Source organism: Phyllostomus discolor, chromosome 5 (genome assembly GCF_004126475.2).
Source record: "Phyllostomus discolor isolate MPI-MPIP mPhyDis1 chromosome 5, mPhyDis1.pri.v3, whole genome shotgun sequence".
Classification (NCBI taxonomy): Eukaryota; Metazoa; Chordata; class Mammalia; order Chiroptera; family Phyllostomidae; genus Phyllostomus; species Phyllostomus discolor.
Genome location: NC_040907.2, coordinates 144177246 through 144248546, shown reverse-complemented (window position 1 = coordinate 144248546; position 71301 = coordinate 144177246). Strand labels below are relative to the sequence as shown.

The window sequence follows — 71301 nt, the reverse complement described above, 5'->3', positions numbered from 1 at the left end:
CTGCTGGGGACGAGCAGTCAAACCTGCGGTGATTAGTACAGCCTCTGGGAACAGAGTGTGTTGAGGCGGGCTTTAGTCCAGCGCTGTCCAGGATGCCTCTCTCAGGTTTCCTCACTCACTGGCTCTGGACACACCTAAGCACAGGTCACTGCAAAACTTCTTGTGCGGGCCTGCTACCAAGGCTCTGGGCAGAACCAGTTTTTCTGGTTAGCCTTACTCAGGCAGGCACAATTAACCAGAAGCTCATCATATAAAAAAAGGTAACCTGAGGCACTTGCCAGTGAACTACTCTTACACCAGCACCCCACCCCCTGCCGCCATCCCATCCGCTAATTTGAGCCTGCAGAGCATTTGGGAGCCCTTGGGTTTTCTTTTCCTCACTCCCTGAGTGGTCATTAGGACCCTTCCTCTCCATAGGTTGTTTGACGGGAAAGGCTTATTTTCTCTCAGTTCTGCGTCTCCTGAGGTTCTGTGTGCTGACAGAACTTCAGCGGGTCCATGTGCACTTTGGAAAATCAAGTGTACTAAAGTTACACTTCACATACAATAAAATACACCCATTTTAAGTGTACAGTTTGATGAATTTTGACAGATGTATATACTATGCACCCATGTAACTATCACCACTATCTCCTTAGAGACCATGTGTTTCGTCTTCAAAGTGTCCCCTGTGAGCCTTCACAGTCGGTGCGGGCGCCGGCGCCACCCACCACCACCCCCTGGCAACCGTTTCTCTGTCTCCCGTCACTAGAAACTAAATCCGTGTTAGAAAAGAGATTAGGTGATTATGTTCTGAAGAGAAATTATTTCCTGCTGCCCACCAGCTCTCATTGGAGCAATAAAAATCAACTATAAGCTTTCAGTTTGTTTTCATATAAGAAATGGGGGCAAAATGCCCATCTGTAAGAATTGTTTCTTCTACTTCCCACCATGAAGTGATCCAACTTTCAGAGCAAAATTCCTCTCACCATGAATCGGGTTTGGACTACCAATTCCATCTTTAATGTCTGCTGAAAGAAAAGCTTCCTTTTTAAAATGATAAGAAGAAAGCCTTTTAGTCCTTCAAAGAAAAACAACAAGACCCCATATAGAGTAGTTCCCTTAGTTCTAACACTGAACCAGCAAACTTAGTTCCAGAGTGCATCTAACCAGGCCTGCCAAGCCTTCCGCTCATCCCGGCTCCCGGCTCCCGGCTCCACCAGCTGTTCTAGAAATTCAGGGAGCTGAGTGCATAGACCAGAAAAATCCCCAGAAATAAAAAGTGCCAACACTGAAAAAGGCATGTTTGGTCCATAAATAACAGACAACTCAGGAATTTGTCTGAACCTGAGAAACTCAGTTGACAGTTTGCACTCACGATCAATAATGTTTATGCATTCTTATCTCACTCACTTCATGACTGAAATCTGCTCCTCCGCCCGTCTCAAAAGCCGAGGTCCAAGATGTTTTGCTCTTCAGAAATCTTCCTAGTCTGTGGGAAGTAATTGCTCAAGGAGCTATTTAAAGGGGAAGTGGGCACGGCAGGGAAGGCCTCAGAGAATGCATTCTCGTTTCTGGGTGATTATGAAACAGAAGAGGAATTGGAAAGTGAAACTGATCTTAAGTCAGGAGGAGGAAAATAATACTTAAGCTTGACCAGCTCTGCCTCAGCCAAGTACATTGTTTAAAAATGACTCTGAAACTATGTAACTGGAACACATATCTGGCTGTCTGCCACTAAAGCCAGTACTCCAGAGGCAGGTGCTGATGTAAATAAAAGTGGTTTATTTTCAGGTGCCTGGCCACCTGGAAGATGGGGGACTCACGTTTCAAAACCCATCTCCACATCTCAGTGGGGGCAGAGGTTTGTGTAAGGAAGAAGAGGGGAGCAGAACAAAGAGATTAAGGAAGGAGGTTGGAAAGTTCTCTACCTGCAGACTAGCACAGCCCATTCCGATAAGGCCAGTGTGCATCATCCTGGTGTAGTCATCCTGGTTCTTCGTCATCCTGACTTTATGTCCCTGGCTCCACGGTTGAAGGTCAGCAAGTCTCCTGGAACTGGGATGCCTGAAGGTTGGAGTCTATATTTTGAAGTTAATTCTTAGGATTCTTATACAAACATGCTGTTTACATACAAGTTATCTATCTGTCAGAGTCAGCACTTATAGAAACAATGTCAAAAGAATGGTGGGGTGAGTTACAATTTCCCATTGTTACAATTATAAGTCACTACTCCCTCTGTCCACAAAGTTAAGGTGGGTCACAGGAAACTAAATTTTTCATAAGTCTGTAGGAGATTCAGACATAGGGACTTCTGGGACCACATGATGTAGAAAATTGTTTCCAGAAATATTTTGTGAAAAGTATTCTTGTCCAGTAAGCCGATCTGTGGGAGACCAGTTTAATTCTGTGTGTTCAGTTGACTAGCTCTGGGACTACCATGAGACATCACTGAGCCTGAATTTTCTGTTTTGCCCTGTGGTAAATGCAGGAAGCCAAGCCTGGAGTGAATCGTGAGCAGTTTAAACTTTAAGTAACTTAAGGCAAACATTTAGTTTTCCCAGTTGTAAAATGGAAACTAGTAACATGTAATATTGTTTAATGGGTGGCTAGCTACCTTATAAGTTTACATACTTCTATTTATGCTGTGAGCTCTGAAGGAGTAACATTGCCCTAAGAGATTTTTTTTCATTTTTATAAAATTTCTCAAGGGGTTCAGAATGAACAGCCCCAAAATATGCCATTTGGCATGGGGACTATTTTAAGCTGAAGGCAGTCAAGACCCAGCAAATTCAAGAAAACTTTTGCCTCTCCCTTAACTGCCTAAAAGAATTTATATAGGCACGAAACAATGCAAACAAACTTAGAGGTTAAAACATAGAAGGTAATGATTTCCCTGGTGTGGCTCAGTGGATTGAGTGCTGGCCTGGGAACCAAAGGATCACCAGTTTAATTCCCAGTCAGAGAATCATGCTTGGGGTATGGTCCAGGTCCCCAGTAGGGGCCACATGAGAAGCAACCACACATTGATGTTTCTCTCCCCTTCTTTCCCTTCCCTTCTGTCTAAAAATAAATAAAATAAAAAAATAAGGTGATGAAAGAAAAGCTTGCTTTCTTTATATACATTTTTAATAGTAGTACTCATTCTTTTTTAAGTTATATTAAAATGTAATTCACATACCATACAATTCACTCATTTAAAGCATACAATTGTAGTTTAAGCATTTCACCAAGCTGTGTAACCATCATCACAATCAATTTTAGAATATTCTCACTAACCGCCCCCCAAAAACTTCACACCCCGTGTCATCACCTCCAATCTTATTATCCAAGCTCTAGGCAACTATTAATCTACTTTCTGGTTCTATATTTGCCTACTCTGGACATTTCATTTAAAAAGAAACATACTGGCCCTGGCCTGTGTGGCTCAGTTGGTTGGGTGTCCTCCCACAAAGTGGAAGGTCATAGGTTCAATTCCCAGTCAGGTCACGTGCCTGGGTTGCAGATTTGGTCCTGGTCAGGGTGTGTGCAAGAGGCAAGTAATTGATGTTTCTCTTTCACATCTATGTTTCTCTCCCTGTCTTTCTACCTCCCTTCCCCTCTGTCAAAGAATAAATAAACAAAATCTTTTTTAAAATTTTATTTTAATCATTGTTCAAGTACAGTTTTCTCCCTTTTACTCCCATTCCAGCCTACCCACGCAACCCTCCCCACTTCCCTCCCATTACCACCCTCCCCCTAGTTTTTGTCCATGTGTCCCTTAAATTTGTTCCTGTAAACCCTTCCCATTCTCCCCTGAAATTCTCTCTTCTCTCCCATCAAGAATAAATAAATAAAATCTTTTTTAAAAAGAATTATACAGTATGTGACCTCTTGTGACCGGCTTCTTTCACTTGGTATAATGTTTTCAAGGTTTATCTATGTCATAGAATGTATGAGTAAGTACTTTGTTTTTATTGCCAAATAGCATCCCACTGTATGAACATACTGTTTCTTTTTAAATATCTAGTTCATCAGTTTATGGATTCACTTTATGGCTATAATGAATAATGCTACTATGAACATTCATGTACAAGTTTATGTGAATATATGTTTTCATTTTTCTTGTGTATATACCTAGGGATGGAATTGCTGGGTTGTATGGTAATTCTTTGTTTAACAGTTTGAGGAACTGCCAAACTGTTTTCCAAATTTGCTGCACCATTTTACACTAAGGATTTTAATCGTTAAGTATTTCCCTCCTTGCAGTCTCCCAAGAAGGTGTAGATTACCAGCAATGAGACAGTTGCACTATAAATCGTATGGAAATGTTGGGGTCTGCCTTGCCTGGTCTCAGGAAGCTGTAACCCCATGGCTAAGGCTGAGAGAGAGACCTCTGGACCTGGAGACACTAAGGAGACAAAGGTTATCTCACTGGCAGGAGTGCTGCCTGCTCCTTGCCTGGCTCCCATTGCTTGGTCAGATAGTCAATGATGGGTAACAGTTCTCAAGAAAATGAATCTAAGATGAGCACGACCATGTGGGAAAAGCCACCAGGGAAGAGACTCAGGGGGCTGTGGAAATGAGGGGGTGATTGACATCGACCCCTGCCCCCTTGGCTTTGACAAAACTTGAGTCCTTATTCTGGCTGTGAGAAACCCAAGTCTCCCGGCTGCCTTTGTCTCCTCAGCCCGACTCAGGCCTGCAGAAATAGCAGGGGTGGTGCAGTCCAGACCAGTCGGCGGACCCCCGGGGAAATTAGACCTGGGGCATAGAATATGCAAGATCCTGTGAGACCTGCTTGTTGGAGGATGCTCTTGAATTAGAATATGAAGGCATGGGCAGGAAATGAAACTAGCTTTTAGGTCCTGTAGCTTTTTAAGTGATAAAACCCCAAACTCAGCGTGAGCCCTGTTAGCCCTTTGAAAGCTACCGACTTGTTCGATCTTCCCTGCCAGACTGTAATCAACAAACTGCATCTGTATTCTTAATAAAAGCCTGCTCAGGCTGGAAGGCATGGCACTCCCCCCTTGAGAGAGTGGCCGTTCTGTTCCTGTTCCTCCACAGGATTCGGTAGTCCATGTGTATGCTTTCTCATGTCTCAAGCATCTGCAGTGTTTGAGGTCACTGCAGGCCAGTGGCTGTCTCATGGAAAATTTCTAATTCATCAAACCAAATTACTTCCTTTTCCCCAAAATAAAGGGTGGGGAAATGGTGAAGGGAGGGCGGGAGGATACAGCAGCTTATGGTCTCCACTGGGAGCCCACATTTCCCAGGTTGAAATCCAAGGTTGATTGTGCACACAGTAGGGATGCAAACACATCTTGTTTGTATTTATCTTCAGGGTTCTAATGCTGTCACACTTCCAGCTGCACAGGCACAGATTGTGCAAGTCAGTTGACAGGAGACAGGAAGAAAGATGGCTCAGGTCTGCTGCCTCCAGGGGCTGTGCTTGAGCTCTAGAAGAAAAGTGGCGATAAGCAGAGGCTGATGAATCTTTCACTGAGGACTCTGAGGCTGAGAAGCAATTAGTATGTCTTGGAACCCAGACAAGAACATGAGAGGTTCCCCTCACTGCTTCATGGGTGTGGTTACACTGAAGAGCATCTTTGTCATGGATGTCAGTGCTGCCAAGGTGGCAATCAAATACAGAGAGTGGTGAGATGTAGTGAAGACCTTTCATGAGCAGGGGGCATTGATGGTTGTGAGGGCTGGAACCGTACAAACAGCTGAAATGATCAGATAAATCTGACAGACTAGCTCATCAATGCTTAGGAAGCACCTACTGAGGGCATGTTATGTTCCAGGGTGAGCATATGAGAGGAGTCATCTATCTTGCACTAGGAGATTCGGTTAAGAGCCAGGGAATTACAGGTCATTCTAGTTAATGTGGTTCCATTTGTTCCCTGGATGTTGACATTTCAGAAAACTTAGCTATATACCTCATTTTCTTTATTGTTTTCCAATCACCTCTATTAGCTTTAAGTCCTCAAATAAATATTAAGTATAATATGTTGTATGTCTCTTTCCTACTCTTGCTACCTTCCTCCTCTGAGGTTTCTGTTCCTGCTGGTACGACATGCAAGAGCAAGATTGCAGATACCTGGTGTACCTTCTTCAGCACATGACAGGGACCAGTGTGCTTCCTTCCACTCAGAACATGCCCAGCTTTCCTCCCCAGGCTCCAGATCCACTAAGTTACTCAGGCAAAGTGAGCTAAACCCTGCCCCTGAGATGTGCACTTGTCTAATTCAGTCCAATGGAACGAGTTTACCTTTGTAGCTGTCATGGATCATGTTTCCTACCAGAGGAATCTTGAAAAACAAGAGAGACTTAAAGGCTTCACGTCTCTCTCCATTCTTTACTTATCAGCAAAAACTGTTCTTTACATACGGTTTTGACTGACTCCAGGAGGGGGCTTAAAATAGAATCAGGGACACCTCCTCATTTCTCATAATGGAGGTCAGAAGAAAGGAGAGAATGTGGATGGAAGCAGATGTTGACAAGATTTAACAGAGAGGACAGCGGCACCCCCTCTGTCAGTGTGGGGGCAGGGTGTTTGTGAGCATGAGGGTACATGGTGGTGAGTGTCAGGGTGTAAGCTGAAGTCTGGACTCTTCAGAAAGCTGTAGGGAAAAAAATGTTTGTTCTATACTGTGGCTGTGATGTTAGACCAACCTGGGCTATTGGGACCATTTCATACCCATGCAACATTTTATTTATCTGTAGTGGAGGCTAGAAGAGTTGAGGTACATCAAAATTTCAGAAAAACCTGAACACCCCGTTATGATCCATCACATCCAAATTATTTGTTAATTAAAGCTGTGATTTTTTTTTTCAGGAATCCATACTATGCATTTTGATGGTTTCAGAGCACACACATTGTTTTTGATACAGAAAATAACACAAAAACCATTGTTACAGTAGTTGGAATATTTAATTTAAAAGCTTTGAATTTCATTTAATGTTTTAATTGCTTAATAAAAATGTTAGTATATACTTACATTTATCGAAACATATTGGACATATAACATCATCAATTTAAAGTATACGGCATGCTGATTTGATACATTTATATATTATAATATGAATGCCATTGTTTAACAATTATCACCTCTTTCATACCATATAATTATCATTGCTTTTTTTGTGGTGAATAATTAAGATTTAGTGCATATATTCACTGTCTGTGCATTAGGTCTCTAGCACTTCTGTATCTACTGGTTGCACATCTGTACCCTAAACATCTCTTCTGTTCCTCCCTCTCCCAGCCCCAGGTAACAAACATTTAAATTTAAACTAATTCCAACAGACAAACATTTCACAATCAGAAGGTAATTGATGGTTTTGTGCTGGGTCAGGTATGTTTTGAGTTACACCACCTTTGCATAGTTCCAGGCTATTCAGTATCTACCTAGAAAATCCCAATCACTCCAAACATAACATAAATTTGGGAGTTGTCATAAAAATTTTCAGAGTTCATAAAAGTTTTATATCACCAAATATACAATATTTCTAATTGTGGGAAAACCCTCCATTTTTTATGTCATTTTCCAAGGCTTTTCACTAGGTCTTCAGCCACCAAATGGTTCCCTGTTTTGTTGCTTTCCTATCACCTTGAACCTGGGCTCACCAAAACAGTTTCTTTTGACAAAACAAGCCTTCATCCTACAAAGAAATTTTTTTAATAGTGGCTAAGGAGATTAAAATTTCTCCATATGATTACAATCTACAATAACAACCAGCATTCCTCTCTCTCTCTTTTGCCTACCTGGTTTTTATCCCTACTGGTGAGACACTTATTTTTCCATACAAGCTTTAAAGAAATGTATTATTTTGTTTTCTAGCATATTATAGAGACCCTTTTTTTTTCTTCACCTGTTGTATGATTGAGTGCATAGTATAGCCAAAATCTCCCCACATGCCTCCTGAAACTCTGGTCTGTGATTGATTGACCTCATTGCTTCTCTGAGATATGTCCCTCCAGGATTTAACTTATTCTTTGTGCCTGGTTTTCAAACTATGTTCCCACTTCAGTAATAGGATGATTGAAACGCTGCTGTGTAGAGTAGTCTAGATTGAGGGTTGGCTGGGGCGGAGAAGAAGAGGCAGAAGTGAGAGAGAGAGGATGCCCCTAAGCTTTGGCCCCCCAGCCTTTGGATGGACACAGCACATTCCTACACAGAATCTCAGATAACTCCAGTGATGGAAAAGAATTGCAAAAATGGACCAGTGTTACAGATGTGAGGAATTTGGCTGCTTTACAGAAACAAACCCAATGCAAACCCCCTCAGAAGGTGACTAAAAGAATGTCACAGGGCACAAACTTCTCCCCAGAGTTAAATTGGGAAATAGTCTCTTTACCAAGCCACAGGCCCTCCTCACTCTCCCCCCATAAGACCCCTCCCCTGGTACTCCCTGAACAATTCAAGGGTTAACACTTGGCCCAACAGAGGTCCTCCATAACCCTAATCCAGTCCTGTGGCCAGGGTCTCAGTCCATGCCTATGCCCTACCAGTTGTTGATTCATATTTTGATACTAACTGGAAGGAAGGGCTTCAGCTCCCTTCCAGGAGTAGCCCTATGGGCACCACACACCAATTCCTCATTCCTCCACTAATGATGCTGAAGGACAAGGTGTCCAGAGTTCAAACCCCTCTCAGAGTTTTCATATGCTGGACACCTTTTCCCATTGAGCCCCTCAAGAAATTCCAAGATATGCAAAGCTTCAGGGTCTGATCTGTTTCTAGAAAGCCTGCTTTTGGCAATACTTTGCAGTTTGCATTTCATCTTTTCTGTTGCCTTTGGGTCCTGGTTGATTTTCACACCCTCCATGAAATGGTGGATGGTCTTTTTTTCACACTTTATTTGAAACCACTGAAAGTTGCCATATCGTAAATGGAGCACTTGCTTATCTGCAGATGTAAGCTCTTTGCTGAATTCTTTTTGGAAGTAATACTCTGCTTCTTCATACTGACCCGCCTGTGCATAGAGGCAGGCAAGAAAAGAGCAGACACTGTTGAGATTTCCATTGAGCTCATCAGCTCTCTTCAAATGATACACGGCATGCTCTATTAGTTCCTGCAACTCCTCTCTTTCCCCATGTATTACATTCTGGTCTTCATTGGGATACTCGTGGACTTTTGCCCTATAGCATACCCCAATATGGCAATGCAGGTAGGCATTGTTTGGTGAGCATTCTAGAGCCTTTTTAAGCAGTTTTATAGCTGTGTCTGGGTCATTTTTTTTTCGATACAGCATTGCTGCACCTCGAAGCACATCTGTTGCACGTGGGGCTTTCTCCACAGCTTCTTTGACTAACCTCTCTGCTTCAGCATCCTCCTTCATCTTTTGAAGTTTCAGAGCCAGGAGGACTTTCACATACTGGTTGTCAGGACTTAGATGAACGGCTTGCTTCAGCGCGTAAATGGAATTCTGAGGTGCTGGCCAGTTATCCAGACGGTAGCTCGAGATCGCCATTCCAGAGGTGAAATCTGGGTTCTCTGGGTCCTTTTCCAGACACCTTTCAAAACACACCTTTGCCCTTTGAGTGTGCTTTCCTCCACACTTTAGCCGTGACCATCCTTCCTCACTATCCATCTCAGGACTCTCCATTCTATAGGGGCTGGAATACTTCTCGCACACCTGTTTGACCTTGTCTAGATAAACCTGAGCTTCTGAGAGCCTGCCCATGTGGTAGTAGACCCAGGCGTAGTTTCCCCAGGTGACCAGACTTCGGATTTCTGCTTGGTCAGCGTGCTCTCGCTGGATCGACTCTTCGGCTTTCTGTAAGCATTCCAGCGCTGCCTCATTTTGACCTCTGTGGTGTTTTATGTAAGCCAACAAGTTGAACTGTGTTGCTTTAAACTCACTGTTCTGAAACTCAGTCTGGTAACACACTCTGTCTTCAAAATCATCCAAGGAATTTTCTCCCTCTAACAAGTTCCAGGTGAAATGGCATTTTAGTAGCCGTAGTTTGCTTTCCAAGGAGTTCTCAGTGGCCTCGCTGTAGAGAAAAGCAGAAAGATGGACATTTTGAGATGTAGCACACACTCCCCTGGCGAGATACAGGGACCACAGCAAATACAATTCTCCTTCTCTGAACTGGTGTGAATCCCAATCAAAATAACAGTGTTTCCTTTTTTATTTCTGTATTTTGGCGTATGTGCTAAAGCATGGGAAAGCAGGAATCAGGTGACTGGGCTGCAGAAGAATGAGGGGAGGGCAGTGGGCGGGTCTCCTTAAAGAAGGAGGTTCTTGTTAGGTCGCCCTGAGCTGTGCAGGGGTTGCCGAATCTGTGGACTGATTTTAGCGGAGACTATCTAATGGCTTTTTGTTTCTCTTCCTTCTCCTACCTACTTAGTGTTTCCTTTTAAATTCGGGAATTTTAGCTTCATAATTTTCTCTTGTAGTATTTTGCCATCCTGATTTTAATCTCTGTTATCCCTCTGATATTCAACGCCATTTTATCATCTAAATTTTTAATTCCTCAGTTCACCTTAATTTGTCTTTTTAAAAATCTCGATTAATTTCTATTTCCTGTCTAATTATGTCAGCTTTTCATACATCCTTAATTGATTTTCTTTGTTTAGCCAAACCTTTTTATCACATTGGCTTTGTCTTTTTATTATTTTGACATTGTAGTCTTATTTTTTAACTTTTTTACTTTAACCATTTAAATCTTAATTTCAACCAATTTAATTTCTACTCATTTTCCCCACATTTGAATTATCCTAACTTAACATTATACATGCTAGCAATGTCTAAAACTTTTATTTTAGAATAAATATAATCCCCCTAACTGACTGTTGATTTCTGTTAACATGTCTCATTGAGTTGATTTATTAATAATTTTGTATTTGTTGGTTAACATCTTTGTCCTGAAATTTATTTTTCTTCTCCTATGGTTTGCTGTCATGACTACGGGTTATAAGTGTGGCAGCAGGAGGAGGCTCACAAGACAGCTAACTTCGTATGAGAAATGCTCTTTTTCTCTAAGGGTGAACTCCCCTGGAAAGACTTCCTATTCCTTTTAGTGTTGGTCCTCAAAACAAGCAGACAAACAAACAAACAAAACCAACCAAACAGAAACAGCAAACAGACAAATAAAAAACTTGTTTGAATACCTTCAGAGATGGGTAGGTTAAAACTCATTAATAGCCCCAAATTCTTTTTTATATCGCCTGTGCATTGGAGTCCCTGAAATACTTTTTCTCACTTAAAAAATGTTTTTACGGTATATATTAATTGGCCCTTTTATCAGGAGCTGATATTCTAAATATTATGGATTCTGAAGTAGAGAACCAGTAGATAATCTGGGAAGTCATATAATGTGGCAGGGTCACTTTAGAAATATTTGTCAAGTGGAAGATGATATCCCCCCCATTTTCCTCTCGCCCTCATCTTTTGTGTTTTATTTCCCCCTCCACCCCACAGTCTGAGTGGGCCATGTCTGGCTACTCAGACACATGTGGAAGCTGGAGACGGATCTGAGAGGAAGCAAGGGAGCCAGGGGCAGTTTTCACACGTTAAGAAGAGTGCTGTGCATGCTGGGGGTCTGATGATGACCACATTCTGTACCATGTGCTGCAGAGAGTGACTTAGATGCACTTGGAGAAGTCAGTCTGGGTTTCCCATGCTTCCCAGTGTCCTGTTCTAGTCCTCCCAGGGTTGCTATAGTCCTGTGGGCGGGGGTGGGGGGGGGCGAGTCCTGTGAGCCATTCCACGAACTTTAAATCAGTGCCTGCTCCTGTTACTTAAAACAATGGAAACTTAACTACCCAAGGTAGAATAAACAAAAAAAATTGGAAGGGAAGTAGGTAGGAATTTCTACTGAGGGAGGGAAACTGTGTCCTTTGAAAGCCCCAGGCAGGTCTTAGTGAGCCAGGTTGTCCTGTCTCTTGTGTAATGTCTGGGGGTGGGGAGGGGCACTGCCCAGGAGACAGACTGGCTTGGTGTCTGCACTGTGCTAACAACAGCCTCACCCTGAAAAGTTGATGTTTAATCTCATCTACCTTCCTTCTCAGTGAGGTTACAGAAAGGCTTTTTTAAGTGCATGAGCTTTTTAGCTCCTTTCTTGTTTTATATAAGAAACAGAGAGAGGGGGAATACAGTTGAAATAATCTCATACAAAGCATATAGTCAATTGTGCATTTGCAAGAGAGACATTTAATATGTACACTTAAGTAAAATCCTTTTGAGCAGCGATTCAAAGGGCAACCAGTTTCACTGCATAATTACAGATTATTATTCCACTGGTAAATCAGAAGCTGTTCCCAGACAGACTTGTGACTTCTGTTCCTGATGCCTCTAGGAGTCCTGTTTACACAGCAGCATTTTTTTTTTTGCCTGGCTTCTAGTCTGGGTGAAAGCCACAGTGACTCTGCTCAGCTGGCTCAGAGCTGATGGCTGCCCCCATGGTGTCTGAGTGCGGTGCCAGCACCACTGAGGGGGGCCCTGTGGGAAAGGCAAACCCTTGGCACTCATCCCAAAGCTATCAAACCAGAATCTGGGGTGGCGAGAGGGGTGAGCTCAGGAACATGTCTTTAACAAGCTAAACTCTACAATGCCTGGTGACAGTGCCTGTAGCTAAACAATCAAAGAAAACTAGAAGAGAGACTGGTGGGTCTGTATTATCATGAGAAAGATTCTATGAGAAGACCATGCTGAAATTCTAAGGAGTAAGAACAACGTTTCTAAAGATTCTGAGTTACTATAGAAACAGACATCTGGACTTGTCTAATATCATTTACTTTTTCTATCAGGCACACATGGAGACTAGCAGAAAACAGTATTTTTCCAGAAGACAGACCAGGAAACTCAGAGGAGGACAACGTGTTCTCTAGGAAGGAAGTGCTGCGGCCGGTGTCCCCGGGTCCTGGAGCTCCAGGACTGAGGCTTAGGCATCCAGTCTAGTTACCCTGTCCTCAGACTGGAGTAAAAAGATAGCATCCTTCCTACCCAGTGGGCTAACCCTTCTACCCCTGAGCAAACATTTGTTTCTGGAGTGTAAGAGTATCATCCCCAATCCATACTTCAGATTGGAGGACTCTAGCCAATCAGTAGAATTCTGGAGTAAACTATATTTCTATTGAATGAGTGAATACATTTTTTCAGCCCTAATGCAAATTTAAGATGAATTATAAGCACATTAAAAGTAAATTCTACCTTCTAATGAAGTGGGTTACTGCTCTGAGTGCATTTTAAACACTGCTCAGATGCCCTAAACACTGCTAAATGCTGCTCTTAATTTGTTAAATAACTGTGGTCCATTTACACAATGGGATACTACATAGCAGAAAGAAAGAAGGAAAGAAGGAGCTCCTACCCTTTTTGACGGCATGGGTGGATCTGGAAAGCATTATGCTAAGCGAAACAGGACAGGTGGTGAAAGAGAAATACCATATTATCTCACATATAAATGGAACCTAATCAACAAAACAAGCAAGCAAAATATAACCAGAGACATTGAAATAACGAAAAATCTGACAGTAACCAGAGAGGAGAGGGGAGAGGGATAATAGGGGATTTTGGGGGGAGGCCATCAAAGAACACATATGAAGGACACGCGGACAAAGCCGAAGAGGGTGGGTTTAAGGGTGGGAGGTGTGGTGGGGTGAAAATAGAGACAACTATACTTGAACAACAGTAAAAATAAAAGAACCTTATGAAAGCCCCTCACTTAGTTCTTTCAAATAAGAAACAAAAAAGTCTCCAAAAGCAATTCCCCCAGACCCACCTTTAAATAAAGAATCTGCCTCATTAAATCTTCCTCTGTCCACTTCCTTTGTGCCTCACTCCTCTCTGAACTCAGCTCTCAGCTTCCCCACTGAGGGTCACCCTTGAAACACCTGATAGTATCAGGCAGAAAATGACTTAAGAGTAAACAACCAGCAAGCTATGAGATGGATAGATGCATGGTAAAGGTTAGAAACACACACTAAAGCGATTGGGAACTTTCCTTTTAGGAGCACGGCCTCTTGGGGCTTGCATTCCACACCACGGTAGATTAGCATTTTCAACGGGATCCGGGAAGCCTACCTCATGGTTGCTGTGCACTTTTCTTCCCGTCTGTAAGGCTGCAGTTTGGGCTACTCAGATGTTCTGCTCCTGAGATCTTCTGCCTCAGATAAATGCTGAAGAAACCTGTATATAAATGGAAGCAGCCCCTGGCTCCTTTGCTTTGTTGCGCAGGAACTGGTTTTAGGAAATGGAAATTGAAACCGAAAGTAAAATAGGCAGGGCTCTTAGGAGAAATGAATCTTGAAGAAGAACCAGCCCACAGATTCCCCTCCCCCCCTGCAGTGCATCAGAGGGAAGGTCAGCATTCCTTGCACATTTAACAAACATTTCTATAAAAAGAATAGAACTTGTAAATAGAATTAGAACTTGTAGCTCTTGAGTGAGCCCTAAAAGTAAGGATCCCAGCTGGGGTAGGCTTAGCTGTGTATGCTAATAAAAGGGTAGAGGATTGTGGAGAAGTATAGCTTTCTCCCTGCCCTGGGCAGGAAAACCCACAATGAACAACACTTTCTCTAAGACTGAATTCATATAGAACTTTGGTCGATAGTATCCCTTAGGAGAACATTTATTCAAAACTTTAATGCCCCCAAGGAATGCCTCAAATATTTGCCAATGTTACATCCTGAGAATAAAAGGAGTTTTAAGAGTAAATGATCATAGAGGCATTGGTAGGTAAAAGAGGGATGTACAAGGAAGCATAAAGGAACAGGGGTAGTGAGGCTAGTCAGCAAATGTGTAGATTAAGTGTTCTCTGCATGTATGTAAATTCCTGATTTTCTTTTTTTAAATTAGTGGTAGGAATATTTATTTCCTCATCCCTCATCAGCTGCCTCACCAAGGTCTCTGGAAGTAAAGCTTCTAGAATACTTTCCAGTTTCCAGCCAGACTCCTTTTGTGTACTTACTAAAGGGCTGCAGGCAGAGACCCCCAAACTTAGGCAAAGCCAAGCAACTAAGGCTAAAATTGCCCCTCAATGTCAGACAAGGTTAAGTATCACTATGAAATAAAACCTCTGGTCCCCACCTTTCTGAATTTCCAATCCGATTACAAGATTCAACTTCCACATATCTAAGGACAGAGGAAAGCCCTCCAAAACTAAAAAGCGTGGGGAATGGAGGAAGCCATTACTGGGAAATGGCACAACGGAAGGGTGTCTGTGTTGTCAACAGAAGCGCGATATTGCAGAGTGAGCTGTTAAAACACGTGTGCCTTTCACCTGGGTTATACTCCCATTTTTCACATTAATTAACACCTATTGGGAGCCCAAGAACAGTTTGTTGCATAACAAGTAAATTCCCTAACCGATGGAACAAACGGCAGGAGGTGGTAACATTTTAAAAATCAGTTTTGATGAATACAATTATGGATTGGTGACAAGAGTTAAGAGGCATTTTGTAAATGTTTGGGGGGATTGGGCAAGTGGGCAGTGGTAGAAGAGATGAGGCATGGGGAAAGACCCAGAAAGAGAGTCTAGTTGGTTAGGCACAGTTCCCTGCCCAGAGGCTACCCCAGGTGAACATCTCCTTTCCCAACTACTCTACACAGACTTGTGACAAGCGTTTACTTTTTTCTTTCTCCTTCCTCTTTCCTTCCTTCCTTTGAACAACATTAGCATGCTGTAAACACTCTTCTGCACTTTTATTTGTTATTTACTTTTAAAATTTTTATTCATTTTTAGAGGGAGGGAGAGGGAGAAAGAGAGAAACATCGATGTGAGAGAGAAATGTAAATCGATTGCCTCTTGTAAGCTTCCTGACTGGAGACTGAACCTGCAACCCAGGAATGTTCCCAGACCAGGAATTGAACCGTTGACCTCGCTTTGTGGGGATGATGCCCAGCCAACTGAGCCACACTGGTCAGGGCCTGCACTTTCATTTTTAAAATATTTCAGAGATAGTGTTTTATATTTTTATATTTAAAATAGCCTCTTTTTTTACATAGCTGCGTACTATTCCATATATGAAATATTAAAAATGAATTAATGAGTCCCTTAATGAGGGACACTGTTTCAGTCCTTTGTTATTATAAACAAAGATCATAAATACCCACATGTCTGCCCTTGCACACATATGGAAATACAGAATAAATTAATAAGAGTGCAATCTCTGAGGCAAAGATGGGTATGCACTCTTAGGAAAGGTGTTTTCTTTGTTCACCTGAGACCGTCTTCCTTTTGGTGTTGGTTTGCTTTATTTGCTCTTAACAGGAGCGACATTGACCATCATTTCATATGTTTAAATGAATCTTTACCAGTAATGTGTTGAAATTGTGTTTTTGAGTTTGTCATTTATTTTTGGACATTCTAAACGTATCTCTTCTATGCACTATATGTTTTAGTGTAGCTAAACTTATTAATGTCTCACACCTTTTGTGACTTCATATGTACAAATTCCAGATCCCATGACTAAAACAATTCTCTCAAGAACGTTGTATTAATTTTATGATGTCTATTGTTTAAACATGTAAAACTCTGGCTTACACGGAATGTATTTTGGAGTGTTAGGAGCGAGGAAAGAGGACCAGTGTCAGTGGCATTCTGGTCACTCGTTCACCCCACAGTGCTGAGTGTCTGTGGTGCGCCAGGCCACAGAGAGGCACTGCGGACCATGGATGGGAGTCTGGGTGATGCAAACTGAGAAACCAGAATTATGAAGTCCCAAAGTAAGTGCTTTCCCTGAAAGGAATTTTGTTAAAATATCTATATGACAGAGGAAAAGTAATTTCCAGATCTGGATGAGAAAAATATTGAAGCCTGGAAAAAAAAGATAGCAAAATGAAAAACCTAGCCATTTGGCCCCAGCTCTTTCAAGTTGGGGCTTCTCTGCCTCCCTGTTCCCCTCCCCTTGGTGACCACCAAACGAGGATTCCCCCACCCTGGCTTTCCTCTCGCTCCTCTCCCTCTCCTCTCTCTGAAACCCAGAGAGAGGCTGCAGATGCTTTCTAGGGCTTTCTGCTCTCCTGGGTGGTGGGCCCCAACTGCCCCACCATTTCCTTGCTGACCTTCCTTGACAGGGAGGCATAGGGGTCAAATCAGTCAGAAGCTGTGACTGGGCTGTCCAGCAGCATCCCAGACCTCTCAGAGCTATCAGCTGTAGGCTGCGCTTTTCTATTCTGCTCATGAATGAATCTAGGGGGTTGTCAACCCATGGCGTCTGAGGCATTTTCAGGTTGTCGTTTACTGCCGATTCTTCTTAGGTTAATGATCAGTGTTGTCTTCTCAGTCAAGGTCCTGTTGATGGTCAAGGCCGTCTGGTAGAGGCCGATGGCAGTGTCATCGCACAGCCTCTGGTAATGCTGAAAGTTGCCCTTCTGCAGATGGAGCGCGTGTTTCTCCCTGCAGGGAGATCCTTACTGAATTCATTCTGGAAGTCATGCTCCTCCTCATCATCCTGACCTGTCACGCCCTAGAAGCAGGCAAGGTCTGAGCAGGCATTGAAGTCATTGTAAACAAGACATGGCTCAGTTGTGAACAGCATTTATGTGGTTGCAATAACCTAATCACTGAATATTAATCTAATCACAGTGACTGCCATACGGGGATGGAAGGATGTGGCAGAGGAGTCGTGTATGTGTGTGTTGGGGGAGGCAGTTCTGTGTTGGATAATGCCTAAACAGTTTTTTTAAAATCAGGAATTTACAATATAAACATAATTTAGTACAGAATGAATAACATAAGAATCACTAAAAGAATTATGTATGGTTACCTCTGGGAGGTGGGAAATACAGTAGGGGACTGCTATTTCTCCTGCCTTGCAGACTATTTCAATAGTGTGAATGTGTACATTTGGTTAAACTATAAAAGAAGAAATAAGAAAGGAAAGCAGGAAGAAGGGAAAGAACTCAGGAAGGACAGAAAGAGGAAATGAGGGAGAAGAGCAAGAAGGAATGGGGAGAGGAAGGGAGGAGGGTGGGAGGAAAGTGCAGGGAAAGAAGGAAGGTAAGGAAATTGTGATACATCCATACTTTGCAACATTATTATGAAGCCTTCGATATTCACAATATAAAAGAATGTTAATAATGGGAAATTCCCACAATATAATGCCAAAAGACAAGATGAAACGATATATGTAATATATACTCTCAACTTAAAAAAAGTTCTCCCAAATTTGTTTTATAAATGTTAAAATGTTTTATTTCTGCTTGGTTATATATACTAGGCTATCTGAATTTCCCCCTTGTATTAGCTGATATTTTTCCAAGGTTTTTAAGTGTGCTCATAGTGTTTTTGTCCTTACAAATGTCCCTCATAATTGTAGTTTTGTGGGTGTTGTATGTGTGCTCTTTCGTTGTCTACAGTTCACTCAGGATGAAAAACAAAGCAGGAAAGCTAGTGTGGGCACAGGGACTAACCAAACCCAGCTTCTCTGGAGGTTCGGGGGCACCTCAGAGATGTGGGTTCTCGTTTCATCCCTAACTGTGGCTCCTAGGGAAATAATTAGCTAAATGCATTTTTAACTAAAAACAGCCACTATGGGGTTCTGATAGAGATACCTTCCATTTAAAATCATAATTAAATAACCCCAAACTCCCGACTTTTCCTTTCAAATGAAAAACAGAAAAATAAAAGCCTGTAAGAACATTTCTGCCTGGTTTGCATCCTGAACTGATGAAAATTTTCCAGCAGCAGAAGGAAATAAATTCTCCCCTCCCCCTCCCCAAAGCCTCTGGTGCCCTTTCTTCTAGTTCCTTTGTACTCCAGCCTTGGCCACTTCCGGGCTAGGATTTCTAAAGGTTTCTGTTAGGGAGAGGCTGTGTGAGCCCGGAAGTGCTAGGGACTTTAGAACGCCTGAAATACTTACCATCTAGATTAAAGTATGTTAAATATGGAAGCAGGTACTGAAACCTAGCCCTCAAAAAAAGCCTGCTTTAAGATTTACAAAGACACTAGGCACAATTTCAAGCGATCAATGCAAGATGAAAACCATTTAGCTCATGGTCGTTGGCCACGGGCTGCAGTGCAGCTGTCCTTCCTGCAGTGTCTGGCAGAGGCTGGTTGCTGCTGAGAATCAGCCTGAGCTGACCGCAGCCGCAGCAGACTCCCGAGGACAAGGAGCAAGGGTACCTCGATGTGCGCTTGCACATAGGACATGGACATTGATCTAGGCAAGCACAGCTAACTTTCAGATACTTTGGTTTCCTGCTGGGAGAAAGGAGATTCTAGCAAGAAGCCCTTTGACTTTGACTTTTCTCCCTGAGAACTCAACTGGGACAAAATGTTTTGGAGAAAGCCTGTGGAAGGAAGTTCAAGGCAGAGGAAACTTTCCAAAAGGGAGGACCACAAATGTGGCACTTAGAGAACTAGAAATCTAAATGGCCCCTGGACCTCTGTAGCTTCAGGGGAGCTGCTGTCACTGGTAACAACACTAGCTAATGATGATTGAGAATCTTTTCTCAAGGACTTATAGGACTGGCCTAATTTATTTCATTGGACACCCAAGTGAGAGACGGCATTTTTCGTAGGAATAAGAGAAGACGCAGAGAGCTTAAACTATGCTCGAGGAGACAAATCCAGGTCAGACTGACTCTAGAACCCCATTTGTTTAGTTGCGGGCCTAAGAAGAAGGCCTCTCTGGATTTGAACTTCAGGAGTTCACTTATACACTGTTGGTGGGAATGTAAATTGGTAGAGTTATTATGGAAGACAGTATGGAGCTTCCTCAAAAAATGAAAAGTGGAACTACCAGATGGTCCAGCCATTCCACTTCTGCATATGCCCCTGAAGGAGAGGAAACCACTATGTTGAAGAGATATCTATGCCCCCATGTTTGTTGCACCATTATTTACAGGGGCTCAGACACAAAATCCACCTAAGTGTCCACTGATGGATGAATGAACAATAAAGAAAATTGATCTAGGCAATTTTCTTTGTTGTTCATTAAAATTTTGATGATATTCTGATGATAAAATTTTGATATTGTTCATTAAAAGGCTGCAATTTTGTGGCCTATGTATACAATGGAATATTGTTCAGTCACAAAAGGAAATACTGTTATTGGTGAAAATGTGGATGGAACTTGAGGGCATTAAAGTTAAATGAAATAAGTCAGACAGAAACAGACAAATAATATCTGATCTCATCTATATGTGAAATCAAAAAGAGTCCAAACTCATGGAAATAGAGATCAGATCTGTGGTCGCCAGCACCAGGGGTGCAGGGGAACTGGAAGTTATGAGATAAATGAGTGCTGGGGATGTAAGGCACACCATGGTGATTACAGTTAACGTGGTGTGTTGTATTTGAAAGTTGCTAAGAAAGAAGATCCTAAAAGCTTCTCATCACAAGGGAAAACAATTGTATTTGTAACTATATGAAGTGATGGATGTTAACTACACTTATTATAGTAAATATTTCACAGTATTACACAGTATGTATATATGTGAAGTCATTATGGTATACACCTTAAACAGTATTGTATGTTAGTTATATCTCAGTAAAACTGGAAGAAAAAATAAAAATAAAGACATTATATTTAAAAAAGGAATTTCTAGGATATCTCCTTAGAGTCTGTGCAATTTGTTCTTTCCCATTTGATTCATAAGCTTTTACATTTTAAATTTGTTTTATTCCCCCCCAGAGTAGTTTTAGGTCTGGTGAAGCAGGTAGGCAATTTTTGGTGAGAATTCATAAACCCTTATGAGTAATTCAGAGCTTTTTCTAGATTTCTTGTTCTGTGTTAAAATTTGCCTGCACTGTAATGTATTCTTATAGTTGTGAGGTTTGCTGAAAGGTCTCTATTAATGACATCTGTACTCTCTTGGCGCATCCTTTTATTTGTCAAGATTCAGCTCAAAGCCCTTTCTCAGGAAACGGATGCATTTCTCCATTGGTTGTCTCTATCGCTTCTTGTGGTTTGGCTAGAAGCCCTGTTCTCGGAGTCAAGGTTGGGGCAGGCCCTTGGTTCCTGAAATCCTTCCTGAACATGGAAGTCTCCTCCACTCCCACCTTGCCCTGTTTCCTCCACCTGCCTCTGAGGTAGAAAGGCAATCTTGGGTGTTTCTCTAGAACTTGCCCCCATCCTCACTGCTGAGCAGGGCCTCCTCATCACTCTTCCTCCATCCGCCTCTAGAGAATAGTCCCTTTTGGACTAAACTCATTGGAGATTAAACTCATGAAGCTCAGAGGGAGGGAAGAAGGTGGGGTGCATATCATAGAAAAGGACAGAGAAGGTGGTGGGAGAGGCAGGGAGGGGTTCATCCATGCGCACTGGAGTCTCAGATGGACTCATCACCTCACACAGAATCTGATGACCTTGTTTTGGTCTACCTTGCCTGTATTAATGTAGCCAAGGGGCAGCTATTTTTCCGGGGGCATATCATGTTCTTGATCATAACTGATCTTTCACAGAAGTCACTCTCTCAAGTATATTTTATGTGAGCTGCAGTAAAGCAGAGGTTGACAAAAATCTCTGCTGTTCTCCATGATCCCGTGATACATGTGTGTATGTGTCTTTATACTATCTTCCATTTATGATGACACACTTATTATTTAAGTAATTTAGATATTATTTAAAAAGATATTTTATTTAATATGTAAAGTTGATGTTATATTATAAAGTGATAATATTTATATGTACATATATTATAATAATACTTAAATATCACATAAATGTAATAAAACATACCAATATATTACACATTATTTATTATGAATATGTTTTTATATAAGTAAAAATAAAATATTTTATCATATAATATTCCATTACATATTCTGTATAATATATATGAATGTATGTATCAGTAATATATGTTCTGTGTGCTTAACCTGAACTTAAGACTTTATACTTTTTACAATTTAATCATATATTATGAGATTTCTTGCTTTTCTAAAGCATCAAGCACAACTTGGAGTCTGTCTTTGTCATTTTTTTGGCTAATATTCCAAACTAACCATTTTAATTGTCACGTCCTCTAGCTCTGAAGTAAAGTAGGGCAGGTTTCCCAGTTGAGTAGCTTTGGAAAAGTTACTTAACCTCTTGCCTCTGCTTCCTACCCCATCTGGTTATTGTAAGAATTCCATGGGATAAGCCAAGATAAGCCCTAAGGATAGCGCCTGACAAAGGGTAAGCTATTGCTAAGGGTAGTTACAGGATAACATTGCCCACAGCGCCCTGGCACTGTGGCACAGAGAGACTTATCTCACAAGACTGGCTGGGGGCTTCTGGGCAGGGTGGTTCATGCCCCAGCTAGTCTAGTCCTGTCTGGACTCTAGCTTTTGGAGTCAGTCCAGCCATGACATCGCATGTTTGTCAAAAGTTTTAGTAAGGAGATCACTGTCAGCTGTTCCTTTTCTTCAGCACAGATATGAAGTCAGAACTGAGAAAACGAAACCACCCTCTTTATACTTCCCAGGAAAGAAACTCAGTACGTTATCTGAGTGAGAATTGTTCTTTCTCCCGTTGCCACACTGCTGTCACCTCACTCAGACTCTTGGCCCTAAGCCTGATTCCCACAAAGCACTTTTTCTGATCAGAGAGAGGGAGAGGGAAAGAAGAAGGCAGGGTTGTACGACAGAGTTTCCACACAACAGCATGCCATCTCATTTTCGTCACATTTACACAGCACTGTGTATTTTCAAGTTTCATTTCATTTTTTTTTCAGATAACCATTTTTTTTAAAGATTTTATTTATTTATTTTTAGGGATGGGGGAGAGAGAGAGGGAGAGAGATACACACACACACACATCAATGTGCGGTTGCTGGGGGTTATGGCCTGCAACCCGGGAATGTACCCTAGCTGGGAATCGAACCTGGGACACTTTGGTTCCCAGCCCGCACTCAATCCACTGAGCTACGCCAGGGCTAAGTTTCATTTCTAATACAGCTGAGGCTAGAACACTTATGAATAAATAAACAAAGGCAAAACAAAAATTGGGGGAGCACGTTCCCACAAAAAAGAGTGGGAAGGTGGTTGTTATTTGGGTAAAAACAACCACAGAGTAAAAGACACTAGGGAAATTCAAACTGCAATTTGTGCTTTCTTTACTTGGAGAATGAATGAATGAATGAATGAAGGCACCTCACTGCTGCCAACCCAGTCATATCCCTAAACCAAGTTGTGAATTGTGGTCGTTTTAAAGAGTTTCCTCCATTTAAAAATAATCATCAATAATATTTCAGCGATTGTTTCCTTTATTTTGTTGGCATTTTTCTGAAGAGCTCAGGGGAAATTCAGGGGTGCTGAACGCAGAATAAGTATCTTGTTCATCTGTCTATCATCTATCCTCTTCATTCATTCAGTAATTCACTCAATCAATATTTATTGAATTTCAACCACATGGCAGACATGGTTCTATGCCTCTAATATTGGAATATAACACAAATAAAAATAAAGATAGCTAACATTAACTGATCCTTAGCTGTGTGCCAAGAACTGCTTTAGCTCTTTTGTGTATACTGTGGTGTTTTAGTTCCTGGCACAGCTCTATGATATATTTTGTGATTATATCCGTCTTAGAGACCAGGAAACAGACTCCAGGGGATTAAGTAACTTGCATAAGACTACACACTAGCAAGTGGTGGATCTTTGCTTCAAACCCCTGTGTCTGGCTCCAGAACCAGACAGAAGACCAGAGTGAGGGGAGTGAGGCACCTGGGGTGTAATATTGAAGAAGACCCTTGCTCTCAGGATGGTATGAATGCTGACCCTGCACTTGCCTGGCCATGAGAGTGGGTGTCTCCTTGAATGATGTGCCCTAGGCGCCTTACTCTCCTCACCCTACCTTGTCTGGGCTCTGTTCAGCCCCCATGTTTTATGATATAGTCTCCATACATCACAGCGAGAGAGCTACTTATCAAGGGCCTGCTATACTTTGGCACAGAGTCATCAAGTCACTTGGTAGCCCTAAGTGGGCTGGAATGGGATTTAAGTTGGTCACTCGGTAACACTCCTGTACTTGAAAGACACTGAGGCCTAAAGGGTGAAATAATTTTCACCAAGTGACAGAACCAGAACTGGCAGAAATGAAACTAGATCACTAACTTCCTAGTTCCCAGTTTCATGAAGTATCTTTAATCATGCGTTAGGGTTGAGTGAGAGAAGAAGAACCGCTGCAGGGTATGCATATGAGTATGTATTTCTCACAGGAATTTGACTTTATGCAATGGCAGGAGCTGGCTAAGCAGTGTCTGTGAGGCTCCCGCCTTCCTGTGTGATGCAGGAGCTGAAAGTCCACAGCAGGCAGTAGAGAAGGGAAGATGGGTGTGATGTGGGGACAGCAGGGACAGCAGGACCTCAGTTGGCTGCATGCACCCCCAAAAAGGTGGACTGGAATCCAAGCCAGTTCTTACTGCCTCCACCCTGGATGATGTGGGGGTCCCACAGGAGAAGCTGGTGCTCTTCACCATGGAGCTAAGCTTCGTGGGATTCAGAGACCCTGTGGGAGGGTCGGGGTCTGGGGTGTTGGGCCCTGTACACCACAGTGTGGAGCCAGGAGATAAGCAACAGGGAGCTACAAACTACAAAAACACCCACCCTGCCATTCCCAAGCATAAAAAGCAGAATGAGGGCTTCTTTTCCACCCTCCAAATCACATGCAGAAATGTCTCCTGGCTCACCTTGACTGGAATCACACAAAGACAAAAATTCTGGGAAACATGGTTCAGTCGAAGCAAGTTGACACATTCCCAAGCCCCCGCAGTTTACAACTGGATGCCACTGTTGTGTGACACTTTGGGCAGTGTCTCCCTCTGACTGAATGCCTTTCCATCAGAAGAAGATGTTGAAGAATAAAATGCATTCTTGATTTCTGGGGTGATGACAGAAATAGCACCTGAAGCCTCTTCTAGTAATAAGAGCAGCACCAACAACGTAAGTCATTCTGCAACTCTGTGTGTGCTCTGAGAGGAAGAAAGCTCCCAGAAAGCCTGTCCCCAGGCAAGGCACCTTCCTCCCATCCGACGTGGAAATGCCAGTTCCTTCGGGGAGCCCCAGTCGCCCTCTGATCCTCGGTCTCTTGTCACGGTCCAGGCATCAGGGCAAAAGCCTTTTATGTTGCTGGATTTCAACAGCAACAAAGAATATTACTTTATGAGTCAAAGAATATAATATCTACCATACCAAGGGACAGATCTCAGTCAAAAATAGTTTTCAATAAAATCCCTTATTTTTTAATCAAGATGCTATAAAAATATGCATGATCTTCCCTAGTTTCTCAGCTGTCCAATGCAGAGATCTCTCTTTTTAACTTGCCCCCTGCTTTCAGGGCTGAGCAGAGCAGAGATGTGCACATGCCCCAGCTTAGGAGGGGCCGGCACAAAAGTCTGCCTGCACTCAGGCATCAGCAACATATCATATCACTGGTCCTCTTGCTCAAGTTCACCTGTCTATTTCTCTACTTATCCCCAATGGCCGACAGTGATGGCATCTATATATCGGGTTCCATTCTCATTTGGGCACTAAAAGGTGAGTTTTCTCTCTTCTCTAACAGAAACAATTGAAAGCAGTAAGTGTGCAAATAATCTTACAACAGAATGTGCAACCAGAGATAATCCTTTGCTCTATTCTAGATGCTTGCTATTGTTTTATTAAATTACATCTCACAGGCAACACTGAAACATTTCAAAACACCCCAAGATTGTCCAGTGGGCATCTGCACTCATGTCCAGGGGTCCTTGGCACCCCATCTCCATCAGTTCCGTCAGTCTGGAGCATCTCCAGGATCCAGGGAATGTGAATCTTGGCCATAATGCTGTTCTCTAGCAGGGACTGTACACTTTCTGAAGGGTCGGATAAGAACTATTTTTAGCATCGTTGGCAACATGGTCTCTGTCTCAGCTACTCAGATCTGCTGTTGTAGCTCCAATGACAGTACGTGTTCCAGTAAAACTTGACCAAAGCAGGTGGCGGACTGTATTGAGTCGATGAGCTGTAGTTTGTGTATCCTTGCTCTGGCCCAATAAGTCCTTCATGTTCACAGAGCATCTTGAGGATCTGGTCCCTAATGGTATTCACTCTACCCTTTGTAACTTCCCATTCATATTCTTACTGTAGGCTCCCTACCACTCAGGAACATCTCATTAAATATCCCAAACATGCCATCTCTGTCTATACACTGGCTAAATATTTTGACTAATTTTTTAATCAAGTCCTACAAATTGTGGCTTCCGCCTCACCTTAGCAGGCTTCTTGCAGCTCCCCACTCTACAGTATTTTTCTTAGCAGACCTCGTTCCTGGATGTCAAAAGTGTTAGTAGTCATCAGAGATGTTTTCTTAGGGTCTTTGTTAATACTTTAAAGAAGTGTGGGTGAATTGGGGTAGACACGGTTTCTTAAACAGAAAGCAAAAAGCACCAACCACATAAGAAAGCTTGGTGGCAAAACACCTGCTAGGGTTGATTACAAGGTGTCGGGTGCTGTGAGGACTTCAGTGAAGAGGTGACCACATAACATTCTACCAGGCACGAGGGTTCAGAAGTCTTTGCTGCAGAGACTTTTGGATGCTCATTGGAGAATGCTGGAATGTTGTTGGGCTGGTAGCAATGCTGGAGACTCCCAACCATTTGCATAGTCATACAAGAACAATGAAGGCTTCATTTATGGACCAGGGAGCATCTAATTAGGCTGAGCTTCATGTTACATCTCACTGTTTAGAGCTAGAGAGAAAAGTCAGAAGCAGAGATGGGAAGCCTTGAGTTATCCACCACAGGCCTTCCCTTATAAGGGGAACTGCCTTCAACAGTGGGTAGTCCCACTAAGCCAGGAGGAGAAAAGAGGTTCCACCTTGATCACTGACTTTAATATACGAAAGTGGAGAAGTGGAATGGTTGGATAAGAAGGGTTCTCAGGTCATGTCTGCAGAGTGGGAAAAATTCTGCCATCAATTTGTGATATCTGCCACAGTCACTGGATGGTGTACATTTCTCAGGTGACCTTCAGGGGCCCTCTAGTGACAAGATTCTAATAACTGAGGCAGCTGAAAGCATGTACATTTTTGAAGATGTCATTAATTTCTTTATTCTTAAGGTTAGTTTCCATGTTTATTTTGTTGAGTGTATATTAGCCATGCAGTTGACTTGGTCTTGAACATCTTGGCCAATTAAAATTCTGTTAGAGTAAGGAGGTGGAAGGGAGAGCAAATCAATTGGGAAAAGGCCACTTGTGTTGAACTGTTTGAAAACAGCTGAAATTTTCTCTGTGGTCACTATATTTACTACATTATCTTCAGCAAGTGGTCTAGGAGAGAAAAGGGAATCATGTTGCTCAGTGGCCATTCCACTGACTCTACTTGCCACTGAAAGAGACCTGCTTTACACAGGCATCAGGACTCCCATTTTAACAGAAGCTACTGGCAAAAAAGCAATGGGAACACTTCTTTTCTCCAAATAGATTTGTTGGGGATTGAAGGTAGTTCTCATCTCAGTTCCCAATAAAATAAAAGGCTATTTTCCTGTTAATAGCTCAATTCTTCAGATATCAGAAATGCTAGAAACAGTAAAGTCTACAAAATTGTGGACTGGGTGAAATCATCTGCAAGAATATCCTTTGAACCATTCAAATTCAAAAAGGCCAGACATAGGTTTTTGTCCTCACAGTTTTCTTCTAGAGGTAATACTTTCAGAATTGAAATGAGATCTTTTAAAGTGTCTACCTACCTGAAGTCAAAATAATAAAGTATATCAAAGCATGTCCATGGAAAACTTCAGCTTCCCTCTCTCCTTTCCCCATTGCCTGCATGCCTCCCAACACTCACTTTCTGCTGCAGAAAACAGAAGCATGGCCAATCCATATACCCTTGGCAAAACCCATCGAGTGTCATACATGGAAAGAATCTGGCCTGGATGTTGTGGCTCAGTGAACTGAGTGCCAGCCTGGGGAGCAAGGTGTCCCTGGTTCCATTCACAGTCAGGGCACAACCTGGGTTGAAGGCTAGGTTCCCAGTAGGGGGTGCACTAGAGGCAATCACACATTGATGTTTCTCCCCCTCTTTCTCTTCCCTTCCCCTGAACAGATAAATAAATAAATTTTTTTAAAAAGTAACAAAGAATCTATGTAAGTCCAGTTACCTGGAGGGAGGAGTCAGGACTGCTGCCTCCGTCAGGGCTCTTCCAAGCAGTGCGGGAGCAGATTTAACTGTCAGCTTAGGGTGCTGCTTCACCAGAATGGGAGAAGCCTGATGGCGACGGGGGGAGGGGAGGGAAGAGTCCCAACAGTTACTTCCTGCGTGGCTGCCCATTCACTCAAAGTCTCGCGTTCATTAAACACGTGTACTGAACCTGAGCTTGAGACTGTGCTGCAAAGAGACAGGAGGCGTGTTGAAGCCCTTTTGTGGGAGGACGCCCCGCCCCCACACTGCATCTCTTCCTAGGGCAAGATGTCCTTCCACGCTGAACACTGAAAATGTGTGAGTTTATTTTTCTCAAAGAAAAGACAGAGAAAAAGAAATGGAAATGAATATGAAAAAGAGCTCCTCCCCAAAAGAAGAAATTGAATGTCAGCTGTTAGCTTAATTACAAAAAGAAAAGCCGGCTCCTTCCATACTTAATTGCTTAGGGATGAATCCCAGTGTTCTGAGACTGGGGATAATTTTTGTTTTCTTTCCTTGTGGTTTCTGGTATTTTCTCATATTTCTATGTGTTGTTTTTCAAATAAGAAATACAAAATAAGATGCTGCTTGTTTGTTTTTAAGCACTGACTTCTGAGGAGGTAGAAGGTAGCCCTGTAGAGGAAGAAGGTAGACTGGCCACCACAGACCAGCTCAGCAGGCGGAAGAGTGGGCCACGCGCGCCCCCTAGTGGGACACCCTGTTAGCTCTTCCCACTCCTCTAGGCTTGGCTCTTGCAGAAAAAGCTCCTTGACAGCCTTCTTGGAAATGAATTTTTGGGTATGACACCAAAAGCACAGGCAATACGAGAAAAATCAACGAGTGGCACTACATCAAACTAAAAAGATTCTGAATTTAAAAAATCAACAAAATGCAAAACATATGCCTGATAAAGAATTAATACCCCAAAGCTGTAAGAAATCCATACAACTCAATAGCATAAAAGAAACAAACACCTCTCCAAAACAAACAAACAACGACAACAACAACAACAAAGCAAGCTGATTGAAAAATGGGCACAGGACTTGAATAGACACTTTTCTGAAGAAGACTTCAGAATGCTAACAGGTTTATGACAATATGTTCAGCATCAGTAATAGTCAGGGAAATGCAAATAAGAAATCACAATGAGAAATCACCTGACACCTGTTAAAATGAGTAACAAATCCCAGCACCCTGAAAAACAAAACAAAACAAAACAAAACAAAACAAAAATAAAGAGGTAACAGGTGCCATTGTGGATGTGGAAAAAAGGGAAATCCGGTGCTTTGCTGGTGGGAATATAGATGGTACCACTGTTGCGAGAGCGGTACAGAGGTTTCTCAAAATACTCAAAATTGAATTGTCCTATAAAAATAGAATCTTCATCATAAAAATAGTAAAAATAGAATAAATGTAGCAAGTTCACTTATGGTATATATCCAAAGGAGGTGAAATCACCACCTTGAAGAGATACCACACCCCATACAGTTTAGGATGAAAATACAAGAAAAAAATATGATGCCTTTAATGGGTTCTAATCCTGGAGATTTACTTTATAATTCAAATTTGTTACCCACATCTATCCAACATAAATTAGTTTTATTGATCAAATTCACTAAATTATAACATCTTACCAGTTATTTCCTTTTTAAATTGTAATTAATTTATATTTAATACCAGTTGACATTTACTATTACATTAGTTTCAGGTGTACATCCCAGTGTACAGAGATTTCTGTACCCCCAGGAAGCCCAGCACCCACCTGACAGTGCACACAGCTATCACAATGTTATGACTACATTCCCTGTGCTGTACTTTACATCCCCCTGACTATTTTGTGACTGCCAGTTTGTATTTCCTAATCTCTTCACCTCCCACCTGGCTCCTCCTCCCACCTGGAAACCATCAATTTGTTCTCTGTATCAATGAGTTTATCTCTGTTTTGTTTGTTCATTTCTTTCTCTATTTTTTCAGATTCACTCAGCACAACACCCTCTAGGTCCCTCCACATTGTCTCAAATGTTAGCATTAATTTTCTATGGCAAAGTACATTTCTATTGTATACCTGTACCATATCTTGTTTATTCATTCATCTACTGATGGATACTTAGGTTGCTTGTATATGTGGGCTGTTGTAAATAATGTTGCAATGAACTTACAGATGAATGTATCTTTTGGAGTTAATGTTTTGGATTTCTTCAGATATCTTCTTCATCCCTTTGGTCTGAGGTCGATCTCACATAGGCATCATGTGTGTGGGTCTTGTTTTCTTATCCATTCAGTGATCCTATGTCTTTTGATTGTAACATTGATTTCATTTACATTTAAACTAATTATTGATAAATATGTGGTATTTTTTTTATTAATTGTTTTCTGATTGTTTTTGTAGCCTCTGTTGTTTTCTTTTTCTCCTGCTCTCCACTCTTATATATTGATATCTTTCTGTACACGGTGTTTGGATTCCTTTATTTCTCATATAGCATCTGTAGATTTTTGCTTTGTGGTTAGCATGTGCTTTATATACACCAAACAGAGTTTGTAATAGCATATTTTAAGCTGATGATTGCTTAAGTTCAAACATGTTCAAAAATCACTACCTTTTCTCCACTCCCTCCCTCCACATTTACATTTTTAGTATTATTTTTTACTTCTTTTGTGCATGTGTGTTTGTATCCATTAGTTTATTGTAGTAATGACACAGATTTTTTCTAGTTTTGCCTTTTACCTTTGTAATAGCTTTATAGTTAGTTGATCAATCCACTGCTTTTATATGTATTTGCCTTTTTCAGTGAGAAATTTTTTTTTGCAATGGCTGGCTGTTGCTTCTTTGAAAGGACTCAGGAAGTTGCAAAGCATGAGCCAAAGCCAGTCATTCATGTGGGAAAGCCACAGTTAACAGCTGTGACTTGGGTGGGATAGAGCCTCAAGGAATCTCCAGGGTGGGACAAGCAGTGTTAACCCAGTTGATGGGGTTTCAGAGATGGATCCAGCTTGCCAGCTCAGTGACTCTATCAGGGGAGGGCTCAGAAAAAGGACAATAGCCTCTGTCCAGCTTTCTGTCTGGGAGAAAGCTGTTGTTGTTGTTTTTTTTCTTTGTTTGTTTTTTAAATTATGTGAATCTGGTGTTTTGGAATATCTTTTTTTAAAGATTTTATTTATTTATGTTTAGAGAGGGAAGGGAGGGAGAAAGAGAGAGAGAGAGAAACATCAATGTGCGGCTGCTGGGGGTCATGGCCTGCAACCCAGGCATGTACCCTGACTAGGAATCGAACCTGTGACACTTTGGTTCCCAGCCTGTGCTCAATGAACTGAGCTACGCCAGCCACGGCTAGAGAGCTGTTTTTTAGCTTTTGCCTTGCTGCCAGGCACTTCAGTTCATCCCTGTGTGCCACTGGTGCCTTTCAAGCTGCTACCCAGGGGCTAGAAGTCAGAGAAAAGTGAGTCTGAGTAAGTCCACACAGGGATTCTTTAAGAGGAACTGAGTAGGACTCCAGCAGTTTTTTCTACCAACTCAATCCCCAATGGCTTTGCAACCAGAAGTTGTGGGGAGTTATGTGGGGAAGTGTGGGCACTATAACCATGGGCTGGGGGCCCTGGTGTGGGGCTAGGATGCCTTTGTCACAAGATATCCTCCCAAATTTTTATCCATCACCCATGGATGTAGGGCCAGCCCATCCCACCTCTACGCACTTCCTACCAGTCTGGATGGATGTGGATCCTTTAATTCCATAGCTGTCAGACTTCCACTCAACTCGATTACTGTCAGTCCTAAGTGGTGATTATTCTGTAATTTAGTTGTAAGTTTAATGTGGTTGTGTGAGGAGTGAGCCATGTTTACCTATGCTGCCATTTTGACCAGAAGTTTTAACATTTCTTGTATCACTGGTTTGGTGCTGATGAATCCCTTTGCATTTTTCTTGTCTGGGAAGCTCTTAATCTGCCCTTTAATTCTAAATGGTAGCCTGACTGGATAGAGAAACTTTGGTTGTGGGTCCTGGCTTTTCATCACTTTGAATATTTTGCATCAGTCCCTTTGGACCTGTAAAGTTTCTGTTTAGAAATCAGCTGAAGGTATGATGAGAGCTCCCTTGTAGGTAACTAACTGCTTTTCTCTTTTTGCCGTTAAGATTCTCTTTTCGTTTTTAACCTTTGGTGTTTTAATTTTGATGTGTCTTGGTGAGGGCCTCTTTGGGTTCATCTTGTTTGGGACTCTCTCTGACTCCTGGATGTGTATGTCTCTTTCCTTCACCAGGTTAGGGAAGTTTTTAGTCATTATTTCTTCAGGCAGCTTTTCAATCCTTGCTCTGTCTCTTCCTTCTAGTATGATGCAAATTTAGTATACTTCACGTTTTCTCAAATGTCCTATACACTATACTCATTTTTAAAAATCATTTTTACCTTTTGCTGTTGCATTTGGGCATTTTCTACTACCTTGTCTGTCAAATTGCTAATTTGATCTCCTGCTTCATCTAATATGCTGCTGATTTCATCTCATGTATTTTTCATTTCAGTTATTGTAGTCTTCATTTTTGTTTATTAAAAAATTTCTATCTCTCTGTTGAGGCTCTCACTGAGTTAATTTATTCTTCTCTTAAGTTCATTGAGCAACTTTATAACTGGTGTTTTGACCTCTGTATGGTACATTGTTTGCCTCCATTTCATTTAGGTTTTTTTTTTTTCCTGGGGTTTTCTCCTGTTCTTTCATTTCAAAGGTATTTCTTTGTCTCCTCATTTTGGCTGTTTTTGTGTCTTTGTAATAGGAGGAAGTGCTATATCCTAGTCTTGGCAGAGTGTCCTTATGCAGTAGGTGTCCTGTGTGACCTCATGGTGCAATCTCCCAATTGACCTGGGCCAAGTACTCCAGGGGTGTCCCTTGTGTGGGTTGTGGGTACCCTCTTGTTGACCCTTGATTGCTGTTGGCATGTCACTGAGCAAAAGTGACTTTCAGACTCACTGGCCATGAAGACTGACTATGACTATAGCTGAGAAGCTGTTTTGTGGCAGCTGACCCAATGGAAGGTACTTTGCTTTAGCAGAGCCTGGTGCCTGGCAAAGTCATTCTTTGGGTGTGTGAATTGTGAACTTAATTGGATGGTGCTCTGGTGTGACCCGAAGTCGGCCACCAATTGTGTTGGCTCTGGGGCCTCTTGGGAAAGGCTCCAGTGCAGGCCAAGAGCATTTTCTGCCTGTGCCTTGCCTGGAGCCACTTTCCATGAGCTACAAAATGATCTGTTGTTGGCATTTGCCTTTGCTGGATTAGAGGCATCTTGGAAAGTCTATGGTGAGAACCAAGTCCACGTGCTATTAGTGAGAAGCTTCAGACCATTTAGCAAGAAGCAGAGAAAAAAACACCTGCATTTTTTGCTGTGGTCACTATATTTCTTACATTATCTTCAGCAAGTGGTCTAGGAGAGAGAAAAGGGAATCATGTTGCCGAGTGGCCACTCCACTTACTCTGCTTTCCACTGAAAGAGACCTGCTTTACACAGGCACCGGGACTACCATTTTAACAGAAGCTACTGGCAGAAAAGCAATGGGAACACTTCTTTTCTCCAAAATAGATCTGTTGGGTATGGAAGGTAGTTCTCGTCTCAGTTCCTGATAAAATAAAAGACCTTTTTTCCATTAATAGCTCAATTCTTCAGATTTGAGAAATGTTAGAAAGAGTAAAGTCTATAAAATTGTGGGCTGGGTGAAATTATCTGAAAGTATATCCTTTCAACCATTCAAATTCAAGTATCAGTTCAATTTGAATAGAAACTACATGAAATAAAAGGTGTTGTCCCACTATTGTACAAGGCAGTTGGCCTGCTACATTACTTCAGGCCATTTCCTCCAGAAAAAGAAAGGCTGGCCTCTCCACACCCACCAGGAAAGTCTTGTCCTGTCCCAGAACACATCCGGCCCAAATCTGAGGTCTTGGGTTTAAAGCATGACAGTAGGAAAAGAGAGGTTTTGTTCTGAAGGCTCTACACTGCCGCCGTGACCATGTAATGATCCTGTGCTGACCTCTGCTTGGAGAACTATCGTTTGTTCTTCTGGACACCAGGCTTGATGGTATCACTGCCAGGTTTCCAACCAGCTGGGCACATTTGCCCTTGTTTGTCAATGTACTGGAAAGCCTGAACTATTCTCAGAGTCTCATCCACACAGGGGCCAACAGGAAGGTCATTTATGGTGATCTGGGGAAGGAAACCTTTTTTTATCAATGATAAAGAAGCCTGTGAATGAGATGCCTTCATTAGCCTTTAAGACCCCATAGTCCTGAGCAATGGTGTGCTTGGGGTCTGACATCAAGGGAATGTTCCTGGGTACCAGTCCTCCTTGTTTCCTGGGTGTGTTGATCCATGAATGCCAGGTGACCAAAATGAAAATCCATGAAAGCCCTGATCAGTTGTCAGTTGAGTTTCTTATATTCTTCTGCCCTGTCACTGAAAGCAATGATCTCCATGGAGCACACAAAGGTAAACTGAAGAGGGTAGAAGAACACCAGCATATATTTTCCTCTGTAGTCAGAGAGGCTGATACCTTTGAACTGACCATCTGGCATAACAGCTATGGCTTTGAAGTTGGAGGCAGGGTGCCCAGTTTCAGCATTTCCTGAAGACATCTTGCTATTAGCAGCTCCAAGACACAAATATCAACCAAAAGAAGCAGGTCAGGAAGAAGACTCATGAAGCCTTTCATAATCTTTAAACCTAACCCTTGCACATAATGAGTGCTCCACAGATATTCTATGGATTCAATGAACATGTTTTTAAAATGTAGAAGAAACCTAAAAGAATACAAGTCCTCAAGAACAAGAGCATTCTTTCTGTTGCTCCTGGTTCATGCAGTATGTTGACTGATTTCACATGCTGTTAGCACTTCTTTAAACTAATCTATGCTTCTCAAGTGACTCTAGTTAATCATACCTTTCTGTGTATATTTGTTTTATTGCCTTTGCATATATGTTTGGCAGAGTTAGAGGACAGGGGTAGTTTCTACCATGGTAAACAGAAAGAATCTCAGAGAACAAGTTGTTTTCCTGAACATGAAACCAACCAAAGATCCAAACACAGGGAACTTGTTACTTCTAATTATTTGGTAGCAATCCACTGAAGGGCTTTGGGATAGTTTTTCACAAAATGGAACATTTGTAGGTAAAGTGCAATACCTATGATACAACCAATAACAATAACATTCTGAGACTATTTTGGTATATCGCAAATTGAAACCATGATTCCTGGATATAAAAATCTTAATGATTTTTCGTGGTAGTTCGAGTGTTTAGAAGTGGCAAATCTGTGATGAGTGACTTGACGTAGGAGGATGGATTGGAGGAAGGAAGAAGTTGGATAAGGAAATTAAACTTTCTGAGAAAAGACTCATTCCTAAACCAGTGCTTCTAAACAAGCTTGTCAAAAGCAAGATGACCAGGTGTGTGGGGCTGAGAAGAAATGCTCCAACTGGGCTCTGTTTCAGTGCCCACACCACAATAAAGATAGTAAACATATTTACTCCCTCCAAAACTGTCTTCTTGTTACTTTGTGATCTGACCTCCTCCCACCACCACTTCCCCCCAAAATATGTCCTTTCCAAGCAACCACTTATCTTTCTTCTGTCAATGTGGGTTAGCTTAGATTTTCTAGAGTTTTCTCTAAGTGAAATAGTATAGTATTATTACAGTATAATACAGTATTAGATTTTTTTGTCTGTTTCATTTGTCTCAGAATAACCATTTTGAGTCATAGATGTTGCTGTGTGTGTCAGTAGTTCATTATTTTTGCCCTGGCCAGGCCAGGTGGCTGCATAGAGTGGAGAATTGTCTCATACACCAAAAGTCTGTGGGTTTGATTCCTGGTCAGTACTCATACCTAGGTTGTGGGTTCTATACCTGGTCAGGTACATACTGGAGGCAACTGATTGATGTTTCTCTCTCACATCAATATGTGTGTGTCTCTCTCTCACTCCCTTCCTCTTCTCTCTAAAATCAGTAAATATATCCTCAAGTGAAGATTAAAAGATAGTTCATTATTTTTTATTGCTGAGTAACCCACTATGGATATTTCAAAACTTGTTTACCCATTTAGCTGTTGATGGGCATACGTGTGGCCTCTAGGTTTTGCTTGTTACAAATAAAACTACAAAGATCATTTGTATACAAATAATTTGTATTTCTGTTGGGAAATTTTCATTTCCACTTAGGGGTGGAATAGCTGGTAATATAGGAGGCAAATTTATTTCCTTTCAAATTGTTTTCTAAAGTGGCTGTACCACTTTACATTCCCATTAGTAATGTGTGAGATTTCTAGTTACTCAGCATGCTTTTCGACACTTTTTAACTTTAGACATTCTCATGGGTAGAACAGTGATATCTTATTGTGGCTTTAATTTGCATTTCCTTGATGACTGATGATGGTGAGCATATGTTCATGTGTTTATTTGCCATGTGTATATCTACTATGGTGCTGTGTTCCATCTTTTGCCCATTTTGATTGGGCTTTTTAGTCTCCTTATTAACTTGTAAGGAGAACATCTCATCATTTTATAAAGTTTTTTAAAAGCATCTTTATTGAGATATAATTCACATACCACACAATTCACCTATTTAAAGTGTATAACTGAATGACTTTCAGTTTATTCAGAGCTGTAGAGCCTTCACCACCATTATTTTTAGAACACTTTCATATCCGAAAGAAGGAACCCCACACCCTGTAGCCATCAACCCACTCTCTTCCCATCCCCCACCACTGTCCCTAGGCAACCAGTAATCTACTTTCTGTTTCTATCAATTTGCCTATTCTGGACATTTCATATAAATAGAGTGTTTTGTTTTGTGTTTTTGTGACTGGATTGTCTTCACTTAGCATGTTCTCAAGCTTGATCCATGTTGCAGCATGTATCAGTACTGCATTTTAAAATTATGTAATAATATTCCATTGTATGGATATACCACATTTCATGTATCCATTCATCAGTTGGTAGACATGTGTCTACCCTTTGGCTATTATGAATGCTTTATGGACATTCATGGACAAATTTTTATGTGGACATAAGTTCTTCTTAGTCTTGGGCTGATAGATACATAGGAGTAAAATTGCTGTGCCACATGGCAACTGGATATTTAACCTTTTGAGGAACTGCAGATTGTTTTCCGAAGCGCCTGTGTCATTTTACATCCCCACTAGCTGTGTGTGAGGGTTCCAATTTCTCCACATCCTCTGCAACACTTGTTATTGTACATCTTTGATTATAGTCATCCCAGTGGATACGAAGTGCTATCTCATTGTGGTTATAAAGCGTCTTTCAAGGAATCAAGTTTTTCAATTGAAAATGTCCAATTTGTTGATTTTCTTTCTTTCATGGGTTGTCTTTTTTTATACTGTGTTTTAAAAATCTTTGGCAAACCTACTATTTTCTCCACACCCCCTGCCCCACTAGGGAAGTTCTACAGTATTAAGTCTCAAACGTATGTCTATGATGCATTTTGAGTTAACTTTGTGTAAGATGTGAGGTAAGGCTATCCAATTTCCCCAGCAACATCTATTAAAAGATTATTCTTTCCCCACAGAATTGTCTTGGCATCCTGGTAAAAAAGAATTCGGGACTCTTATATTTAAGTGTCCTTACTCCAGGGCTAATTTTGTTCCAACATCAAGATGGTATCCTTTTGACTTTTACTTAGTGCCTTTACATTGCAGGATTTTCCCATTCTGGCCAGATGGAACCTGAAAACTCTTCCCAATCTTGTGTGAACTTGGGGCAGGGCTTCCCATTTGTTTCCTTTAGGTGGGTCTTTTCCAGACCTCTCCAGCCCTCCAGCAGGGCAGCAGAGGCTCCGCTGGAGCCCGAGGGTCTCCCCTGGAACCGCCTTTTGCAGCCAAGGGCGGAGTCGTCGCTGCACTTCCCGGAGGCGGGCCATTCTGATTGGCGGCGCTAAGAGCTTGAGCCTGGGGTGGACGCCCGTCCTGGGGTGGAACTGTCTCCGCCCTCTCCAGTGCCATCCTCTGAGTCCCAACATCTGCTGGCTGGGGCCAAGGCTTTGGACAGCATCCAGAGAGGGCGGCTCCAGGTGAGTGCAAGCCCCAGCTGCTCCGCCAGGTGCGAACGCTGCAGTTCGGACCCATCTCTGCGGGCTTCGAGGGGAGAGTAGGCACCACTCCTGGGGTTTCATTTCCGCCGTCCCGAGCCTCTGCTGGCCCTAGGCACCTTGCCCGAGCACATTGCGGGTGGCCCATCCCATCCCAGTGTCTAAGGACTGGAAAGCTCTCCGACATTGTCCCCTTCTCCCCAGGTGCCCTCTGATTCCCAGACACACGAAGTCTGCACAGGGAAGCTGCCCAGAGCCTTTCGACTGCGGTGACAGCCTGGATTCTGGATTCCCGGCTTCCTCTTGGCCCTCTACTCCCGTTAGGTCCTTCAGGCAGCCTGTCTGGCCTTACTAACTTGTGAACTCATGATCTGGTCGAGAGTGAACTTTGGCATTGGTGCTGGTGAAAATTCCAACTGTTTAACCAGTTGGCACTTTGCGTCCAGTACTTAACTTGGTTGAGCCGCAGTTTCCTGGAAAAAGTATTAAAGGCTGCTGCATAGAGTGGTGGAGGAGTAGTTAAAATAGTAGGTCATAAGCGCTGCCTGTGGGGTCTGGCACATAGCAAGAGCTTAAATGGGAGTCGATGTTGTTATTGTTGCTGTTGTTGATGCTGTTGTTGTTATTATTAAGCTCTATGACAAACTGCTTTGGGGCTTTTCTTCAGCCACTGGACTGTTGGACCGCTCCTACTCCATACTGCAAAATCTGGACTATGCATCTCATATCTGAGTAGCACTTGGATAGGTCCTAGAGATTAAAGTAGAATGAGACACCCACTGTGCCCTCCAGCTTGGCTGAAATGAGGGCAGATAATTGGGTTGTTACAATAGAGAAAGAAGTGAGTGAAAGTGGCTGAGGGAGCCCAGAAAAGCCCCTGGAATCCAGCCTGAAAGGGTTTTTCCTCCATTTAGCTCTGTCAATCTTCATCTTTATGGTAATCACTTGACTAGTAGGTTGAGAAAGTGTAGGTTGACTAGTAGCTTGGTTAGTGTAGTGTTGGAAGGAAGACTTAGCTAGGCCGTATTTCCTGGAGTTGCTTCAGCTGTTACTGTGGAGAGAGTCCTCTGTGGACAGCGGGTCCAGGTGCTGTAGGACAGGTGCTGAATGGAAAGTGGCTAGTGCTGGATGCCTCATTGTTTTAAATTGTGCTTATAACCTTTCATTTTTCTTTTCAATCGACTTAATTCCTGGTAATAACAGATTTTTGAGAGGTTATATTTAAAATAAAAGTTAGCCCTTCTAACTGCCATAAAGAAATACAAACTTTTGCATAAATGCAAGTGGGCTTGCTTTGCCAGTGCAGACCCCAAGATAACGTTCCCCCATCTACAAGTGTGGGCTTCACCACTGCTTGGACAAATAAGTGCAGCAGCAGCAGGAATTGCATGAAAGAAGGTGTCAGGTCACTTTTGCATCTTCCTGAGAACCAGTTTCTTCAGATTTGTAGAATACAGGCATACCTTGGAGATATTTGGGGTTTGTTTTCAGATTGAATGAATAAATAAAGCTCTGTTGCCATACTCACTGGATTGGGAAGGTCTGGAACCAAACTCTCCCTATCACTGAGGTATACGTGTACTCAGTTTAAGCATAGTCTTTAAAAACAGCTGTATTGTATTAATTGACATTCAATAGCAAGACATATTGTAAATGTACAATTTTATAAGCTTTGATATATGTACACAGCCATGGAACCATCAGTAAATTCAATATAATAAACCTGTCCATCACGCCCTCCCCTTACCCCCAAAGCTTTACTGTGCATAGCCCTTTGTAACTCCCTCTTCCCATTTCTTTTCCCCTCTGGCAGCCATTGATCAGCTTTCTGTCAAAATAGATTAGGCTGCATTTTCTAGAGTTTTATGTAAATGGAATCATGTATAGGATTTTTGGAGGGGAGGTCTGGCTTCTCTCACTCACCAGAGTTATTTTGAGATTTATCCCTGTTACTGTGTTCATTCCTCTGTATTGCTGAGTAGTGTGTATACACCATAATATGCTTACCAATTCACTCATTTGGGGCATTTGGGATTTTCCAGTTTTGGGCTATTATATATAACCTGTTATAAACATTTAAAATATATATTTATTGATTAGAGAGAGAGAGAGGGAGAGAGAAGTATTGATTGGTTGCCTCCTGCATGTGCCCCAAGCAGGACTGAACCCACAACCCAGGCATGTGCCTGACCTGGAATCAAACCCGTTGCCTTTTGGTCTACCTGTGTGTGGAAGGATGACCCAACTGTCTGAGCCACACAGGCTGGACTGTACATAAAATTTTTTTTCCAAGTCTTTGTGTGTGCTTACACACATGGACCTTTTTAAATGGTTATATTTACTTAAAACAATGCCAGAGGCCCAGGCTGTAGTCCCAGCCTTGTGTCTAACCATATGGGTGTCCTTGGGAGAATCCCTTCGCTGTGCCTGTAACCTCCATCCCCAGTTCTCGGCCATGCTGTGATTCTGTGCTGCCACAGCCAGAAACCAGATGGTCTTTGTCAGTGGTTGGAGGGTCCCAGGAGGGGAGAGGGGTGGTCTTCTCTCCCTCTGTTCCTCTAGTAGGCTCTTTTCTTTCATTTCACTTTTTCCCTTTGGGTGACAAATTTGAATCCTCACATATCCTTTGGAGCAAGAATGGAAGTTAGTAGATAGTGGTGACAAAAGCTAATACTGGCCAAACTCACAAGTGTTGATATCACAATTAGAGAGAAAAAGGTGGGAGGTTAACATGCTCGGGATTTTTGAGGATCTCCCTTTTTCTCAGCCTAGTTTTCTCTACAGTGAGTCCAGCCTTCTGCTACCGCTCCAGTAATAACTTATTTAACCTCGTGATGAAGCAGTGAGTAGGTGTGCTGGGCTCCAAAGGTCACATAGTAACTGGGGGCAGCAGGTGGGGGTGGTGGGTCTCCTAGTAAAAGAATCCCTCCTTTTTGTGCTTCCAGATGTGATTGGAGTCAGTTGTTTCATATCTGCCTTTCACCTAAGGTTTATTTGCCCTGAACCTGGTTCTGAACTCTCTATGGGAAATTAATCTACCAACGAAATTATGTGCAGTAAAATTTGGACAAATAACAATGGACTGTTTTATACAGAATGAAAATGTGGCTTTTGGGTTTGGTGTTCTGTTTGGCCCTTGGGACCCTGCGTTCTGAGACATCCAGAGGGAAGACACCACCTGTGGATCCTGAAACAAATATGAATGTGGTAGGTCTCTCAAAGTCACCTGCTTTTGGAATGCATGTGACAAGTGTTAAGTATGTTCTTAAATTCAGGTATGTGGGTTACATGGAGCCACACTCTCTCATCGCTTGATATCTCAGTGCTTTTCAAGTTCTCTGAAGCTCAGTGCTTTTCAAGTTCTCTGAAGCTTAGACTCTCCTCACAGGTGGTGTGTATTTTACAGGTTGCACCTTACTGTGAAATGGGCAGTAATTATTGCTCAATTCTTATTGAGCAATAAATGACATTTGTATAGATTTGTTTAATTCTTAAGTCTCACTAAATCTGTTTAAAGAACAATAAAAGAGTGTCAAAACTTTGCAAGAACATTACTACTGGGAGCTGCTTTCCAATTCATTGAACAAGGATCGTGATTAGCAATGTCCAGGAAGCACAGTTCAACATCAAAATGAAAAGATCTGAAAAATCCATTTTGTTAGAACAGAGAAACAAAAACAACCCCTTGAGTAATTAAAACATTTCAAAGTTTTTAATCCTAAATAAACCATAAAGTCTGGAAATACCTTGTTTAGGTGTAAAGTATCAGGGAAATAGAGATTACTTAAAGACCAGGATGGGGCATTTTAAAGTAAAAATGGAGGTAGACCGCAGTATTGGCTGGCATACTTTGAAAAGAAAGAGAGTGTTTATTTGTGCCTGGGGGCCAGGATGGAAACAAAGAGGCCCACAGCTGTGGCAGAATTAGTCACTGTTGGTGTAGAATATGCTGGGGTGACCATAGGTTTCACCAAACACTGAGGAATAGAACGCAGGGATGAAACATGTGGAAGATTTCCTCTGGCGATGGAAGTGTGACTAGATTAGCAGACTGACAGTTCAATTTCTTAAAGAAAGCCTGGAGAGTGTCGTTGACATCATGTCCTCTTTGCCTGTGAATGTGGGAGATTTTGTCAGATTCTGTCCATAGACCTTCTGCTATAATTATGTATTTTCTCCTCTATAGAGTGAAATTATCTCCTACTGGGGGTTTCCTAGTGAGGAACACCTCGTGGAGACAGAAGATGGATACATTCTTTGCCTCCACCGAATTCCTCATGGGAGGAAGGACCATTCTGACAAAGGTAAGGGTGTTTTCTGTGTCAAGGCAGGAACTGGGCCAGTTTTTATATCAGTAACTACATTAAGGAATTTCTAGAAAGATTACTTGAAATTGTTAAATATCAGAATAAGGATCTGATTCTTATATAATCCTCTCCAGATGTAGCTTAATCCTGAACATTTTCTGGGTCTAGAAACTTTCTTTAATAAGTAAAGGTTGAGATTAAGGTCATTGGATAATTGTCTCTTCTTTAATTAAATTTTTATATGAGCAGAAGTGCCTTGTTTGTCTCAATTCCTTCCCAAATTAGTAGTCAAAGCAAAGTTAAAAAACTTGTTAATAATCATTATCTGTTTTTTTCTTAATATCTGACTTGTCTATTTCGTTTTCCATAAATTCTAACTATAATAAGGCTTTTAATGATGTTTAAAATGGCCCTTGCCCTTTTTGAAATTTAATTTCTAATTCTTAAGATTTCTGTGATTTACAGATACACGTTATTAAGCTTCCCTTTTGTCAGCATATCACAGAAATGAATAGTGAGCTATAGTGAGGGCTTCTATATATAATTTCTGCTCAAACACACAAAACATATACGAGGTCTGTCCAGAAGATGTCTAGTCATGTCCTATGAAAAATAGAGACATTTACTGAAGAAGATACAAGAACCACTGTACATAGGACAATGATGCCTTTGTCCCCTTCAAAGCAGGCACCTTGGGACCTCACATACTTTTCCCAAACTCCATCTGCAGCCCTGTTGTATTTTCCTTAATCTCAACAATGATCTGAAATCTCTTTCCTTTCAAAGGTGATTTTATTTTGGGGAAAATCCAGAAGTTATAGGGCGCCAAATGTGCACTGGGATGTAGGGGGGCTGAGTCACCTGGCTGATTGGATGTTTCATTAGAAATCTCCGCACAAGACCTAATTCATAAGTGGGCGCGTAGTTGTGATGAAGCTGCCAATCACCAGTTGTCCATAGCTGTGGCTTTTTGAATCCCCTGAATAGTTTCTGCAAAGGAATATTCAAGCTTAATGCAAAATTGGATTCAGTCATTTTGAATGCAACAGCCACACAGTACAAATGCTCACTCAATGGCATCTACTGCCTCCACTATCTAGAACAGGGAAGTCATCATTGTTCACGCATTTGCATTCCAGTCCACTCTTCTTGGCAGCCAGGTTGCACCACTGTCGTGCAAACCATTCTTGTTATACTGACAATGGCTGGACTTTTTCCAGACAAACCTCGTATTTCACTCCACAGCGATCATATGATGTTTTCTTTTTTTTCTAAAGTAAACCTTGTATACTGACTTCAGATCCCATATAAAGAAAAATATGTCTTGATATTATTTCTCTTAAAAGTGGTTAATTAGCCCTGGTTGGCATAGCTCAGTGGATTGAGCTCGGGCTGTGAACCAAAGCATCGCAGGTTTGATTCCCAGTCAGGGCACATGCCTGGGTTGCAGGCCACGGCCCCCAGCAACCACGCATTGATGTTTCTCTCTCACTCTCTTTCTCTCTCCCTTCCCTCTCTAAAAATAAATAAATAAAATCTTTAAAAAAGTGGTTAATTGACTAAAATAATTAGCAATGTAAGTCATTGTTAAAAGATGCAGGGATACTCAGTAAGAGCAAGATTAGACACTGTGCCTCCTCTTTTTATCCTATTGCCACCTCCAAGCTTCTCTGTCCATACAGCAATTAAAAGCAAGTAGAGCCACAGGCCCTGTGTATATGTATCGAGACCATTGCAGGGGAAGGTACTATGGCCCGGAATATGAAGAGAGTGAGCAGGATTTTGCATTCATCCCCAGGGGGTAGGAAGAAAAGTTGGGAGACCTCAGTGCTAGGGCTGTGTCAGCCCCTAAGTGCTTGTGTGGTTTCACGTGTGTGGGCCTGGGGTTCTTCATCTGTAAAAATAGTCGATTGGCTGTTTCCCTTCCATCTTCATCACTCTCTGGTTCTATAGGCTATGTTCTACATTCTTTTTGTTTTACTGGTATTTTCTTTTGTTTTTGCAGAGGTGTGGGGCAGTGGATAACATTGGTCTCCAAAATGGGGAAGAGAGAGTACCCTAAATCTGGCCATAGCATTAGGTTCCCACCTTCTTCTTCTCTTCTTCAGAGGCCTCAGTGGCGTTTATATAATACCTGCGGTGAGCTGGCTCTGAGGGGAGTTTCAGAGGAAATCTGGGACAAGAGACTCAGTGATCTAAAGGAACCTGTGGTTTTCCCGACCCTGCCTGGGGTTTTCTCTGATAGCTGGTTTGCATTTCGTGGTCCAAGGCAGAGGCTCTTCATTGTCCTCACTCACAGTCAGCAACAGTGTTGTTGGTGTTACTTGGCTCATTCGAGCCAAGTAGACGAAGTCATAAAGTCCTTCACACAGAACTCATCACCTTCTCATTCATGCCACTTCCTCTCCTGACTTCCTCCTCTATTAATACCACCATCGCCCTCCACATGACCTCGGCTAGAGACTGCAGAATCACTCCTGACTCCCATCCACTCCTCCTTGAGTTCTTGTTAGCACTTAACTGCATGCCTGAGACAAACTCAGAGCCCAAAAGAGGCTTGAGCCACTTCCATTTTTAAGGCTTCCTGTATATTAAAAAAGGAAAGAATATCAAAACAAGAATATGAAAATATTCAATCTGCCTATCTTTTAAGAGATTAGTACATTTAATACACACAGAAATAACACCATGCATCTATACTATCTACAAATCATTGCAAGATACAGTGAAACATGAGTCGTTTATGGAGGACAAGATGAAACCATTCCTCTTACCCTTTTCAAAGTGTTTTTTTCTCAGTGTTTTGGTTGCACTGTGGTGCTGCCACAAGCAGAGTTTGCAGCTGTGTGGTGAGCATCCTTCAGTCCTGTGTCAGTGGTCCTCTGGTTGCCTGTAGAGACTCATGTGGAGATTATTGGAGGCTTTATGATCACAGGGCTTAGCCACTGCTCCTCCACACACAGCAGCTGCTGTCTTTTCTGCCAGCCTGGTGGTTTTCATTCATCTCGTGTAGTCCTGCAGGATTGACCTTCTCAGAGCCCAGGCATAACTGCCTGATCCTGCCATTCAGCATCTACAGGGGCCTGTGAAATGAAGATGTACACCTCCCCTTAATATCCTGTCTGTCCTAGATGTTGTCTGTACTGTTCGCCCCCATTCTGCACAGCAGTAGGCCTTTGAAGTTCACCGTGGAGATGATTCCCTGAGTTAGTGGGTACAGTCGTAGGCTCTGATGTCCATGGTGCCTGCCTCTGTAGGATGGGGTTGGACACCTATTCCTCAACGTGTTCGGGGAGTGCTTGAGAACTATTGGTTGCCATCTGTGTTTACCCGTTATCTAAGAAACATTTATAACTTATTGACTGTACAGATTTAAATTGACACTGTAGACAAATTATTAATGCTGTAATTGAAGTTGCATTTGTTATGTTAATAAGTATGAGAGAACTACTTCCTGACACTCTCCAATCCAAATAACTCACTCTCATGAGTTATTTCCTTTTTGCTAATGTCTCCCTGGATTTCGGCTGGTGAACACAACCTCTGGAATATTGCTCATCCTGCCTACTATCTTCTCTAAAAAACAATTTAATCTTTATTGTATTCTTTTCCATTATCATTTAGTCTCTTGTGCTCCCCTCACCCCAGCAATCACCACCCTGTTGTCCATGCCCATGGGTCCTTTTCCCTTGTTGCTCAATCCCTCCACCTGCTAACCTCCCCACCCCAGCTGTCATCTCTTAAAGGATTCTTTTCATCCTTCCAAGCCCAGTGTAACTGCCAAGTCTCCCTGGTTGCTTAAGCAGGGAGGAGACACACATTTTCTCTGAACTCCCAGCAGCCTTGCCAACACCCTTCTTGAGGTGCTTTTCTTATTTTGGTTTGGGTTAACTTATTTCTTTGCTTCTTTCTCTGCCTCATCCCTCCCTCAGTCTTTGAAGGCCGAGGCTTTGATGTCTTTGTCATCTCTGTGTCCCTCATGGGGACTAGCAGCACCATGTCTGTGGCATGGCCACCTGAGTGACAGTTACAGCAGGGCAGTCTCTGGAGCTGGGGTACACAGCTGAATGCAGGCAATGGGCCCTCTCTCTAGTGAGTTAAAAGACACCTGTGTGCACAGAAATTTTGTTTTTATATGTAGACAGTTTATGGAACGAGCACACAATCCCCTTGGTTTCGAGAACCATTTTCATGTCTGGTCTAGACTGCTTTCTCAGAAGCTCTTGGTGAGCTGTGAGGTAGGCACATGCTGTTTCTCAAGGTTGAGCAAACTGCTCTGTGGAGTGCTGACCTATCCCTGCTTTGCACTGACTCTATAAGGGAATTGAAATTCAGAAACTCATCATTTTTAGGGAAGTATCTTTGTTTTTATCTGCTCAGCCTTAGTTCAGAAAGTCATGGGATGTTCGCACTAGAAGGGTATCAGAGTCCGACCTGGGCCAAGGATTTGGAGAGCTTTCATTCTTAACATGCTCTCCAGTGGATTCTGAGGTGAAGTCTTTGGGTTTGAGAACTGTGTTCTAGATCAATACCCTATTTTACTGGGTGACACAGCCAAGTTCAAAGAGGAAAAGGGATTTGCTTGAGGGCAAAGGATGGTGGGCCAGCTAGTCTGAGTCAGTGTTCTTTAAACTAGAGAACGTGGCCTTGTGTAGGAAGCATTGAGCAACTTAATCCCATGACAGACTATTTATCTCATTTGGCCAAAATAAGGAAATACATACAGGCCTCGGCTGAAGTACATGAAGAGCCACAAGGCAGACCTGCTCCTCGCCTAAGTGGGATATAAACTGTCCATTAAAGCAATCAGGAAGTAAAGCACCAATAGTATCTGAAAAGTTTTGTGTCTGACGGCGTTCGGGGATATGAATAAATGCCTTCAGTGTGCACAGACAGACGTTTTGAGCTTTCCTTGGCAAACACAAGGGGCTGCCTTTTGAGGGCTGAACAAGCTCCCTGTTAGATGACTCCACTTTGAACATGGCTATGGATGGGCTGCATCAGAAGAGCCACAGAAGTGAGGCAAGACTAAGTATTTCCAGGTTCTGTCCTGTGGTCCTTGATTCCCTGAATCAGAGCCAGGGCTGGGAATGTGTATGATGTTTGAGTGTCCCAGGTGATATCGATATGCAACCAGTTTGAGGACATAGCGCTTAGCTTGTTTAGAAATGGCTGGAATACTCATAAACCCACCTCGTCTGTCCCACCACTTTGTTTTCTAATGAAATTTTCTCTAGTAGTTAAAAGCAAGGGCTTTGGAATGTGGCTGGCTTGGGTTTCAATTCTGGCTCTCTGCGAGGTGAGTCTTCCAGGGCAGGTCACTTAATTTCTGTTTCCACACATCAGTTACCTTCTCTTTAACACGGGATGGATCTTACCAGCTCTCTTGTAACAGTATAAGTCATGTGAGATGAAGTACTAGGCACCTAACCGTTAGCTGTTATGACAAATGCTAATGCTAATGCTAATATCTAATGCTAACATCAGCCAGGCACCAGTGCTTGCTAGGATTTATCTTAAGTAGTTGGGGCAGGTTCAGGAAGCCTCCCAGGCCCTGAAGCTTTCAGTGACCTAAAACCAAAAGGGATGATTGAGCCAGCCCTTGGACTTTGGGTTTGTGCGAGCCAAGGGCCTGCTTTGCTGGGTGCTGAGCTTCCCTGAATTGTTCGGTCCCTTGCATGACTGCAGAAAGGTCGAAAGTAGGGAGCAGGTCTGGCTTTGCATCACTCACTACAAAGGGGTGGGAATGCTTATGTACACTAAGCTAAGTCCTTGATGCCATTTTGTCTAGAGCCTGCCTTTGCAGAGGGGTGGCAGGAGGCGGGCTCTTATGCAACTCACAGTCCATCTTCTAGGAGATCCTGAAAGATTTTAGGTCATGGAGGCTCCTGCTAGACTAACAAGGAGCCAGGGCTCTCTCTCTTCTTTAGGCCGAGGAGACATAGCGCCGCCTCGGAGTCCTGGTTCGGGATTGCTGGCTGCACGGCTGTGCACAGACTACTTGGCCACAATGTGCCTCAGAGTCATTAGATGAGAAATGGAGGTGAATACTCATCCCCAACTGAATCAGTTTCCTGTCGCTGCTGTCACCAAGCATCACAAATGTAGTGCCTGAAAGCAACACAAATATATGATCCTGTAGTCCTCGAGGTCAGAGGCCAAGGGTCAAGGTGTTGGCAGGACTGTGTTCCTTCTGGAGACTCTAAGGGAGATCTGTTTTCTTACCTTTTTCAGCACCTAGAAGCTGCCTGCATTCCTTGGCTTCGGGCCCCATCCTTTATCTTTAAAAGCCAGCAGTGTAGCATCTTTCTGTCTCTCTCTCACTCGGACCCTCCTGCCTGTGCTTCTGTTCTAATATTATTTTATTACAGTTGTATATTCAGTATTGTTTTTATGAGCCATTACTTCTTGAGCTTTACTGTGTGTCAGCGGTGGTATCCTTCTCACTTTGAAAAGGACGTCTATACTTCAGAGAGCTTGAGTAAATCCTACGAGGTTTCTTAACTAGTAAGAAACAAGGTCCATTTCACGCCAACGCCTTGGTCTTTGTGACTTCCTCCTTGTTCTTCTCGTTCCTCCCTGCATGTCAGCTGATTTCTCACACCATTTCAGAGCCTGAACAGTGGTGGCCTGACCAGGTAGAGAAGGCCAGTGGCTTGGGAGGTAGGAGGAACTTCCCTGCCCACCCATCATCTTCTTCCCACGCGTGCTCATCATCTTCCTCTTGTGAGACTGTGGGCTCAGCAGATTCGTTTTCGGAGTCTGACCAGTCCCCTCAGCACTGCCGCCCACGTGCGGGCCTAATCAGGCGGGCAGCACTGAGTTGGGCCATCACGGGGTTGCCTGTCATTGCTGGCTCTCTGGCTAACTATTTAGGTGACCATGAGAATGTCACTTGCCCTCTCTGGTCCAAGGTGCCTTTGGGACTTTCCTTCGGTCAGTTCCCAGCTCTCCCAGAGCCAGTTTGGGAGAAACAAACCAATTGCAGGCACAGCCAGAGGAGGCAGCCCTGACCCTGACACATCAGTTTGCTGTGTCACACACCAGGCCTCAGGTGCTGGAGTGCATGGGCCAGGCTGGTCCTTGGGGGAATTGCCTGAGCAGCCAAGTTGAGTAGCATGTCCCTGTCCCCATTCTCTATCTCCTCCACCTAGCAGAGATTGCTTTCTTCCAAGCATGCAGTTCAGCTCCCTCCAAGACAGCATCCCCTCCACAGGCTGTCATTCTCTGAGGGGTAGAGTGACTTTCTGGACTGTGTAGAATGACTCCTCTCCAGCTAACATCCTTTCCTATTGCAGCACGTTTCCGATCATGGACCCGGCACCAGGTCTACCTGACTTCCTGTCCCAACTCCCACACTTACTGTCTCTCAGTTCATAGTGGTCAAATTTCTTTTTTCTTAGCCACAGTTCCCTGTCTGCTAAGTGGGAATAGTGGCAGCTTCACAGGATTTTCACCACAGCACCTCAGAACTTACAAGCACGTGACAATGCCTCGGTGTTATTCCAGTCAGCTTTTCTCAGCAAAGAAGGTGCAAAGAAATCCGATTTAGAGAAATAAGTTTGTAAGTTCGCTTCCCATCTGACTATCCAGTGAGTCTTCTCATTTTCCTTGGACATTTTAGACTCCTCATTTGTATACATCATGGCTGCATAGCTGTAATGCAGAGTAGTCCCTAATTTTGTACTTTTCCTCTTCTTCCCCCTTTAAGCTCTGCCGGAAGCTTCTCTTTCTGTGCTGCCGCTGTCCTTGTCATGGTCCCAGTCAGACGGCCGTGAAGTATTTGACTGCTCAACCATCAGCTCATTTCTGGTGTTTCACTGTTATAAAGAATGGGTGGAAGGCAAAGGGAGTTCTAATTTATTTTGACCTATGTGTCAGTCACTCCACCATACAGTTAATGATCTCATTTATTCCTCCTAACAGTTATTTATGGAACTGAGACTGGGACTGGTTAAGTGACTGAATAATGTGAGCTAATGTTTCTTGAAGTCTTACTGTGTGTCAGACACTTTTCTAAGAATGTTTCATATAATATCTCATATCTCATTACTCCCTTTAAGGGGCACATTACATTTCCATTCTGAATGGGGATGACATAAATTTCCAGAGATGTTGAAATACTTTGTTCAAGAGGGCACATCAGAACTAGGAAAGGACACATTTGATCCCAGGAGTGTCTGACTGTCAAACTCATGGTCAATATAATGTTGGCTCCGTGAGGATGAGGTTTTTCTTTTCTTTACTCATTTGCTGCGATTCCCTGCTGTGTCCACAGCACACAGTCGAGGTGATGGGCATGTAGCTGTTGCTCAGTAGATGTTTGTTTAAAGAATCACTGAATGTTCTTAACACAATGTAAGCAGCTGGAGCTCAGGTTTCTTTTACTCCCAAGTCTGTTTTTTCTACTGTATCATTGTCTCAGGTATAGGTGTGTAGAAGATATGTTTACATATAAATATATATGTGTGTGTATACATATGAATACATGTGTATAGATATTTATGAATTTGTGTGAGAGATATTTTTTCCCTTTTGGTTTATTTTGTTAGGATGAATTCTGAGAAATTGATTGGAGAAAAATACAGAAACATTTCATAAGTTCCTAGAAGTATATTAAAATTTTTTAAATGATTGAGTCAGTGTGTCTTGTTACTAGATGTGCAAAAATAGTCTGGTTTCACTGTTACCTTGCTAGTGCTGTTTAAAAAAATTTTTTGGTAATGTTATATATGAGTACACTGCCACCTCAATATTTTAACTGATCTCTCTTTCACTATTTGCTTTGGGGTCGTTTATGCATTACCTGTTTGTTTTGAAGATAGGTGCTGCTTACTCCTAAACATGAGTGTGTTTCAGGCCCCAAGCCAGTGGTGTTCCTGCAGCATGGCTTGCTGGGAGATTCGAGTAACTGGGTCACAAACCTACCCAGCAGCAGCCTGGGCTTCATTCTGGCAGACGCCGGTTTTGATGTGTGGATGGGGAACAGCCGGGGAAACACCTGGTCTCGGAAACACAAGACACTTTCAGTTCTTCAGGCTGCGTATTGGGCCTTCAGGTATCTTTGGATTGATCGTGACAGGGCTCCAGTCCCTTAGTGCTCTCAACAGACACACGGGTGCAGATAGGTGGGTAACTCAGGGTCATGGGAGAGGAGACTGATGGATCATGAAAGATTGGAAACCTTTTTTAGGTATTTAATAAATAGCAGTGAGGTAAATTTTAGAGTAAATGACTACACTGAGATTTAGATTCAATCAGAAATGCTTTAGCTATTTTGGCATTGCTGGTGGTGTGGGAGCTGCTGAGTGAAATATGTCCCATAACCTTCTTCCTTCCTTTATCAACACACATTCCAAATGCTAACTATTCTGTACCCAGAAGATTTCCTCTCCTCTCCTTTGCTTCTGGCTCTACCGATGAATCACGGTGTGACATCAGGCCTGTCATATAAGCCATCTGTGTCTGAGTTTTCTTCATGTACAGTGGGGATAATGAATACCTATCTCATCAGGTTATTGGGGGGTTAAAAGAGGCGATCCAGGCAAAGAGCCTGGCACACCATCATGAGTGGTGGCAGCAATGGGCCTGTCACTCTCCCGATGACAAAGACGCTCTCCTGCACACCAGGTCCAGGGTACTCTCTTGATACCAGGGGCAGAGAGGGTCAGGCTGTGGATCCTCCAGTCTTGCTTTGCAGGTGTAAAGCAGAGCCCACCTAGGGCCATGAAATGCAGGACCAAGAGCTTTTGCCAATGTTTGTAATAGTGAAAAATTGGAAACTACCAAATGCCCATTAGCAAGGAATGGGCAAATTAAGTGTGGTACGTTTGCACAATGAACAACCTATAACTACGTGGGGCATTTTGGATGTAGCCTAATATAGAAGAATACATACTGTTCGATCCAATTTATAGAAAAGTTCAGAAATGGGTAGAACTCATTTAAGGTTTCAGTCCCATTTGGAAGCAGCCCCGGGAGCTTTTGCAGTCCTGGGAATTCTCTTTCCTGCACTCAGAGGGGGCTCACACAGCTGTGTTCGGTCTGTGATAAGGGGTCACACTCTCTGCTTCCTATGTGTGTGCTGCTGTATTTGCTGCAATGTCTCAGTGAAAGAGTTCCGTTTTTGGGTTGCAGTTTCGATGAGATGGCCATCTATGACTTACCGGCTTCCATTAACTACGTTCTGAACAAAACCAGCCAAAAGCAAGTGTATTATGTGGGTCATTCCCAAGGCACCACGATAGGTATGTATGAAATAAAGACTGAAAGTTGATGTAATGTTTTGTTGCAGTTTGCATTTGTTCCGAAAAGTAAAATATAAAATATGTTAGCTCAAATGTGTGTTTAATAATAATAATAGTAGTAGTATTGTTATTATTATTTAATACCAAGGAGAAGTAATGATTAGGGCAAAGCCTAAGAATTTTGGTAGTGCTTGTCTTCTCTGGGAATTCAGGCTTTATCATGAATGGATAGACATGTTTTGTGGTTCTCTTGAATGTAAAGGAATTAATGTAAGCCACAGCCTGTTATGTATTTTTCTCATTAAGCAATATGGGGATGTGAGAGGGTAGAAAACAAGAAGTTTTGTAAGTGCAGAGGCTTTTAAAAAGAAAACAAGAAAGTACACTAACTTTTAATATTGAGTGGAGTGAAACTAACTACAAAGATGCCATGTTATACTGTTGTAATAAATAGTTTTTAAAAGTCATGCATTTTTATTTGTGATATTATAAAAGTAATGTGCGTTCATTATAAACAAAAACAGAAAATTAGCAAATTTTAAAGAAAATAAAAATTGCCCATAATTCTACAAGTGTTCCTCTGATTAGGGATTAGGAGAATGTCCCATAACTTAAAGAACTCCCCCTTTTAGCATTTAAAGATTTTATTTATTTCTAGAGAGGGCATCTGGAGGTAGAAAGAGAGGGAGAGAAACATCAGTGTGAGAGAGAAACATCTATCGGCTGCCTCTTCTGCACACCCCTCCTGGGGATGGAGCCTGCAACTGAGGCGTCTGCCCTGACTGGGAATCAAACCAGTGACCTTTGGCTTTCCGGAATGACCCCGAGCCAACTGAGCCACACTGGTCAGAGCTGGATGTGCACTGTAACCAATAGCTTTGTGTTCATATCACATGGTCTCATTAGAGCACATCCTTAGAAGGAGGATTCGTCTATGGAGGATATGAATGCTTTCAAGTGTCTTGATATATATTGGTTAAATGGCCTCATCCTCACTACCAAGCAAACACTCTTTGCCAGTTTGAGAGGCCACAAACAAATATTAATGTGCAAACCTTTTGCCTTTATTATTCATTAAGTTAAGCATTACTCTTCATTTATATTTCTTCTTCCATGACTTGTCTACTAAATGTCCTTTGCCTCACTGCTTTCTGTAGTAATATTCTGGAGCCAAGTTTAAGGCCACCAATAACCTGAGAGGAAGCTAAGAGATACTTTAATGCTAGGGCACTCTAAATGCATAACTCTTTTCAGAGTTGTTGGTGGCTGATTTGAATGCCTCTATAAATTGGTCTTGGGGATTGTGGGAGGGTCACTGGTAGATGGGGATGGTGGGGTCCCAGCTGTTAGGAATACAGCATTTCCTTAGCTTGGTTTACATTCTTAGAGGAACAGGAAACATCTGGTTTTAGCAACCTAGATTTCCTCCAGTGAGTATCTAGGTAGAAATATTGAAACAATCGTGTAAGAAATACTTGATTTACTCATTTAGTCAAACTCAATGTTTCTGCCTAGAAAAAAAGTTCAGAGGACCCCATTTGAAGAGTTTGCTCGCATGTTTCTCATGTTGCCACTAGAGGGCGAAACGCACAACTGCCCTTACCTTTCATGGAAAGTTCCTTCCAGAAGATCAAATTCTTGTCACCTTCCTTTTGTCCCACAGGTTTTATAGCATTTACACAGCTCCCAGCACTGGCCGAAAAGATTAAAATGTTTTTTGCCCTGGGTCCTGTGGCTACAATCAACTTCTCTATTAGCCCTTTATTTAAGGTGGCATGGATTCCAGATCTTCTCATCAAGGTATTTAACCCACCCCACCCCCAATTTCCTTTTCAGATCTGAAGAACTGGCCATTAGAAGGAGAATCTGTGTTTTTATCCTCTGTGTTTTGCTATCATGGAAAGTGGGCTTTCTTCTCTCCATGGTTTATCTCCCTTTCATTCCTCCCTTCAGATCCTGGGGAGTCAGGGAAGGTGCAAATCTCCACCAATCACACAAAGCAAGCACAAGAAAGTCTGGGAGAAGGGACCTTAAACCTTTTGGGAGTTGCCTTTTATTCTGTGCAGTGAGTGGTGTATGGGAGCAGGCTGGAGATGGGACAAGGAAATGCACTGTTCCCACGTGCCCAACCCGAACCACACTGAGGGTGATCTAAAGACACTGTTGCTGTTATGTTTTATAATGTGGCCCCTAAACACAAGCCAGTAACCTCATGGGGGCTTCTCCCTAGAGCTATGTGACCCCCAGGCTCTGTTCAAGGAGGGAGCAGTTTTTATGAGGAGCTGAGAGCCAGCTGAGGCCAGATGGTCCACTGTGCATGCACTGTATAGGTTTTATGTATGGCACGTTTATACAGACACAGATCTTAAATCCCGTTGAGGAATGTATACTTAAAATCAGGTATAACATATGTACTGGCCATTTACTTTCACAAGAAATACAGACTGTACTCTGAATTTAGAATCTGACTCTCACATAAGGTGGGATTCTCTGCATAGGTGACCAGACATGCAGATGAGATGTGACTCCCTCAAAAACCAAATTAACTTGTAATGCCTTGGGCAATAGAAGCCTCAGTTTTCATTATGAACAGTTCAGAGGTGCCAATAAAGTACTGCTTAACTACTTTATCTTCTCTTTCCACCTTCCTCATAATTAAGCCCAGTGCTCACTTCAGGGTCTTTTCCTATAGACCTTGTCTGTGAATTTCCAGAGAGAAATATATTGTTTTGTTTTAATGTAGACAGGATTCAACTATGCATATTTTCTGCAGATTACATTTTTCACTCTTGAATAGCTGTTAAGTTAACACATGAAACTCCATCACATTCTTTTTAACTGCTGCGTAGTAAGTTTTCCATTGTGAAGAATGACTACTTATTAAACCATGTTCTGTGGTGGATAGTTACTAATTTGCTGTTGCTGGATCCTTGTGCCTCGTTTTTATGGAGAACTGAAATTGCTGTGTCATAGGAATGTGTTCAATTTAATTTCATCTTTGGAGATTGTGATTTAGCAGCTTTGTAAACATACAGATTCTGCCCCCAACTCCCTCAGCCTTGGAGATGGTGTTTTATTACACTGGTGTGGGGTCCAGGGTCTGAGGTTTTACCAAGCACCCTACCTGATTTCAAGGTAGGCCAAACAGACTGGTATTTAGGAATTACTCTTCCAGAAACTAGTGTTTTCTTATATCCTGGGCGTGTGACAAAGTGAAAGAAAACCTTGTTCTTCAAGGTTATGTTCACAAAACCTTGGAATTTGCTGTTCCTGGACATATATGTTGCTTCCATGAAGGCTGAGAGTATTGCAGCTTTTAGAATGCAAAGGTATATATTATAAGACATCAGAATTGGGATGAGCAGGCCTGTAAATGCAAGTTGAATTTTTCTGTATTACCATCCTGCTTTGCCTTAATGATCAGTGGAGTTTACCACAGTAGTGTTCGGGTAACAGACCTGCATACAAGACAACTTAACATTTGTCAATCAAAATGAATGCTTAGCTTACTGTGGTTAAGTCAGTGATCTTACTAACTTGTTTGTAGTAGACCTCAAAAATATGTACATTTATCACATATATCACATGTGACTATTCTGCAGACTCAAAAGCAGGGGTTTTATCACATGTATCACATATGACTTATGTAGCACCTCAAAAAATATGTACATTTATCACATGTGACTATTATGTAGACTCAAAACCAGGAGTTTTGGAAACTGATGGCTTTTCATGGCCTGTGATTTTTCTCTCCTGTGGTACTTGGTTCCTCATTCTCCCCAGCTAATCTTAGTGTTTTTAATCTAGAGCAAAGGAGCCTTCAAGGAGGCCTGGTGTCTGTCTTTAGAGAGCCATTGGGTGCCTGGTCGAGGACTTATCACAGGTGGCAGTAGACCAGATTTGCCCGAAGAGTGTTGAATGCGGCTCATGCAATGTTTTAGTTAAATTAGTTGCACCTTTTTTGCAGAGCAGGATATTTAACGTGAAATCTTGATAATGGATTTTTCGGGTTGGGGATGAAGCTGTGTGCCACAGAGCAGTTGCTGGAGGCTGAGCATAAGCTTTCCTGTCCACCCGTTCTCACTGTTCCCTAATCTCACTCTGGACAGGATGGCGTTTTTTCACATGCTGTTGGACATTTTATCATCTGCATGTACACACCCGCCCATCTTAGTTTCTTAGGACTGTGAAGAGGAATCCTCCATGACTCTCCCCTAGCTCCTGGTGGTTTGCTTGGTGTTCGTTGGCTTACAGAAACATCACCCCAATTTCTGCCTTTTATCTTCACTTGGCGTTTTCCCTGTGTCTTTTCAGACCTCCCTCTGTGTCTGTCCCTGTGTCCACTGTGTCCAAATTTCCCCTTCCTGTCAGATCACTAGTCCTACTGCTTAGAACACACTCTCAACAACTGCATTTTAGCTTGATTACATCTGTGAAGAACTTGTCTCCAAATAACACCACATGCTGAGATGCTGGGGATTAGGACTTCGATGTATCTTTTCAGTGGTGGTGGGTGGATCACAGTTCAGTTCATAAAACTGCCTCTGTTGGCATTTGAATTTTTCACTCCTGCTTGTCCATCCAGAGGGTAGGCATCAGCAAAAAAGTGTAAGCAATAAGGGGACAAATGTGGGTTCAATGTAAGAAAGACATTTTTCTTATTTCCTGCTAGAGAAGTACTTTGAGATCTGCCTTGAGGCCACAGTGATCATCCCGGAAATACTTGAGCACAGGTTCCGTGGCTATTGGTTAGCACGATGTAGACAAGCAGCTGGCAAACTTTTTCTATAAAGATCCCGGTAGTCACTACTTTCAGCTTCGTGGGGCATATGGTGTCTGCAACTACTCATCTCTGCCCCTATAGTGCAAAAACAGGCAGAGACAATGTGCAAAGAAAGGAGGTGACTGTGCTCCAATAAACTTTATTTGCGAAGGCAGGACGTGCTGGCAGAGGGGGAATGGGGAGTTACTGCTTCACGGGCACAGGGTTTCAGGTGAAGATGTTGAGAAAGTTCTGGAGATGGAATGTGGCACTGGTCGTACCACATGGCTGTACTTAATGCCACTGAGCGGAACATGTGAAAATGGTAGCTTTTTGCCACAATAAAAAAAGTGTTAAAGAAAACAGCAGGCAGTGGGCAGGATTCGGCACACTGGCCAGTAGATCAGATGAGATGTGTGTGCCCTGGGCAGGCACGCTGCTGGCCAAGCACTGTTCCTACTCTCCCTCAGGGTCCCTGCCCGCCCACTGGAGTTTAGCGAAACGCTGTGGGGTCGGCCCTGGGATGAGCGGCCACTAAGGCCCTTTCCTACTGTAAACGTTGGTGTGAATTACTTGCCTTTCTGCCTCCTTTTCTTCATTTGAAAGATTAAACACACACCTGTAACAACTGCTGTTGTCTTACTAAGCAGATTGCACAAGTACTCCAGTTCGAACATCCACTGGTTTTCGTTTCTGTCCTGAGGCCATCTGTGGAGATGCTTGGCACAGGTGTACGTGCCTTTGCTTCGGGGGTGGGTCATGTGGGTCTGCCCGTGGATCAGGATGTAATGCTGAGGTATTCTTGGGTTTCTTCTTACTTGGCAGGATTTAATTGGAGACAAAGAATTTCTTCCCCAGAGTACATTGCTGAAGTGGCTGAGTGTTCATGTTTGTGATCGCGTTGTCCTTAAGGAGCTTTGTGCAAATGTCATTTTTCTTCTGTGTGGGTTCAATGAGAGAAACTTAAATATGGTAAGTATGTTCATAACAAGACTTGCTTTAAACTTCCAGTGATTTTATTTCATCTGGTAATACGGTCGTTTGTGTGGGAGGATGCTGGAGAGGAAGGAGTGCCCTCGTTACAGCTCTGACGGGTCCTTCACTCAAGAGGCACGAGAATGGACTTCAGCGAGGGCCTGGAGCACCATCTGCTGCTGTCCTCAGGCCAGTCATGGTCACTTCCGAGTGCCCCTGCGTGGTCGCTGTTGAATGGGGAGGTCCCCATCACTTAGGTCTTGATATTTATAATTGTTTAATTTTGGAATTGTTATTCATTTATTTATTTTAGAAGCTGTCAACCCTTGGCCAACAATGCCCTGGTGTTTCTGAATATGCTTGTAGTGCATAATGTTGCCTCTTGAAAACAGGTTTTGATATTCTGGAAGGTTCTAGGCAGTTTTTTAAAGTGATGATAATTTTTCTTGTTTTTCATGGTAAAAGTAAGGTATACTTGTTGCATAAAATTTTGGAAATTCAGAAAAGCATGATAAAGAAAATAAAAATGGGCAGTAATCTCAGCCCATATAGTCCCCGGTTACCGTGTTGCTCCATGTATGGGTTTGTTCCCACTTAAAAAAAAGTATGTTATTTATTTATTTTTAGAGAGAGGGGAAGGGAGGGAGAAAGAGAGGGAGAGAAACATCAATGTGTGGTTTGTAAACTCTAACGCTCCCCCTACTGGGGACCTCGCCTGCAACCCCGGGCATGTGCCCTTTGCTTTGCAGTCTGTCACTCAGTCCACTGAGCCACACCAGCCAGGGTGTTTGTTTCTATTGTTATAGGACATACTTATAGTCAAATAATTGTTTCTTGCTCTTAATCTCATATATTTGAGATTGTGGCTCTGTGGTTTTCAATGCTTTGAAGTATGAAATTAGTTTATTATCAATGCCTTCTTAACACTATTTTGTTGATTCTTTATTGCAACACGTTTCTTTCCCAGTCTAGAGTGGCGTTGTACATGGCACACTCTCCTGCCGGGACTTCTGTGCAGACCGTGTTACATTGGGGCCAGGTAGGCATCCCGGCCGTGCATTTGGGATTTGTGTCAAACCAGCATTACAATGATCTCTGCATCCATGAAACACCTTTCTGCAAGCCTTTCCCGAACAGCAAGACAGTCTGCTTACAAAGCTGAGCTGGTGTCCTCCCCTGATTGGTGGATCTCTGGTTTGTGTGTGTGTTGCTTTTGTTTTCCTCCCTGGCACAACTGTACTGTTTGTGTGAGTTTGCCAAACAGCTGTTGGAGTTGACTTCACTTTTTCTTTCCCCTTCTCTCCCCTCTGTCAGTTTTGCATTAAGTCCCTTATTTATCTATATATTTTTTAAATTTTTAAAGAGAGAGAGGAAAGGGTGGGGTGGCACACATGAGAGAAACATTGATTTGTTGTTCCACTTATTTATGCCTTCATTGGTTGATTCTTGTATGTACCATGACTTGGGATTGAACCCACAACCTTGCCATATGGGGACAATAGTCTAACCAACTGAGCTTCCTGGCTAGGGCGCCAGATTTATTTTATTTCTGTATTGCTCCATAAGACAAGATTTTAGAGCCACTTTGGAAACAGAAGCTGCTATTTCAGCATTAACGCGTGAACATAATATGCTGAAACATCAATGGGTAAACCACTCATGGAGGTAAATGGGAGCAACTAACTTTTAAAGTAGAGTTTGATCGTTTTATCACATATCACAAAAGTAATGCATATTCATTCTAGAAAATTAGAAATTACACATAGGCAACAAATAATAAAATTCACTGAAGATTAAAAAAATAGAATTATCCTATAATTGTACACAGAGAGGGAAAACATGTACCCGGGGATTTGAAATGTCTCTGTGTTCTGCCCTGCACCTCCTGCTGCGTGTCATTTCAGGAGGCAGTGGTTACAGGTACAGATAGAAATAACAGTTGTGCAGAAGAAATATATTAATTTACCTTCTCTTGCTCTTTTGTAACTTGCCTTTTTTAAAAATCTAACAATATGTAAGGACCTTATATTTTACCTCAGAAGCTATTTTTGTACAATTCCCCTCCCCTAAATTTTTACATAGAAATTACTTACCTTTTGAGTTTCAAACCAAGATGCAGTGGGTGTCTTGGGTAGTAATTTCCAAACATTGGGCATTGACTGCCTGCATCAGAGTTGTCAGAATTACTTGAAAAGTATACCTTTAAGAAAATATTGTTTAAGAACAGTAAGGGGGTTCTTGCCGTGCCTCCTCTCCCAGCCCCTGCTGGCCCCAGAGAAAGCAAGAGAGGAGGCAGAACAGACTGAGAAGAAAAGAGGTTTACTGAAAATGGGCTGAGAGGAAAAGGTGGAGGGAGGGAGCCTGGTGCATCAAGGGTGCCCGCACTGGTAGACAGTGTGGCTCTGGAACGGCCTCCAGGGTCTGGCTCTTACAGCACAGGGTTTCTTCTTTTTTCCTTCTTCATGCAGGTGAGCAGAGTGTATCTCTTGTCCTCCAGGTTCCCCCTGGGCTGGCAGCATCGAGTACTCAAGTGAAACCTTAATCTTATCTAGGAGAGGCTCTAGAAGTAATTGGCCCTTGGCCGGGCGGCTCATTTGATTGGGGCATCATCCCATGCACCAAAGGGTTGCGAGTTCGATTTCTGGTCAGGGCACATACCTGGGTTGTGGGGCTGATCACCAGTAGGGGCATGTGCAGGGGTTCGGTGACCAATCAATGTTTCTCTCACTCTCTCCCTACCCCTAAAATCAATAACCATATCCTAGGGGGAGGATTAAAAAAGAAAAGAAACTGAAGGACATTCCCACCCATCTGAGAGAGGCTTAGTCTGTCTTAGGGGAAGCTGAATTGGTGGCAGAGCTGTTGGATTAGCAACAATCCGAGTCTTTAAAAACGAAGGCTCTTGTGTCCCATCCCTAGAGGTTCTAATTCATTTAGACTGCAGAATCTCTATTTTTATCTTTTTCAAAATCAGCTTTCTGGACATGTAAGTGGCAGAGCATACAATATTTAAAGTGTTCAATTTAGCGTGCTTTGACATGGCATATGCCCATGAAACAATCACCACGATCAAAAGAGTGAACCTATCACCCCAAAGGTTTTCTCCTGCCCCCTTTGTACACCCCCCTCTTCACCCTTTTCACCTCTGTCCCCAAACCACCAGCCATCTGCTCTTTCATTATAGGTTAGTTTGCATTTTCTACAGTTTTGTATGACCACAGTAATACAGTATCTACTTGCTTTGTGTGACTTCTCCCACTCAGCATAACTGTTCTGAGATTGGTACCTGTTGTCAGGTGTGTCAGCAGTTCACTCCTTTGCTGCTGAGTGGCTTAGTGACCTGCGACAGGTGGGAGTGCTGTAGGTCACCTGTCCCTGGGCTGGTCCCTGAGGAACCAGGCAGGACTGTGCCTGAGGCTTTTGGCCCCTCCTGGTGGCAGTAAGGCCCCGTGTTAAATGTCAGTGATGCAGTGCCAGTTTCCTGTGGCTTAGATGAGGGGCTCCGGGAACACAGGTAGTGATATGCTGAAGAGCACCCCTTAGCTCTTAAGGAATGTCCTGAAACCTTGAAAAGTTCTCAGATTCATGATCCTTGATTCAGGCCTCCTGCTTTTCTCCTCAGCTCCATTTCTGTTTATGGGCACTTGATTTCTTTGTGTGCCCTATCACCACAGTGCCCCTACCTTTTAGAATACTTTTTACCCTCTTACCTAGTGGACATTGTTTTTCAAGGTCCAGTTTCTGTTGCCTCAGGAATTAGTGCACTTTTGTAGGGAGGATGACTGGCCAGGAGGAAGGCAGATGCTGAGTGACCACTGCAGCCCATGAGTGCTGTGCCACATGCCTCAGCAACACGCAAATGACCACCAGACCCCACCTGTCAGGGCACTTTGGGAATGTGGCAGCCAAGACTGCTAGACCACGCTGTTGCATGTACAGAAGTGCTCCTTCACCCTGCTGTGTGGCAGGCCTCCTCCACTGTGCTGGGTGTGCACAAGAGCTCTTGGGCCGGCTGCAACCCAGGCTTCTGTTTGTGGCCCAGACCCTTTAATCTAGCAGCTGGTCGAGGTCAGGGGCCCCAGGCTGAGGTTCAGAGCACTGCTCTGGGGCCCCATTGTGGTTTTAGGTTCTAACCCCATTGGAATGTGCCTCAGGAACGTTTCCGAAGTCCAGATTCACTGCGGGAGGCAGTCTTGCCCTTTGCCCTCTTTCCCCTGTGCCATCTCTTTGTTGAGAAAAGTTGTTTCGTGCAGCTGTCTCAGAGGGCCTTCTCCTTGATTCTCTCTCCTCTGGGCTGGTGGCCAGGGGCTGCCCCTCTGCCTGTCAACAACTCACTGGTTGAGGCTCCCGTGGTGCCAGCTGGGAGAGGCTGCTGCTGAAGGTGCCTTCTGGGTGCTGGCAGGCTAAGGGCTGCAGTTCAGCTGTGACGTTTGGGGGTTCCTGTGGTAGTTTGGAGGTGCTTTTCCAGGCCATTTTATTCATAATACATTCATAAATTTACTGTTTGTTTAAGTAACTACAATTCTGTTTTTTTAAATCGTTCCAAAACCTAGTGTTGTTGTTTTTTAAGATTTTCTTTATTTATTTTTAGAGAGAGGGGAAGGGAGGGAGAAAAAGAGGGAGAGTAACATCAATGTGTGGTTGCCTCTCACATGCCCCTCACTGGGGACCTGGCCCCCAACCCAGGCACGTGCCCTGACTGGGAATTGAACCAGCGAGATTTTGGTTAGCAGGCCCACACTCAATCCACTGAGCCACACTACCCAGGGCCAAAACCTCGTTTTTACTTTTTACTTGTTATTCTGTACATGTTTTTTTTTTTGGTTCCCTACTCTTTTTAAATTAAAAACTTATTTCAATTACACTATACACTCAGTTTTATTTTGTATTAGTTTCAGATGTATACCATAATGTTTAGACAGTCCAAAACCTAGTGCTCTACTGGGCTTTTAAATGTAGTTTATAAACCTTACTCCATTTCTAAACCTGGCAAGTTTCAGAGCCCCGCCCCCCAGAGCCACGCCTCCTTTAGTCCTCTAACCCCCACAGAGTCCAGAGCCCCAGTGCTCACTGGTGTTGGAAGAAGGCTGGTCCCAACCTGTCTCTACAGGGTTGTTCAGAAATACTTAGGATGCTGTAGAAATTCCAGGTTCTTGGGCCAGCCCACGAACTGTTCAAATTCCTGGAGGTATGTTCCTGCAATCTGCATTTTAAGTAGTTCCTGATACAATTCTGATATTCTGTTGTTTGAAACCTACTAGTAACCTAAAAAAATGTGTATCAGGTAGGCTCTTCAAAACATTATAAAACAACGTTTAGCATAATTTTCATTATACATGTAATATGTTCATTATGAAGTTTAAAAGTATATGTGAGTACAGAGAAGAAAATAAACCACCCATGTTTCCACCCCCAGGGATAACTACTGTTCATGTGTTGGTATTGTAGAGGAGGCTAAAATTTCCCTTTCCCCTCTTAAGCTTTCTGTCTGGGACCGACGTAAGACATTAACAGGAGAAAGACACATGGATCTTATTTACGTGTACATAAGAGCTCTCACAAGAAAAATGAAGACTCAAAGAAGTGCCTAGGCCTAAGTGCTTATGTACTAGGTTGAACAAAGAGTAACAACTGTAAAAAATTACTAAAATTAATATGAGACACTAAAGGAGATAAGAGTTAGTTTAACCAGGTCTTTTTGTACAGTTTCTCTAGGTCTCCCCCTGTCTCTGGTGACAAGAACTGTTCTTGCTTCTGGTCCAGGGATGGATGGCTTTTTTCACTTGGGAATTTTATATCTTTCTTTTAGAAAGACAAAGGAAGGCCAGAGTACCTTCCTTGAATCTGCCATTTTGTAAATGCCTTTAAGTCAGTAATTAAAACGGCCAAAGAAACATATTTTTGGTGGCATGTTCTGAACTCTCAGTGGCAGCTTACATTTTTGGTGTGTTTTTATTACAAAAGTACGATCCTACATTTAGTAACTTAAAAAAAATGTAATTAAATAGCATTATATTTGCTAAGTTGCTGAATCAGAGATGCCAAAACACAGCCTGTGAATAGTTGGTCTTTCTCAAGATGCAGTCCAGACATCAGAGGCACAGGTGTGCGATGGAGGGGGTGTGGCGGTGCTCCCGGGGGTCACGTGGGGTCCCGGTTCCCTCCGCACTGCAGCTCTGCCATTACTGGCTGTGGTCCTCTTCTGTCTGAGGGAAGCCGGGTGGTCTCCGTGTGTGTTCCCGCCGCAGGAAGGAAGCCCGCAAGGGATGTGGTGCCTGCCCTGGTGGCCATGTGCTGAGTGAAAGCTTCGGGGATTAAGGAAGAGGGCAAGAATGGGCCATTAGCGGTCTCTGCTATAATCAAAAATACCCGTTCAGGTCAATGATTTTAAATATTTGTAACTGAGGACAGTTTTCCTTTGCTTGAATTATTATTATTAATGGTATAATTATTACCATTACTATTATTTTTGCTATGATTAGCCTTTTTTTTGCAATAGTAAACAGCCTGGGAAGAATATTCTTGAATTAAAGATCTCTCCTTATACATTAGATTATTTTTTTAGGGTCTAGTTGTAGAAGTAGACTTAGAGGCCAGCGGGTAGGCATATCTTTAAGACAATATGTACTGTACTTTAGAAGAGTTGAACCTATTGACATTTTTATTACCATTCAAGGTGTAAAAATAATTTCCCTTGAAAATGTCACCTAAAAACCCATCTATCCTAAAGCTTAATGTTATGAGTATTTCCTTCTGATCTTTGGCCACATATACTTGTCATGTAAGTGTAACCAAGGTGCTTGTTCATTTTCATTTTCTTTTCCCCACTCAATATTATTTATAAACATTATCCATATTTCTCCTTCTATATTATTATATTTATATTTATGAAAGTGGCATACTGTTGCAACATAGTGAGGTAACACGATGCATTTAACCGAACATCTACTGTGGGACTTTAACTTATTTCCCTGTTTTTGTGGCTGTAAATATTCCTCTTCACTTTTTCCTCCTTCTGAGACTCCCTTTCAAGTGGCGATAACTGTGAGCACAAAAGTCAAGTTTAGAGGTTCAGCCTGAGCCCTAGGCAGGTTTTCCCAGTGTCTTCCTTGCTCACACCGGGTGCTTTAACCAGTGCTGAAAGACACTGTGAGGAAGTTTCAGGTGGTAAACGGTCTATGGTGGCAGAGCAGCTTGCATGGCTGTTTTCTCAGACAGCTAGAGCTGCAGCGCAGACGCACTGACAGACGCTGCAGATGCGCGAGCTCATCGGACCTGCCAGACCTGCCAGACGCAATTAAAAATTCGTCATTTGCGATGGCAAAAGCAGATGTTAGCGTTTCTCCTGCAGAAATCTCTGTAGTTTCTAATCTCACGCTGTTTCCTGTTACATCAAGTAGTAGAGTTTTATGCGATTGATAAGAATTGAAACCTCACACAAATCAAGAGCAGTCTAGACAAAGAATGTCTAGGTTCTTCCTCTTGACCATACGCCATCCTCTGGCCAAAGTTTGAACAGTTTTCAATTCACTTGGCTTACCAATTTTGGATTGAATTCTTGACAGTTTTAATTTGCGGGTATAGAGGAAGTATGAATGTACATTACTTAAAATTTAAAAAAATAAGTGACCTTTGCTAATACTTTTATATCACACTATATATGCATAAGTTTAAATTTTATGTATAATATTATTTCATGACTGCTGTTCCCAACTAGTCAGAATTCTGCTGGTGTGCTGTACAATTTGGTGGTTATGCTGATACTGGTACTCAAGAAAAAGTGCCAAATCAATAAAATCATTAAAATATAGAATAATGTAAGTAGTCAAGTAGAGTGCATACATAGAAAATATAGAGATTATATATAAGCATATATAACTGTGTTAATCCACATATAGATATACAATGTTTATATTAAGCCATATAAATATGTGATATATAATCAATATTTATATCCAAATATAAATATGTTTTTAATCCATAGAAATACCTATTAGTCCACATAAATATATATTAACCATTATATTATGTATGAAACACATCTTTCCCAAATAAGATAGTTAACTCTTTCAAAAGTTTGAAGTCTCACATTTCAGTAAAAGGTGTCAGCATATAGTTTATCCAATGGGTGTAACCATCGATCTAGTACAGGGTGAGGAAAGAGTAGGTTTACAGTTGTTCATAAAGAAAACAACGCAGTAATTAATAAGTAATAACACAAGAAGAGAATTCTGTGTTTTGCTCACTCACAACTGCACCTGCTTTCACCCCATCCTGTATCATTCACAGCATCTGTATAGCTGCTTTATTGGGTCATGCAGTAGCTGCTTTCCTCTCCTACAGTGAGAAATTGCGTCATTTAGTAAAGGAGAGCAAAATGATGTCATTTACTTTAAATTACAGTTTGGAAATGAAGAGTAAGTCTGAGTATTGGTGTAGAATTGGTTCTGAGGATGTGGCTGATTCTAGCAACCTGTGACGTTCTCAAACATCTGTGCCAGATAACTTTTTTCCAAATTATCTTCTCTTTAGATTATAAAATCACAAAAGTTTCAAGCCTTTGACTGGGGAAGCAGGGCCAGGAACTACTTTCATTACAACCAGGTAAGTCTTGAAAGTCTTTAGAGATCATGGGCCCTGGAGACGCATCAAGGAAGTCGTTGTCGGGACGCTGCCAGGGCTTGGGTGCATGGAAAGGCTTGGGAGAGCTGGGCAGATAGCATTCAGTTCCAGAACAACCTGAACTTGGTGGTCGGTGTTGTGGTCCAGGCCTTCCCTCTTTGTTCTGTCCTTGGCCCTGTGGACCAGCTGTCACCATCACTGTTCCATGTGACTCACAGTGATTAGGAACACAGACTTTAGAATCAGACAAAACTAGGTCTGTCATCTGTCGCTGGAGGGCCTTGGCCAGATTACATTGCCTAAGCCTTTTCTTCCATATACCAAGAAATTTACCCTTTTTGAGTGCTAAGTATTCTAAAGTGTAAGGCACTTTGCCATATTTTATTTAATTTTTATAACTTCCCTGTGATGATGATGATGATCAAACATGAAGAAACTGAGGCTTAGAGACCTTCTGTGCCTTGCGTCACACCCCAGAGGGAGGGAAAGGAGGAGGATATGGATCCATAGCCCCTTCCCAACTGCTTGGTTCTGTGGATTTACACTGACCACCTGGGAGTACAGCTTCCTTCCGGGGAGTTTAAACACTTGTTACCAAGCCCACCACATTACTATAGTAACTGTTCTTTCATTGTGGGTTAGGTGTCTTTTTGTTCTGGTAAAGTGATGTGAAAAGCAAACTGAGAACGGTTTTCAAAATGTAGCCTTTTATTCTCAATGAACTAATCAGTGTTTAATGGAGACTGTCGATTGTGTTTTTGTAAGTTAAAACAACCATCATGAAGGTGCTCTGTGGGTTTTTCTTACAGACTTCCCCTCCCGCTTACAACGTGAGAGACATGTCTGTGCCGACTGCCGTGTGGAGCGGGGACCATGACTGGCTCGCAGACGTCAGTGACGTCAATGTCTTACTGACCCAGATCCCCAACTTGGTGTACCACAAGTGTATTGAAGGGTGGGAACATCTGGACTTTATCTGGGGCCTGGATGCCCCTTGGCGGCTCTATAAGGAGGTGGTGAACCTCATGAGGAAGTATCAGTGAAGGCCAGGTGGACACATTCACCATCATCAAGTCAGTGATCGAAGCATGTCCAAAATGTCTTGGCTCAATTTTTCTAAAGTCCTTATTTTTCTTTCCCAGCCCTTTTATAGGTTTATATCCAAGAAAATGATGATGTTGAAGATAACCTAAGTCTCTCCAGTTAGGGTTAGAAATGCACTCGCTTTTTTGTTGTTGTTTAATCATGACCATTATGCAGCTTGTGTTTCAACCACAGGGTAGTTTCTTTAAGTCTTCTAAAATATCACTGACATGTGAAAGGTCATAAGCATTCTGCTTGTCCACACAGGTTCAAATGCACCGTATTTCTTTTTTGTACCCACACACTGACCCCTGTGTTGAAACTCTTAGACTGAGCCATTCATTGGTAAATAACCTGAGACCGCCTTGAGGGAACCTTGGTGCATAGCCCCGAGAGGCTGTCCAGTGGAACAGCCCTGTGTTTGGGGATCTAAAGGACACTCTGTCATGTCCTCATGAAGTAGGTGCCGAGTCAAATCCAGTGACACTCCAGCCATGTCAGTTATAAAGATTCTATAATGAGTTTTATCAAGTCTCATCTGTGATAGCTGTTATTTACCAAGAGTTTACATTGCTCAGATGAAGCAAATTAGTTTGCTGCAGTCCTCAAAATCAAATTCCACTCATTAAACAACAACAGCTGATGTTCAATACTTGAAGACTGATACACACAACCATGTGTGTTCATGAACCTTGAATTGTGAGTCAGGTCCTAAGTCCACTGCTTTGAGAAGAAAAGTGCTGTGGAGAGATGATGCCACTGTTTTTCCTGAAGTCAATGTACTGTCTTCACCAGCTGGTGTAGCTCGGGTGGCCGTGTGTGAGGCGGAAGCCCCGAGGCTGCCCCTGAGGAGTGTCCTAATGCATTTTCACTAGAAAGAAATGTGAACGTGGTAATACTAAAGCTCAGGAATCACTTTGTGTTTTAGTTTTGTATGTGCACATATTTTCACTACCCCTGATTTGCACCCCTGTCTCTGGAAGCCCATGTTCATGGGCTTTTCCCAGAGCCTTACAGTACCGTCAGATGGACGGAATAACAGCTGATATGCTTTTCTGATATGGTTAGGCTGCAATAATAAACAGTAATTGGTATTGGCTAATATGTGGAAACAGCATAATAGCTACTTTGTAAGCTATTATGCAGCTTTGTAAGCATATATACAGCCTTATTTGAACTTTGAATAAAACTCCATGAGGCTCATAGGCTTGAATGGTTGTGTGTTAGTGTGTTCTTTGTTTAGCAGCCATTTTCTATTTCCCTTTCTCTTTTGGTGAGACTTATGCTTTTCTTTCTCATCTTTTCTCCCTCTTCCTGACTCCTGGTGAACCTCACTGATACCACCTGTGAATGTCTGATCCTCTCCAGTGGGGAGCCTCTGCTCCCTATGGATTCAGGGACTGAATCCAGGATCAAGGACCATGGATTCAAGGACTGTCCATCCAACTGTCTCCATGAACCAATGCAGCAACAGAAGCTGGCAGAGACAAGATATGTCACAGGGGCTAACACCTGGATTTGGGGGTCTGGTGTGATCATTTATTGGTGATTCTTCTTAGGTTAACGATCAGTGTTGTCTTCTCAGTCAAGGTCCTGTTGATGGTCAAGGCCGTCTGGTAGAGGCCGATGGCAGTGTCATCACACAGCCTCTGGTAATGCTGAAAGTTGCCCTTCTGCAGATGGAGCACGTGTTTCTCCCTGCAGGGAGATCCTTACTGAATTCATTCTGGAAGTCATGCTCCTCCTCCTCATCCTGACCTGTCATTCCCTAAGAGCAGGCAAGGTCCGAGCAGGCATTGAAGTCATTGTAAACAAGACATGGCTCAGTTGTGAACAGCATTTGTGTGGTTGCAATAACCTGATCACTGAATATTAACCTAATCACAGTCACTGCCATACGGGGATGGAAGGATGTGGCAGAGGAGTCGTGTATGTGTGTGTTGGGGGAGGCAGTTCTGTGTTGGATAATGCCTAAACGTTTTTTAAAATCAAGAATTTACAATATGAACATAATTTAGTATAGAATGAATAACATAAGAATCACTAAAAGAATTATATATGGTTACCTCTGGGAAGTGGGAAATACAGTGGACGTACTGCTATTTCTCCTGCCCTGCAGACTATATAAATAGTGTGAATGTATAAATTTGGTTAAACTATAAAAGAAGAAATCAAAAAGGAAGGAAAGGAGGAAGAAGGGAAAGAACTCAGGAAGGCCAGAAAGGAAATGAGGGAGAAGAGCAAGAAGGAATGGGGAGAGGAAGGGAGGAGGGTGGGAGGAAGGTGCAGGGAAAGAAGGAAGGTAAGGAAATTGTGATACATCCATACTTTGCAACATTATTATGAAGCCTTCGATATTCATAACATAAAAGAATGTTAATAATGGGGAATTCCCACAATATAATGTCAAAAGACAAGATGAAACTATATGTAATATATACTCTCAACTTAAAACAATTCTCCCAAATTTGTTTTATAAATGTTGATATGTTTTATTTCTGGTTGGTTATACATACTAGACTACATGAATTTCCCCCTTATATTAGCCAGTATTTTTCCAAGGTTTTTAAAGTGTGCTCATAGTGTTTTTATCCTTAAAAGTGAACCTCATAATTTTAGTTTTGGGGGTGTTGTTTGTGTGCTCTTTTGTTGTCTACAGATCACTCAGGATTAAAAACAAAGCAGGAAAGCTAGTGTGGGCACAGGGACTAACCAAACCCAGCTTCTCTGGAGGTTCGAGGGCACCTTGGGAAATAATTAGCTAAATGCATTTTGAACTAAAAACAGCCACTATGGGGCTCTGATAGAGATACCTTCCATTTAAAATCATAATTAAATAATCCCAAACTCCCGACTTTTCCTTTCAAATGAAAAACAGAAAAATAAAAGCCTGTAAGAACATTTCTGCCTGGTTTGCATCCTGAACTGATGAAAATTTTCCAGCAGCAGAAGGAAATAAATTCTCCCATCCCCCTCCCCAAAGCCTCTGGTGCCCTTTCTTCTAGTTCCTTTGTACTCCAGCCTTGGCCACTTCCTGGCTAGGATTTCTAAAGGTTTCTATTAGGGAGAGGCTGTGTGAGCCTGGAAGTGCTAGGGACTTTACACCGCTTGAAATACTTACCATCTAGATTAAAGTATGTTAAATATGGAAGCAGGTACTGAAACCTAGCCCTCAAAAAAAGCCTGCTTTAAGTTTTTTCAAAGACACTTGACACAATTTCCAGGGATCAAT

The 71301-nt window shown here is 42.4% G+C and overlaps 4 protein-coding genes and 1 pseudogene across 4 annotated transcripts in view; 1 reads left to right on the top strand and 4 right to left on the bottom strand.

Moving 5' to 3' along the window:
* The window catches only part of LOC114497069 (interferon-induced protein with tetratricopeptide repeats 1B-like), a 37559-nt gene extending 36058 nt beyond the window's left edge, over positions 1–1501 (bottom strand). Inside the window, exon 1 of the mRNA XM_028512709.2 lies at positions 1393–1501. Within this exon, the coding sequence (XP_028368510.2) occupies positions 1393–1397 (5 nt within the window). The 5' untranslated portion in view covers positions 1398–1501. The remainder of the gene's footprint in view (positions 1–1392) is intronic.
* Positions 1–1531, bottom strand: part of IFIT3 (interferon induced protein with tetratricopeptide repeats 3) — an 18331-nt gene extending 16800 nt beyond the window's left edge. The window contains exon 1 of the mRNA XM_036026969.1: positions 1393–1531. Within this exon, the coding sequence (XP_035882862.1) occupies positions 1393–1397 (5 nt within the window). The 5' untranslated portion in view covers positions 1398–1531. The remainder of the gene's footprint in view (positions 1–1392) is intronic.
* Positions 1532–6742: 5211 nt separating this feature from the next.
* On the bottom strand, positions 6743–14192 carry IFIT2 (interferon induced protein with tetratricopeptide repeats 2). Its single transcript, XM_028514156.2, is given in 3 exon segments — positions 6743–8592; positions 8595–9964; positions 13999–14192. Coding segments are annotated over 3 exon segments (1404 nt in total). The 5' UTR covers positions 14004–14192; the 3' UTR covers positions 6743–8563.
* A 19778-nt stretch (positions 14193–33970) lies between these two features.
* LOC114497070 lies at positions 33971–34682 on the bottom strand (annotated as a pseudogene).
* A 3278-nt stretch (positions 34683–37960) lies between these two features.
* Positions 37961–68691, top strand: LOC114497346 (lysosomal acid lipase/cholesteryl ester hydrolase-like). The gene is made up of 10 exons (XM_028513057.2): positions 37961–38055; positions 41169–41280; positions 42260–42377; positions 51240–51438; positions 52518–52627; positions 54291–54427; positions 58215–58361; positions 59332–59403; positions 66897–66968; positions 67796–68691. Exons 2-10 carry the CDS (start codon positions 41170–41172, stop codon positions 68027–68029), a joined length of 1200 nt encoding a protein of 399 aa, XP_028368858.1. The 5' UTR covers positions 37961–38055; position 41169; the 3' UTR covers positions 68030–68691.
* Positions 68692–71301: the final 2610 nt, after the last annotated feature.

Coding starts and splice junctions, on each gene's coding strand:
- LOC114497346 (XM_028513057.2), top strand. CDS start 41,170: ATGAAAATGTGGCTTTTGGGTTTGGTGTTCTGTTTGGCCCTTGGGACC. Junction 41,281..42,259: donor CTGAAACAAATATGAATGTG/GTAGGTCTCTCA, acceptor TCTCCTCTATAG/AGTGAAATTATCTCCTACTG. Junction 52,628..54,290: donor TTCCCAAGGCACCACGATAG/GTATGTATGAAA, acceptor TTTGTCCCACAG/GTTTTATAGCATTTACACAG.